This window comes from Apium graveolens, chromosome 3, assembly GCF_009905375.1.
Source record: "Apium graveolens cultivar Ventura chromosome 3, ASM990537v1, whole genome shotgun sequence".
NCBI lineage: Eukaryota > Viridiplantae > Streptophyta > Magnoliopsida > Apiales > Apiaceae > Apium > Apium graveolens.
In genome coordinates, this window is record NC_133649.1 from 193,572,390 (window position 1) to 193,644,478 (window position 72,089).

At 35.3% G+C, this 72,089-nt stretch overlaps 1 protein-coding gene across 2 annotated transcripts; it reads left to right on the top strand.

Moving 5' to 3' along the window:
* The first annotated feature begins 19,917 nt into the window (after positions 1-19,917).
* LOC141712999 (CLP protease regulatory subunit CLPX3, mitochondrial-like) lies at positions 19,918-30,754 on the top strand. 2 transcript variants are annotated; one of them, XM_074516178.1, is made up of 15 exons: positions 19,918-21,060; positions 21,591-21,652; positions 21,821-21,918; positions 22,081-22,160; positions 24,632-24,682; positions 24,887-24,961; positions 25,033-25,110; positions 25,913-25,969; positions 26,058-26,128; positions 26,255-26,354; positions 27,139-27,243; positions 28,836-28,898; positions 28,997-29,119; positions 30,027-30,182; positions 30,377-30,754. In XM_074516178.1, the coding sequence occupies exons 1-15, from the start codon at positions 20,152-20,154 to the stop codon at positions 30,452-30,454; spliced, it is 2,106 nt and encodes a 701-aa protein (XP_074372279.1). In that variant the 5' UTR covers positions 19,918-20,151; the 3' UTR covers positions 30,455-30,754. The 2 variants fall into 2 exon arrangements, with proteins under 2 accessions (XP_074372279.1, XP_074372281.1); XM_074516180.1 differs by having other exon boundaries at positions 19,919-21,060; positions 30,380-30,754.
* The last annotated feature ends 41,335 nt before the right edge of the window (positions 30,755-72,089 follow it).

Sequence of the window (72,089 nt, forward strand, 5' to 3'; positions counted from 1 at the left end):
CTTGCGTGAATATTAGCGCGTGTTTTCGTCCTAACAAGTTTTTGGCGCCGCTGCTGGGGACTCGGTGTTAATTTTGAGTTTATGTGCTTGACATCAGTGGTCATTAAAGTTCACTGACTCAGATATTTTACTTACTTGTTTACTGGTTGCTTTTTCAGGTACTCTAGAGAGCGTTTATGAAAGGAATATGTCCTAAGTCCAATCATGTATTAGGATTTAGGAATAACTTTTATGTAATCTGTTTTGATTTCATTGATATTAATAAAGACTTGTTTTGCTTTTATTACGGGCTTTATCTATTTAAGTGTTTAAATAAGATATACCATAGCTTAGAGTAAAGCTTTTTATGGATTATGATGAGATCATAATAGTGAGACCTAAAAAGATGATAACTCTAAACTTAAATAGTTCCTGGTCGTAGGATTACTAACTGGTAATTAATAATCCGCAAAGATCGGTACATACTATGTTTGCTTGATTATGAAGGATGTCTGTTCTCATAGACATTTGTGTGGTGACACTATAGCTAGTATGTAGGTGCTTATTATGGAATAAGTTCACTGAACATGACTCGCACAGCTGAACAACTGATGGAGTTCACTCACGTGTCAGCAGTTGTTCACATAGTGATAGTTGTACAAGTATCCTTAGACTTGAGGTCATCATAGTCATCTTGTGTACACTGAACTATGCTTTGGTTTAGTTCTTAGTCTCCGGGGACAATTATTAGGGCTATTCTGGGTATAGGAATTTGTACACGAAGATAGTGTATGATCAATAAAGGATCTACCCCTTCCAGTGAAGGAAGCGAATGTTCAAGGCTGATCCACTTATGCTAGTTCAGGAATCTCTGGCCAGAGTAAATGAAATTAGAAAGAAGTTTCTAATTTGCATAGAACTACGCATAGTAAATGGTAAGCAAAGTGATTGAATTAGATAGGCTTGATACGAGATCCATGCCTTGTATTTAATCGGGACATTGTAGGGTAGAAGGAGTTTATTGTACGGTAACTATTCACTGAATAGGTTCTTGGTATTCTAAGCAGTGAATTCATATTATCCGGATAGTCGCGATATGCTGAGAAGTATCCCTCACGATGTAGAATAAATGTGATTAATTAATTAATCATATTTAATAAATTAGAGAATTTATATAAATATGATAAAAATCATATTTAATTAATTAATCATATTTATGATGTATAGATTTTTTATTATGAATTTTTGAAGTTCTTACAATTAAATTCGTAATTAAATAAATCATATATATATATATATATTATTTGTAAGTATATATATATGTATATCTGTAAGTCATCTGTGTGTTGTCTGCTGTTGATGCTGCACGGAGAAGGACAGAGAATGTCAGGCGGCTCGTTTTCCGAGAAGAAAAAGCGGCGGCTGCTAAAAGAAAAAAAATAGGGGTGTAACGCATTTCGGGAATGCGTTACACACCTGTGGCGCATTCACGAAATGCGTTACACCCTTTAATGGCTTAAAAGGGGTGTAACGCATTACACGCATCACCAGAATGCGTTACAGGGCTTGTAACGCGTTCCTGTAATGCGTTACAGCCCGTCTGTTGATTTTAAAATTGATTTTCTGGGAGTTTCGTAACTCCGTTTTGGGCGTGCAATATACCATTGGATTCGTTTTTCCGAGACGGATCTAATGGAGTGATCAACTTTAGTTTATATAAAAGTTTTGAACTGTTTATATTCCATGAAGTGTTTTAAAGCTCTTTTTGATCGTTTGAATTGATTTTAAATGCTTCTTGTGATACATAGAGATGTATATTGCTTGTTCTAATGTGCTAGATGATGTAACATGCCTACCTTGATGTTTATTCATGTTGATATATGTGATATATGCTTAGTTTATCATGCGATGATAGATTTAGGTGAACTTAAATGAATATAAGGCATTTGTTAGACAACCTAGTATAGTGAAATTGTTTCATAACCTTAATAATAATATTATGAATACAATCATGAGATTCTTGTATTTATGAAACACGTAATTGAATATGAATTTTCGATATGAGAGAAAGGATGATTCTGTCAACAACAGATTTCTATCTGTAAGAAAGGGTTATTAAGTGACGCCTCTTGACAATGCTCCACCCGATCTGGGAATCATCTGATTATTGATTATTGATTTGAAATATTTAATTTAAAAGGAAGAATTTCTTTATAATATGATTATGATTGTAACGTAATATAATCCCTCTAAAATTAAATAATATCAAGTAGTAATTGGCCAATGACACAACGGGCTTGTGTCGGTCATAGCCTTCCAACATGATAGAAAAGTAGTTCTTATTTTTGAATCATTGTCGATTCGTGCTACAGCCGAGGGCTTTGATTTCGAAATAAGAAATACTTGTCTATTACATAGAGATGTGTACATTGAATAAGAATCTAAAGGTCGGTACGTGCTACAGCCGTGGGCCTTTGGGGACTGATTCAACTGTACGGAATGTTGGGTTAGACTTGACTTAGAATATTGAGTTTGTCGTGCTACAGCCGAGACTCAATTATTCAAGAGGCTAAAGTTTGATTAGGGAATAACATGAGATGTAATAATGCTTAATTTTTCACGTAGGGGTTGAATAAATTAGGAAAACTAGTGGGAGCCACTTATGAATAAAGACCCGATTCATATAGTGTTTTGAAATGAAATCGAATATTTGCTAAATGTTGTTATGTGTTTATCATTTACAAATTTACTTTGTACGTTATGTCTTCTGCACTATCACTCAGGAGCATACTAGATGCTCACAAATTGACTGGTCCTAATTATGCTGACTGCCTTCGAAACTTGAGAATTGTTCTCAGGATTGAGAAGCTGGTATACGTGATTGACTCACCTAAGCCTACTGAACCTGCTAGTGATGCATATAATGATGAACATGTTGTGTATCGTAAGTGGATAGATGATGCAAATGTTGCTCAATACATCATGCTAGCTTCCATGAACATTGAGCTACAGAAGCAACATGAGCATATGGATGCTCACACTATCCTAATGCATCTACAAGAGTTGTATGATGTGGCGGGGAGGACAGCTCGATATGAGATATCAAAGGAGCTGTTCGGTTGTAGGATGTCTGAGGGATCATTTGTGAATGACCATGTACTTAAGATGATAAATTTGATTGAACGTCTTGGACAACTTGGTTTTACCATGGATGGGGAGCTGAGCCAAGACCTGGTCTTGCAATCGCTTCCGAGTTCGTTCTCGCAGTTTGTTGTGAACTTTCACATGAATAAGTTGGATGTCAGCCTGCCTGAACTCCACAACATGTTGAAGACTGCGGAATCGAATTTTCCCCCTAAGAAGAGTTCTTTTCTTCTAATTGGTGAAGGTTCCAATCCTAAGAAAAAGAAGAGGAACTCTTCCAAGAAGAAGAAAGTAGGTGAGAAAACGCCGGTTCCACCAAAAGCTGAAGACCCCAAGAGCAAAGTTATTTGCTTTCACTGTAACAAGGTGGGGCACTGGAAGAGGAACTGCAAGGTTTACCTTGCAGAATTGAAGAAGAAGGGTAGTGAGACTACCGCTTCTGATTCAGGTATGTTCATGATAGAAGTGAATATGTCATTTCTACTTGGGTATTCGATACCGCTTGTGGTTCTCATATCTGCAATTTGTTGCAGGGACCAAGGAGAAGTAGGACTCTTGAGGAAGAGGAGGTGATTCTACTGATGGGAAATGGAGCAAGAGTTGCTGCTGAAGATGTAGAATCATTTCATTTACATATGCCTACGGGCAAGACTATTGTTTTAAATAATTGTTATTTTGTTCCCTCGATTGTGAGGAATATTATTCTCATGTTAGACTTGGCTGGATTTTCATTTATTATTGAGAATAATGAATGTTCTATTCTTAGAGATAATATTCTTTATGGACGTGGTACTTTAAATAATGGTCTGTATATATGTGACATGATTTACTTCAGATTGAACAAACTAATAAAAGAAAAGGGATGATGAAAATCTCACTTTATAGTGTCATTGCAGTCTCCATTTAGTAGACATGGAGAGAGGGCTGCAAATTTGCTAGGAATGGTACACACAGATGTATGTGCACCAATGTCTACGCAAGCCATGGGTGGATTTTCATACTTCATTACTTTATTAGATGATAGATCTAGATTCAGATATGTGTTTGATGAAAAACAAGTCAGAGACCTTTGAAAAGTTCAAAGAATATAAGTATGAAGTGTAGAAACAACCAAACATAGTATTATAACTCTTCGATCAGATCGAGGTGGTGAATACTTTAATGGAGTGTTTCTAGATTATCTCAAAGTAAATGGTATAGTCTCCCAGTGGACTCCTCCAGATTGGTATCTGAAAGGAGAAATCGAACTTTGTTAGACATAGTTCGGTCCATGATGAGCTATGCGAATCTTCTAGTATTCTTATGGGGTTATGCATTGGAAACCTCAGCATATTTACTGAATATGGTGCCTTCCAAAATCTGTTCCTCAAACTTCATATGAGATATGGAAAGAAAGGAAACCGAGTCTTAAACACGTTAAGATTTGGGGATATCCAGCTTATGTCAAGAAAGTTGACCCAGATAAGCTGGAATATCGATCCGTAAAATGTGGTTTTGTGGGATATCCTAAAGAGACTTTAGGGTATTACTTTTACACCGATCATCGGGTGTTTGTTTCCAGACATGCTACCTTCTTGGAAAAGGAGTTTATCCTTGAAGGAAACAGTGGGAGCAAAATTGAACTTGATGAAGTTCAAGAAGCACAAACTACTACGGATCAAGTGGAAACACCTGTTCTGACTGAACAACCTTTTGTGGAACAGCCCATTCATAGATCAGGGAGAGTGTCTCGCCAACCTGAGAGGTAATATGGCCTTGTCATTGAGAATGACAATGAGTTATCGATCATTGATGATGACGACCCTGTAACCTAAAATGAGGCTATGAGTAGTGTTGACTCAGAGAAATGGCATAGTGCCATGAAATCCAGAATGGAATCTAAGTATACGGTATACAAAAGATAGATTATAGCAGATGGTCAGGTGGAGACCTATAAGGCCAGGCTTGTGGCAAAAGGATTCAAATAAAGGCAATGGATTGACTTTGATGAAACCTTTTACCTGTAGCCCTGTTAAAATCAGTTCGGATTTTGCTTGTGATTACTGCTTACTACTACTATGAGATCTGGCAAATGGCCAGATGGTTTTCTTTCCAAGGGAAATGAAAACCTAGTGTATAAGCTGCTGCGAACCACATGTGGTTTAAAGCAAGCTTCTCAAAAGATGGAACATTCATTTTGATGAGACAATCAAAGAGTTTGATTTTATCAAAAACGTAGATGAACCATGCGTCTACAAAAGGGTTAGTGGGAGCGCGGTAACATTTCTTGTATTGTATTGAATTAGAGTTGACACACATAACAACATAGCAGACCCACTCACAAAGCTACTTTATAAAAGTCACTTTGATCGTCATAAAGACAAGATGGGTATTAGATACCAGAGTGATTGGCTTTAGTATAAGTGGGAGATTGAAAGGAATATGTCCTAAGTCCAATCATGTATTAGGATTTAGGAATAACTTTTATGTAATCTGTTTTGATTTCATTGATATTAATAAAGACTAATTTTGCTTTTATTACGGGCTTTATCTATTTAAGTGTTTAAATAAGATATACCATAGTTTAGAGTAAAGCTTTTTATGGATTATGATGAGATCATAATAGTGAGACCTAAAAAGATGATAACTCTAAACTTAAATAGTTCCTGGTCGTAGGATTACTAACTGGTAATTAATAATCCGCAAAGATCGGTACATACTATGCTTGCTTCATTATGAAGGATGTCTGTTCTCATAGACATTTGTGTGGTGACACTATAGCTAGTATGTAGGTGCCTATTATGGAATAAGTTCACTAAACATGACTCGCACAGCTGAACAACTGATGGAGTTCACTCACATGCCAGCAGTTGTTCACATAGTGATAGTTGTACCAGTATCCTTAGACTTGAGGTCATCATAGTCATCTTGTGTACACTGAACTATGCTTTGGTTTAGTTCTTAGTCTCCAGGGATAATTATTAGGGATATTCTGGGTATAGGAATTTGTACACGAAGATAGTGTATGATCAATAAAGGATCTACCCCTTCCAGTGAAGGAAGCGAATGTTCAAGGCTGATCCACTTATGCTAGTTCAGGAATCTCTGGCCAGAGTAAATGAAATTAGAAAGGAGTTTCTAATTTGCATAGAACTACGCATAGTAAATGGTAAGCAAAGTGATTGAATTAGATAGGCTTGACACGAGATCCATGCCTTGTATTTAATCGGGACATTGTAGGGTAGAAGGAGTTTATTGTACGGTAACTATTCACTGAATAGGTTCTTGGTATTCTAAGCAGTGAATTCATATTATCCGGATAGTCGCGATATGCTGAGAAGTATCCCTCACGATGTAGAATAAATGTGATTAATTAATTAATCATATTTAATAAATTAGAGAATTTATATAAATAATGATAAAATAGTTTTATTATTATTTATTTCTACTACCGGCTTAATATTGAACCTACAGGGTCACACCATAAAAAGAGAATGATTTAATGGTGGAGGAATTAATTAATAATGGCTAATAATTATTTATTTATGAAATAAATAATTAATTGGCAAATTTAATAATTGATTAAATGAGATTTAATTGATTATAAATTAATTAAGAAAAGTTCTTAATATTATTAATTAAGGATTCAATTTTTGGAAATTAAATCAAGAGAGAGAATTATTTCTAAAGTGTTTAGAAAAAGGATTAATAATTAAAAGGTGTTTTAATTATTAATGAGAATAATAAATGGGATAATAATAATATTATTTATGAGAAAATTTCAGCTGAAAATTTTGCCTATAAATACACTATTATAGACCTTATTTTATTCTAACCCACATCGGAACCCGAAAACCCAAAAAGTTTGGAAAACCCAATTCTCTCCACCTCCTTCCTCCTCCTTAACATCGTTTTCTTGGTGGATACCGGTGGAGTGCTTCACACTTAATGAGCAACTGCTAAGGATCTCTGATCGTTGTCTCCGAATTATTTTAAAAGGTTAGATTCGATCCCTCGAATTTTTATTCACGATTTATATGCTTTTATTTGGATTTTGTATGTGTAAAAGTGTTTTACCATGACCCCGCTGCGTTAAAAATCCAACAGTTTATGCAAACGCGTTCTCGATCTCGAAAGAGAACACTGGATAAAGCAGAGGAAGAAGTTTTAGTATAGAAAGAAGTTCTTGTAGAAGAGGAGAAAGTTGAAGAAGAAGCTCTTGTTGCAATGGGTGAACCAGAAGCAAATACATAGGCTTTAATGGACTACTCTCAGGCGAAGATCAATGATATTCAGTCTAGCATTGTCAGACCAGCCATCGCGGCTAACACTTTTAAAATCAAGGCTAGCACGATTCAGATGGTGCAGAACTCGGTTCAGTTTGGGGGTTCTCCGACGGAAGATCCCAATATGCATATTAGAGATTTCATCAAGATCTGTGACACTTTCAAAGTCAATAATGTCTCTGAAGATGCTATTAAGTTGGGGCTTTTCCCATTCTCTCTGAGGGATAAAGCTAAATGCTGATTGCATTCTCTACCACCAGGCTCTATCACCAAGTGGGAAGATCTTGCTCAGAAGTTTCTCACTAAATTATTCCCTATGGCGAAGACAGCTGCAATCAGGAATTCTCCTACTCAAACTGCGCAGCAATCGGGAGAATCTTTGTGTGAATCTTGGGATCGTTATAAGGAGATGCTTAGAAAGTGTCCTCATCATGGGATGCCTGACTGGATGATCATCAACTGCTTTTATAATGGTTTGGGTGCGACTTCTAGACCCATGCTTGATGCAGCATCAGGTGGAGCCTTATGGGCTAAGAGCTACGATAAAGCTTATGATTTGATTGAACTGATGGTTGCTAATAAATACCAAAGCCCTTCTCAGAGACTAACTGAAGGCAAAGTAGCAGGTATTCTGGAGGTAGATACAGCTACTTCTATAGTTGCTCAGCTTAAGGCTTTGACGATGAAGGTGGATTCTTTGGCTAATTATGGAGTTAATCGGATCACTAGTGTCTGTTAGCTTTGTGCTGGTGCACATGAGACGGAGTAGTGTGCTATTTCTAGTGAATCATCTCAGTTCGTGAGCAACTTTCAGAGGTCACAGAAACCAGTTCCAGCCACCTATTATCCCAACAACAGCAATCATCCTAACTTCAGCTGGAACAACACTCAGAATGCGGTGCAGCAGCCTTATCAGCAGTATACAGCAAAGCAATATAACCCTCCTGGTTTTCAACAACCGCAATATGCACCAAGACAACAACTTCAACAATCTAATGAAAAATATGAATTGGAGGAGTTGAGGCTCATGTGCAAGAGCCAAGCGGTTTCTATTAAAACCTTAAAAATCAAATTGGGCAGATTGCCAATGCCTTAATGAATTGGCAACCTGGTACACTCCATAGTGACACTGAAGTTCCAGGAAAAAAGGAAGAAAAAGAGCAGGTTAAGGCAATTACATTGAGGTCTGGGAAGGTTGCAAGCCAAGAAAAAGCTCAAGTTCAAGAATCTGAAGATGTGGCTGAAGAAGAAGTGTAGAAGGAAGCAGAAGTGGAACCAACGAAGAAAACTGTGGAACACACTCCTCCTGAGGGTAATACAGGGGAAAAACAGGTCTATCCTCCACCTCCTTTTCCTAAAAGGTTGCAGAAGCAAAGGTTGGATAAGTAGTTTGCTAAGTTTCTAGAGGTGTTCAAGAAACTTCATAACAACATACCTTTCGCTGAAGCTCTCGAATAAATGCCTAGCTATGCAAATTTTATGAAAGGTATTCTCTCTTAGAAAGTGAAGCTCGATGAAATAAAGACCGTTGCTCTCACGGAGGAATACAGTGTTGTGCTGCAATAGAAGTTGCCTCTGAAGCTTAATGATCATGGAAGCTTCAATATTCCTTGCACCATCGGAAAAGTGTCATTCGACAAATGCTTGTGTGACTTGGGAGCTAGCATCAATTTGATGCCTTTTTCTATCTTCAAGAAGTTGGACTTACCTGATCCAAAGCCTACTTATATGACCTTACAGTTGGCTGATCGTTCTATTACATATCCACGAGGCATTGTGGAGGATGTCTTGGTCAAAGTGGACAAACTCGTCTTTCCTGCTGACTTTGTAATTCTTGATTTAGAGGAGGATAAGAAGATTCCCATAATTTTGGGAAGACCATTCTTGGCTACCGGTCGGACCTTGATTGATATGCAGAAGGGTGAGCTCACTATATGAGTGGTGGATCATGATGTGACTTTTAATGTGTTCAATACCATGAAATTCCCTACTGATAATGAGGAGTGCTTAAAAGTGGAGTTGGTTGAGTCTGTGGTTACTTCAGAACTTGATCAAATGCTAAGGTCTGATGCCTTAGAAGAGGCCTTGTTGGGGAATTCAGATAGTGTAGAAGATGAAGGTGATAAGCAGTTGCAGTATTTGAATGCTTCACCTTGGAAGCGAAGGCTAGATATGCTGTTTGAATCTCTTGGATTGAATGAGCTGAGAAATTCTCCAAAGCGCCTCAAGCCATCTATTGAGGAAGCTCCTATACTCGAGCTTAAACCATTGCCTGAACACTTAAGATATGCGTTTTTAGGTGATGCATCTACTTTGCCTGTTATTATTACATCTGACCTTTCAGGTAGTGATGAGGAAAAGCACTTGAGGATTCTGAGAGAGTTCAAATCAGCAATTGGATGGACTATAGAAGATATCAAGGGAATCATCCCTTCTTATTGCAAGCATAAAATTCTGTTAGATAAAGGTAGCAAGCCAACTGTTAAGCAGTAGAGAAGGCTAAATCCGATAATGAAAGAGGTTGTGAAGAAGGAAATTCTCAAGTGGCTAGATGCATAGATCATCTACCCTATTTCTGACAGTTCTTGGGTAAGTCCATTTCAGTGTGTGCCGAAGAAAAGAGGCATCACAGTTGTTGCTAATGAGAAGAATGAGCTCATTCCTACTCGAACAGTCACGGGGTGGAGAGTTTGCAAGGATTACAGGAAGCTGAAGCCACAAGGAAGGATCACTTCCCTCTTCCTTTTATTGATCAGATGCTTGACAAGTTGGCTGGGCATGAGTACTATTATCTTCTGGATGGCTATTCGGGTTATAATCAGATTTGCATCGCTCCATAAGATCAGGAAAAGACTACCTTCACTTGTCTGTTTGGTACTTTTGCCTTCAGAAGAGTTTCTTTGGGTTTGTGTGGTGCACCTGCCACATTTCAGAGATGCATGATGGCCATTTTTCTGACATGATTGGTCAGAATGTGGAGGTGTTTATGGATGATTTCTCTGTGTTTGGTGATTCTTTTGATAAGTGTTTGCAAAATCTTGGCGCCGTTCTTAAAAGGTGTGTTGAGACCAATATGGTTCTCAACTGGGAGAAATGTCACTTTATGGTGTAACAGGGCATCATTCTTGGGTACAAGGTCTCTAGTAAAGGTCTTGAGGTGGACAAAGCCAAGGCGGGGGTCATTGAAAACCTTCCTCCACCAATTTCTGTTAAGGGAGTCCGCAACTTTCTTGGTCATGCGGGATTTGTATCAGCATTTCATCAAGGACTTCTCTAAAATATCTAAACCCTTGTGCAATCTTTTAGATAAAGATGTCCCTTTTAAGTTTGATGACGAGTGCCTAGCTGTTTTGAGATCTTAAAGAAGAATTTAATCACGGCACCTGTCATAACTGCACTTGATTGGAATGAACCTTTTGAAATGATGTGCGATGTAAGTGACTATGCAGTTGGAGCGGTCCTTGGACAAAGGAAGAACAATATATTTTATGTGGTCTACTATGCTAGTAAGACCCTCAATGATGCTCAACTGAACTATACTACTACTGAAAAAGAACTCTTAGCCATTGTCTACGGTTTTGAGAAGTTTCGATCTTATTTTCTTGGGACGAAGGTGACAGTTTTCACTGATCATGCTGCAATTCGCTATCTCATCTCGAAGGACTCGAAGCCTAGATTGATTCGATGGGTTCTTTTACTTCAAGAGTTTTAGTTGGAGATCAAGGATATGAAAAGGTACTGAGAATCAAGTCGTTGATCATCTATCCCGGTTAGAAGATCCAAGTACAACTTCACAGGATAAGACATTGATTAATGAGTCTTTTTCCGATGAGCAGTTGTTTGGGGTGCAAGAGGAAGAACCGTGGTTCGTAGACATTGTGAACTACCTTGTGAGCAATATTATCCCTCCAGACTTGTCTTCTACTCAAAGGAAGAAGTTTCTTCATGAGGTGAAGTGGTACATGTGGGATGAGCCATTTCTATTTAGGCAACGAGTTGACCAAATCATCAGGAGATGTATTCCGTACAACGAAACGGAGGGCATCTTGCGAGACTGTCATTCGACTATTTATGGAGGCCACTATGGTGGAGAGAAGACAACAGCTCGTATCCTTTAAGCGGGATTCTTCTAGTCTAAATTGTTTAAGGATATGCATCAGTTCATTTTGAAGTGTGATCGCTGCACGCATGTAGGTTATATGTCCAAGAGGGATGAGATGCCTCTTAATGTGCTTCTCGAGGTTGAGGTCTTCGATGTTTGGGGAATTGACTTCATGGGGCCATTTGTCTCATCTTGTAATAATCAGTACATCTTGTTGGCAGTTGATTATGTCTCGAAATGGGTGGAAGTCAAGGCTTTTCCGATGAATGATGCAAAGGTAGTGCTAAATTTTCTTCATAAGCAGATATTCACAAGATTTGGGACTCCAAGAGTCATAATCAGTGATGAGGGATCGCATTTCTGCAATCGCAAGTTCATTGCTATGATGCAGCGATATAAGGTGAATCATCGCATTGCTACAGCCTATCATCCTCAGAATAATGGTCAAGCTGAGGTGTCTAAAAGAGAGATCAAGCGTATTCAAGAGAAAGTTGTGTGTCCATCAAGGAAGGATTGGTCTTTGAAGTTGGATGAAGCTGTTTGGGCGTATCGAACAGCATACAAGACTCCGCTAGGCATGTCACCATTTCAGTTGGTTTATGGTAAAGGTTGTCATTTGCTGGTGGAGCTCGGGCACAAAGCGTATTGGACTTTGAAGAAGTTGAACCTTGATATGGATGCAGCTGGAAAGAAGAGGATGCTTCAATTGAATGAACTCGACGAGTTTTGACTTCAAGCGTATAAGAACAACAAAATGTATAAGGAGAAAGTCAAGATGTGGCACGATAGGGGTCTAGTGCTCAAATCATTTGTGTCGGGGCAACAAGTTCTTTTGTTCAACTCTCGTCTTCATTTTTTCCTGGAAAATTGAAGTCGAGGTGGTCAGGGCCGTTTGTTGTCGAAACTGTATTTCCATATAGAGTGGTGGAGATTTTTGAGAATGATCTGGGCCAAGTGTTCAAGGTAAATGGACAGAGGTTGAAGCATTACTATGGGGATACGGCCAATCGTGAGGTGGTTAGTGCCGTTTTATTGTCAACTTGATCTCGGGATTCTACGTCAAGCTAACGATGTAAACCAAGCGCTTCTTGGGAGGCAACTCAAGTTTGTTGTACATTAGTAGACAGAGGAAGAAGAAAAGCAGAAGAAAACTCCAAAAAAATCAGGAAAAGGAAAAAATTCAGTGTCAACTACAGAAGCACGGGGCGCCCACGCTGAGAAGTGGGGCGGCCGCACTGAAAGTACAGTAGCACGGCGCACCCGCACTGGTATGCGGGGCAGCCGCGCTGGATTTCCAGAAGCACAGCACGCCCGCGCTGCCCGGTGGGGCGGCCGTGCTGGCTCCCTGAACCTGAAAAAAAAAACAAAGAAAACAAAAATTCAAACACAAAATCAAATCACAACTGAATTTCCCTCTCCCACCTTCCATATTTCCCTCTCCAAATCAGTTTCAATCACCCCATTACTCCCATTATTCCCATAATCAAATCCCACTTCTTTTCCATAACTAATTCCTAATTCCCTATATATATACACACTTATACACAATCTTCTCCATCACTTCTCAATTCTCAAACACACAAATCTCTCTTACACACATCTTTTCTCTCAAACTTATTCAAATTCAATGGTACCCAAGAGACAAAGAATCCAAGTTAGCAGCAGCACCACCGATTCTTCAAGTGTTGAGGGTGTAAGGCCTATGTTTTTTACTCCGGAGGCTGAAGCGGAGTATACGAGGTTGTTGTCGAAGCCGATAGCCAAGGAAAGAGGATTTATGCCATCGGGGAGGGATGGTAAGTTGCTCGAGATGATTCTGAAGATGGGTTGGGTTGCTTTTTACGAGACACCCGTTGTTGTGCCCATGAGTGTGGTTCACGATTTTTATGCGAATGTGAAAGCGGATATGAATGGTTTTACTGTGGTTAGGGGGTTAACTGTGGATTACAGTGCCGAGGCTATTCGTCGGGTGATAAATCAGCCCGAGAGACAGCCGGTTCAGGATGATTGGGTGACGAAGACCAGCGAGGATTTTAACTTGGATTTGATTGTTGCTACGTTGTGTGTTCCTGAGACTCACTGGAAGTTCAAGAGGGGCACGAACGAGTATGCCACTTTCCCTGCCTCGTGCATGAACAAGTATGCCCCTGCACGAAACTCTTTTATTTGTGCTAACATTATGCCTTCATCACATGTGCATGATGTTACGGTGTACCGGGCAAAGCTGTTATAGGATATTCTGCAGGGTGATCATGTGGACTTGGGGTCAATAATTTATCAGGGTATATTGAGGTTTTTGTGAGAGACCACTACGAGTTCTATTCCATATGCATCAATTGTGACGAAGTTGTGTGTGGCCATTGGAGTTCATTGGCCCATACATGAGCAGCTGTAGATCCCTAGTGCCCCGATTGACAGTTCGACGATAGCAGTGATGCAGGAGTGGGGAGGAGGTAAGGCGGATGAGAAGGGGCTTGGTTACTCCTATGACCACTTGCCGGGTGGCCGTCCGGCTGATCAGACATATGCTGGTGGTACGACTCAGGCGAGCAGAGCAGCATGGAGAGCTCAGTTGGGCGAGGCCGGTCCTTCACAGCAGCAACAGCAGCAGGAAGCAGATGACAGTGCTGGTTTGGGTTCAGCGCAGTATAGGCGCTTGATGAGGAGGATGGATGCGATGTATGACATCCATAGTAGGTTTGCACATGATCTCACCCAGGCATTGAGGACTGTATTCAGAGCTACAAGAGTTGATATCCAGTGGCCAGTTTTCGGTGAGGACTCTGTGTATGTCAAATAAGTATGTTTGTGTTATTATGTGTTATGAATAAAAGCATGAATCCGTGTAATAACTCCGATAATAGAATTGAAGTGTTGTCAGTCATTTTGAGTTTAGCTTTTATTCTATTTATAAACTTGTGATTGCCTTGGTGAGTGGTGAGTCATGATTATTGATCTAGTTGCGATGGTGTATCTGTTAATCATTTGCACACATGCACGTTTATGGCTTGTAAGTTGATTTGTGGGATCTGATTGATCTTTGTGTGAATAACTACATTTATTGAGATGTTGCTTAGTGGTTGGTTTAGTTATTCAGAGGGGATCGCTGCATTCATTTAGTTTGCATTCATGTATTTTTATTTCTTGTTCTTTGAGTCCGTTTATGCTTGAGGATAAGCATCAGTTCAAGTTTGGGGGTGTGTTAAGTGGAATTTATGTCCACTTAGAATGCTCTATAAAGGCTTGAATTGGTGTTTTGTACTCAAGTATTTTGTGTATTTGATTCGTTTTTATAGTGTTTTGCATTTCAGGCATAAATAAGGGATCAAGGAGATTTAGCATTGCTTTGGTGCTAAATTTGTGTTAGGACAATTTCCTGGGAGTTCCCTCATGGATCGCCATCAAGAACCAACAATTAAAATAAAAATCAGAAGTTTTTCCAGATGGTTAGCGCGCCCGCACTGTGCTAGGGCGCGGCCGCGCCGGTTGTCAGAGTTGTAGCGCGCCCGCGCCAGGTCGGCATTTTAAAACCCTGTTTCAAGTAGCGAACTGATTTTTTGGAATTCTAATCTGCATGGGCTGCTATATAATGATAACTTAAGGTCATTTTTCATAAGAAGCATGTAAAAGAGTTTAAGGAGAAGACATCGAGAAGACCTAGGAGCACAAATACAACCAAGGCGAAGAAGAACTAGTTTAATCTTGTGATTCTTTGTTTTAAGTTGTAATCTTGGATGCTAGTTTTCTTGTTTTGTTGAACCTATACTCTTGTTTAACGTACTTTGATTATTATTCAGTTTTATAAAGACTTAGTTTATTATACCATGCTTTTATCGAAACCCACGGTGATGATGAGTTCGGTTATGGGCTAAACATTATCGTGGGGTTCTAGCGGATTTACTTAAGGATTTCAATAGTTAATTTGTTTCGATACCTTAGTGTGTGGTGATTGTATGATGTCCTAGTATTGGTTGTGCTTATTCGTCTTATGAGCTTCGCGAACTTATGAGATAACGTGTTAATCCTTATTAAAATGACAGTGAATATAAGGGTTTAGAACTTGCCATGCTAGCATAGGTTCATGTATTTGATATGCATGATTCGTAGGTAATTTTAACCATCTTACTTGCCCTATGTAATCATGATAGATAACTTGTGCATTAAACTGTTATGTTGTCAAATTATATAGACATACAGGGTCTGAATATAATTGGTGTCTATTCAGCTTCTATCTCTTTTGTGGATGTCTGGTAGTAGGGTATTCGTACAACGAATTTTGGCGTTTACTAGTTTCGTGTTATCTGATTAGTGTCATCACCATTACATGCTAAGGTTAAGAATAAAAAGGTTATTGAATGAATTAGTAATGAAGTTAGAATCCCATGTTTATCTTATATATTAAATCAAACCTTTTAATCTCTTAGTTAATTGCATGTTAGTTAATATTGTAGTTATAAACAATCTTAACTTGTTATCATCGTAGCATTGAATAATAACCATACCATTGTTGCATAAGTACATTGATTGAAATTAACCTAAACCAGTCTCTGTGGGAACGCACTAGAATTAATTCTACATTACTTGCGATCGCGTATACTTGCGTGAATATTAGCGCGTGTTTTCGTCCCAACACCAGACGAGGATGTCAGGAGTTTAACTGGGGGAGTTTGTAACACCCCAGTCCCACATCGATAAGATTTGGAACTTCTGTTCAGTTTATAAGGCAAATACTACTATTATGTGCACTAACAAATTATGATCTTTTGAGGGTCTATGGTGGGATTATTGTTTACCCAATTAAAGGCATATGAGACAGTAGGCTTCGTGTTATTTCGGACTCGAAATCGGGACTTGACCCGATTTTCGATAAGGCTAGAGATTTGACCTGGGTTGTGATATACTAGATTTTCATTAATAAAAGTGACATTTTTTTAAATTCTTGAATTTCCAAAGTACGAATTCTTAAATTTATAAGGTACGCGTCTTAAATTTTTGAATGTTTCATGTATTTCTATTGGTTTTTTCACAGATTTTTTCCTACTCTTTTAAGGTAGATGCATAATTTGTGTATATCTTACACTTCTCAGGTACACGGAGTATATTTAGTTTTAATAGGTTTATAGAATTTTTTTAGTATTTTACTTATAGCCGACTCACATTTGTACACTCACTTTTTTATTTCCCAAGAATATTCGGAACATCGAATGATAACAAATAGGTCGTTTGATTGACATTAAAATGCTCATAAATTTAAAATAGTCAGAAAGTGTCATTTGATGAAGTTGTTTGGTTAACAAAAGTAAGGGAAAATAAACTTACTTATAAGGTTGAATTCCCATTAAACATGAGAAGTTACTCACCCACATATCCCTTCGTAACTTACACTTCCTATGATGAGTAAGTGCCCAGCCCACATGACAGCCAAACAATATTTTGTACTTACTAACTATTGTAATTTCTTTTGGAAATGTAACTTATGTGGTAAATAACTTTATATTAGAAACCAACAAGTACAAAGTTTCAAATTTGTTGAGTTTCTTCATTCTAAATAAGTATTATTGTAATTATTTATATAATCAAAGAAAAAAATAGCGTTGGAGGGGTAGCTTTTTGATTGGGGGACTTACTTTCCATTCTAGAATCCAGGGACGAAGCGAACAATTGTATATAGGGGGCCAATTTTTTTTCATGGACACAATAAAATATTTATTGAACTAAATACAAAATACTAGTAAAAAAAATTTATTAGACCTCTATCTTTCTTCAAATTACGAACCCTATCTATAATCGAGTTAGTATTAAAAAATTTCACTATTTCTCTTGAGATATAAATAAGCATATAATGATCGAGAAACTCATTGTGATAATTATAAGTCACAGTCTTTCATTAGCAATAACTCATATAAAATTAAGTTATTTTTTGAATATTAGTAAGCAACATTTAAGCAATCATTAAAAATAAAATATTTTGTTTGTTAAGAAAAGAATAAATTATTTAAGAACAATTAAAAATATTACATGGATAATTAAATTTGAATTAACGATCTGAATGGGTCAAAATTAATTAAAAAACCGATAATACAGGATAGAACTAGTTCTGCTGTAAAAAAATAAAGAAGTGAGTTATGAGTTGTCGTGATAAAAAACCTAAAGACTATTTTTTCTTTTGAAGAAGACTCTTATTTCTTTAAAAAAGATACATTGACGTTTATCTTTCCGACTTACCACATTTTACAAACTATTTTTCAAAAATAGTATAACTGTAAAAATTTGCATATTTTTATTTATTTTTGAATATTAATAAGATAATTATAATGAATTAAAAAATTTATTATATATAGGATAAAATATTTTTTAGGGATGTACAAATATTTTTATTAGAGGAGCCAAATTGAAAGAATACCCAAAATATATCACTTTTCAGCTTCAAGTGCACATAATACCCACTGATGGGATGGAGTGCCCAAAATATCTACGGACTAAGCATGTAAAGCTAGGGCTGCACAGAATTTCGGTCTGAACCTGTAACCCGGACCGAGTCTACCGGTCCAAGACCCGGACCGGACCAAACATAACCGGTCTGGTCCCCGGTCCTTATAATTAAAAAAATCCGGTCCAAACTTGAATGGAACTGAATTCATATATATAATTATTTTATCTTTACTTTATTTCGTATAAGATGATATATAAATATCAAACATTCACCTATATCATCTTTTATTGATCCACATTAATGGATAATAAATAGATCGATACTACACTTTAAATTACTAAATTTTGTATTTCATGTGATAAAACATTGATATTCACACACTTAAAAATTAATATTTACTTTTAAAATAATAAGATATATACTTAATTTTAAATTTTTATTGACGTACCAATTAACGAACTTTTTAATGTGTATAAATTAGAAAGAAAAATTTAAATAAAATTAGATAAATATTTTTTGTATATATATTAATTAAACCGGTCTAAACCGGTCCGGTTCCGGTCCAAACCGAGTTTTTCCGGTCCGGTCCCAATACCGGACAAAGCCGGTGCGGTCCTCGGTCCTTAATTTTAAAAAATTCCAATCTTTGGTCCGGTCCGGGTTAATACGATTTTGACCTTTGTGTAGCCCTATCTGAAGCATTCGTATTCAGATTTTGAAAATTTTAGAAAGAAGACCATCATATTCGGTGGATATTTTGGGTACTCCCTCTTGTCACAAATGATGGGTATTTTAATTTTTTGACCGACCAAATTTATATCTATTATACCAAAATAATGTACAACTTACATCATAAGATATATCTTATGTGTCAAGCTCTCGTTAAGAGCTTACATCATCAAAATCCATGTGTGAAACTCTCATCAAGTTTGCTTATGTCATCTTCCAGTAACAATCCTCTCCTCCTTTAATTACTTTCAACCTCTCTCTTTCATTTATTAACTCCACTAATTATCTCTCTCGCCCATTTCTCATTTCTTACATATTTCTCGATCTCTTTCTTCCTAATTTTTATGTTCTTAAATTAATACTCCCTCCGTCCCTCCCAAATGTTTACATTTGGGTGGGGCGCGGAGTTTAAGAAAAATAAAAAAATTGTGGAGGAAAGTTAAAAAAGTGAGTAAAGTAGTGGGACCGATTAATATTATATGTATAAAGTGGGTATAGTGGAGAGAAGTAGTGGATGTAGTTATTTTAAAAATTATAAAAACCTTACTATTTTTGAAAAGTTTTGAAATGTAAACAATTGGATGGGACATCCAAAAAAGGAAAGTGTAAACAAATGGGAGGGACAGAGGGAGTAGTTTTTAATAGTTTTATTTTCTTCACTAATTTTATCTTATTTAAAATAAATTTTATTTACACCATATTCATTATTATATTTTAATATTTAATAAAAAGTTGATAATCAATATTTGTAGTTTGGGTAATATTATTTTTTGAGTTTTTGTGTTTATAATTTTATCCCACTCTTACTATTATGTATTAAAATTTTTTATATTAATATATATAATTCAAATTAAGTTATTTCAAAATAATTTTAAAAAAATAATTATAATATAACTGATAATCGGTCGGGAACTAATATAGGGATATAGTTTATACATGAATAAAATACAATTGTTGGGCCCTCGTCCCTGCTTGAATCTTATGTTGGTTGAATGGATGAAAGAAGCATATTCCGGCCTCCGACGATATTATAGTTGGAGTACATTTTAGACAAGCAACCAAATTATAAAAGTAGAATGAGAAGTAGGCAGAGAGAGAGAGAGAAAAGGGACACACGAAGGCGAAGATGCGGTGAAAACAGAACAACGTGACAAGCAAAATGAGAACATTCTTCCTGGAACCAACTCAGTAATTGAATAATTTAATTGCAGTAAATTGAATAATTAATGATTACATTTACAATTTTTACATGGTATAATTAAATTTGTTTGTTCTCTGCTTCTTCTTCGGTTTCGATCATCCTGAAAACACTCCCCACTTATCCATTCTCCCCCACTTTCTCTCCCAATTCAACCCCTCTCCTCCCCCTTTATATATTAAATTAAATTTATTCATTCATCTATACTTACATTACACACAACCAACAACTCAACAAGTAACCCACTTATCATTTCCACAGATCCAATCTCATTTCTATCCCTCTTGATACACAAACAATAATGTCTTGTAGATTAAATAATTTCAGATTATTAGCATTCAAAGCTTCCTTGTTTTCCTTTTCTCGCCCACAAACTCAAACTCGCGCTTTCGTTTTGCACCTCGGTTCTTGTGTTCGCCTCAGACAATCTCTCATCGGAGTTCAACAACGCTACAAATGGGATCACGGTGGCGGAAGTAATTCCGATGATTTCTATCACACTCGTAAAATTAGGGCTGAGGCTAATTGTCCTCGCTGTTCTAAGCACCTTGATCTTTTGTTTTCGAATCGTTCCCATTTGATTCCTCCTCCGTCTTCGGATGCTAATAATACAATTTCTAATACTAATACTAATGCTAATGATGTTAATGCTAATGCTGGTAATAATAGTGGGGGTGTTTCGGCACCTGGAGGGAAGAGTGGAGGTTATCAGGCTGTAAATGTGTGCCCTAGTTGTAAGACTGCTTATTATTTTCGACCCTATAAGATGGCTCCTTTACAAGGGACTTTTGTCGAGATTGCTAGGGTTGATACTCGTAATCATGATGATGTTAATCATAAGATTGCGAAGAATTTTAATAAGAGAATGACTGCTACTGAAGATTACGGAAATAGGATTAAGGCTTCCTTTTGGCAGACTTTAAGGGGCGGTGAGCCTCCTGAGGATTGGCCTCCGCCTAGTCCACTGTCGCCTAATGGAAACGGCAATGGAAGTGGGTTGGCAGTCCACACGCCTCCGGGTCCTCCTTTTGCGCCTGGTGTTAATGTGGTTCGTGCTGCTGGAGGGGGAGGTGGTGGTGGTGGTGGTGGTGGTGGTAATAGGGAAAAGAATGGGTGGGGTGGGTCTAATTTGGGAAGGAAGTTACCAACTCCCAAGGAGATATGTAAAGGACTTGATAAGTTCGTTATTGGGCAAGATGGCGCCAAAAAGGTTAGATTTTTGATCCAAGGCTACTTATTGCTACATTTTTATCATATTGACATGATATAAATGACTTGGATATAATGAAAGTACCTACAAGGTTTGACTTCTCTGTCAAAATGATTTTATATATAAAGTTAATCTTGATCACTCCATTTACATGATTTTGTTGCGAGTGTAAGTGTAGGAGCTTACACGTTTCATTTATATGAATGAAGATCTCCGTGCAGTGGCCTTTCATTTTAAGCTTCAACTTCTTTTAATAATGTAGTAAAATATAAGAACATCCATGGGGTTGAAAGTTTGCTACTAGTTAGTAATCTTCCCAAATGTTCTTATTTTATATATCGTACCACTATCAAGCTTATTGTATTTTTGTCAAATTCCATTACACAGTTTGCACTGACACTGTGTTCCCTAATTCTATGTTCTAAGGGTATCTACTATGTCTACATGGGCACTTACACGGATGACTGTCAAATTTTGTCTTCTATGCTCTTCCAATCTCATATCCTTTCTGCTCCTCACTTGTGCTGCAGGTGCTATCTGTTGCCGTGTATAATCATTACAAGAGGATATATCATGCCTCCTTAAAGAAGAGGTTAGTCATTTAGTGTCCAGTCTGTCCTATATTAAATCCGTGTTGCTGTGCTATTTGCAATTACTAGTAATTACAATTATTAATGCTCAGTTTTTTCCCCATTTAGCTATGCATCATTGACCTTGTTGTACCTTTTTCTTGAGCTGAACTTCTGCACGATATTATTAGATCAGGAGCAGAATCAGGCGTATCAGAGGCAAGAGATAATGACGATAATGTAGAATTAGAAAAGAGCAATGTACTCTTGATGGGCCCAACTGGCTCTGGTATGCACCAAATTGAACATGCTTAAAACCTTTCATTTTATAGTGTTCTGAAATTTACGCATTTGCAGATGATCGTAAAGCATTTTATTGTATACTTGGAAGCCGTAACAATTAACAGTCTGAGTCGGATTGTTTTTTTGACTTTGAATTTTTTAAAAACAGGGAAGACATTACTTGCGAAGACCCTAGCCCGCTTCGTGAATGTACCCTTTGTCATTGCGGATGCAACCACTTTGACACAGGTTAGGCAGTTGCCATTATATTGCCATTTTTTTTCCTAGTAAATTAGAAGAATCATGCTTTTGCACTAAGCCTTATTGATATTTAGGTATCTTCTATTTCTTACTAGATTTTAATTTCTTCAATGATTAAATATATAGTCTGGTGAATATTGCTTGTATATTATATTGCATCTCTTACCTGTTTATTTAACTTTACGAAAGTTCATAAACGATATCCAAGCATATTCACACACGTTGGCCTATTCCTCTTAATCTCTGTACTCCGCTCTTATTAGTATGATGTCCATACTTATGAAATTTTATCAAAGTAGAATTATATAAATGTTGACATATATGATATATATGTAACATATTCATGGTGAGATACAGATATCACGATTGTATATACTCCGTCCCTGTGTTATGAAGACTGAGATGAATTTTTGTTCAAATTAGATCATCCAAATAATTTTCAAGAAACAAAAAAGTTTAGTTGCAATATCACTGTTAGTATTTCCATACGTTGCTATGCCATTTTTTATTATTATTGTATTTACTCTAGCATTATGTATACATTTTTATATCATTCGCTGTAATATATGGTTTTGCATTTACTTTAGCATTATGTATTCATTTTTATATCATTCGTTGTAATATGGTGTTTATTATTCTTCTTGCTTGTTGATAATGGCTATTCTAACATGCTTAAAAATAAAGCCCTGCTAAGCAAATGAATGTAATGTAAGAGGAAGTAAGTGACGTGGATTGCAATAAATGTCACTCATTTTCTCCCAAGTTTAAAAAAAATTATAGTGAAACTTTCATTAATGTTCTCCGAATTGGAAGGAAAACATGCAGTTGACTTTCAAATTACAAGTTCACACTTATATTTAAAATCTAAGAATTTAGTTAGTAAGGATATGTTAGGAATATCAAGTATTTTTTAATTTACCTCCACTTTATTTCCTATTCCGTTTTGGAGTTAAAGTTTTGAGAGGAAAGCATGCAAAACTTTCACTCCTTTTCACCCGCTTTCTTCCTTGAAAACTCGAGAGCATGAATATGAATGCAAATTACATTATTTTTTTTCTTCATCTGCTTTCCTACCTATTAAAAACTCGGGAGCTATCTTATCTTTTTTAATGTTATGGCAAGTGGTCAAATTAGGTTGATGTGAAAACCTACCTCACTTTTTAAGGGGTCATCTGCCGGTGACAAAGGGATTTTATATACCAAGATTAGCAATACCTACTTAGCTCTGAAGAACCAAGCATAGTGGCAAATGGCATGAGACATGCTGAATAAGTGAAATTTGGTAGGAGTGAGAAGATTATATTATAATTTAAGAAACATGCTAGATAAATCATAATTTAGAACTTATAAATTAAATCTCCGAAACTTAGATTCAGTTACCAAAGAGACAATAATTAGCTAACAAAGCGAACTTAAATACCTGGCCCAAAACAAGGCCATTCCCCCCCCCCTTCTCACAGAGCCTTATGCGGACGTTACCGCTCATACAAACAAATAAAAGAAATAAAGACAGGAAAGAATTGAAAGGTTATAGGGAATACTCAAGCTCTCCGCATTGGCTTTAAAAGTTGGTAACTGAAAGACATGACTGAATTGGACCAGCATGGGGTGGCATGGTCTATATATATAGACATTTACCCAGTTAGTGACTAATTTTGTTGGAACCAGGCCGGTCTATGCTTGTGGACCAGTGGGATTCCCTATGGAATGGTGCCATTTTTGGCCCATGTTGACTCCCATCTGTCCAACCAAATATATGGCCCATGTTTCTCGCGTTATTAATCGGTAAACTTTTTTATTGTATTTTAATGAACATACATGATTATGACATATAGTTCTCTTGCAAAAACAATACCACACGAACATTAGTATGCACACAATTAAGGACTGAGTGAGCTTCTAGTTAATTATCTTCATGTCAGATGGAGGTCTATATGCAGTGGCGGAGCCATGTAGTACCGAGGGGCACCCATGGCTTACCCTGACCTTTCAGATATATAGTATATTTATATACAATCTACAGTAAGTTCAGTTGTCCAAGTTGGTTTTTGGTTGAAAAAAAGGCATTAATATAGTTTTGGCTTGAACCCAGATTGGAGCTATTTGTGAATGTTATTTTTAAGTAATGAATACGCTGGATGGAGGGAATATGTCATTCTTTCCGAACAACAATTTTTTCCCTAATACACGCTTTGGAGTACCCTTGGATCAGTTTCCAGCTCCGCCACTGTTTATATGTAGTTCATGTATTGGAACCTCAATGTTTCAACAAGAAGTTATTAATATGTTATTTACTTGTTGCCAAGGATAGAACATAAGACCTTTCATATTATAGTGGTCTAGGCTCCATATGCCGATCAAATATTCCTCCTACAACAGGATATCATTCTTTAGCTAATTTATTTACTCAATTTATCTATTTTTTACTGTCTAACCATTTTCTTTTTTTTTTTTTGTAGGCTGGTTATGTTGGTGAGGATGTTGAATCCATATTGTATAAACTACTAACGGTATGTAATATGTCCACTTTGTCCTTTTATATTTTTTATGCCATCTTCTTTTACTGCATTTTTCTTTGTGAAATTTGAGAATGATTTTTTAATAGGAATGGGGAAGTCCAACCAGGATATATATAAATTTGAGAATTATTTAATGATTCTGTTCTTTATATGTCTACGATCTCTAATATTCTGACTGTAAAATTTGAAATACAGGTAGCTGAGTTCAATGTACAAGCTGCTCAACAAGGGATGGTCTACATTGATGAAGTTGATAAGATAACGAAAAAGGTGCTTTAGCTTTCTCTCTACCAAGTTTGTTGATATGACGATCTTTAATCTCTAAACATCTGTCTGCGTAGGCCGAGAGCTTAAACATAAGCAGAGATGTTTCAGGAGAGGGTGTCCAGCAGGCTCTGCTAAAAATGTTGGAAGGAACTGTGAGTTTTTCATGAGATATAATATTTTTTTAAAGTAGTTATGTTTGTTGTTGATGTATACTTGTAAAAAATTAGAAGGTTTTCTGTCCAGTTTCTTGTGGAAATAGTAGCATATGCCAGTTGTATGTAATGCATGTTGCTGGCATAGTTATCAAAAGCATTATATTTGCAATCGCTTATGATTTGATGTGATTCATTATGGATTTACTGCATAATTGCATGTGAATCAATTTTCTTTTTACATCAGACATAGTAGTCAGCCGAGTTTACACATGAATCAATGTAGCCACAAACTGCTAATTGACCTGGTAAATAGTAATTGAAAATAAATAGAAAGGGGTATGCAAAGGTTGAGATCACTGAGGTGGTTGAAGGTGATAATGAAAGAAAAGAAAAAGAAGCATGAAAGAGGAGAAATGAGTTGACTGTGGATTACACAGAAATGAATAAAATTAGTAGCCTAAATGTTGATGGTGACCGATGATAATCATACTTCCCTATATGTGTCTCTTTCAGTAAATAATTAATGAAGAGCTATAACTCAATGTTCGAGACAAGGTGGTTTTGTCGCCATGACCCCGTAATATCAATTATATCACAGGAAAATTGAAAATGTCAAGTCTGTAGTACTGTATGGGTGTCTATAATTGAATTGATGGAGGTTTAAGCTAACTGAGGTCATTATCAGCTTCAGGGGACTTTTTTAAATTTGCCAACCAGTTTCATGTTTTTATAGCTTTGAACACCAATTTTTTATTTACTGGATAATAGATAATACATTTGTTTTGATTTAATATTGTAGATAGTAAACGTTCCTGAGAAAGGAGCAAGGAAGCATCCTCGAGGCGACAATATTCAGGCATGAACATAAAAATGTGTGTTGCATTAAATTGAAACCAAGACAAATGTAATCATCCAGGGCTTTGTTTTGTTGAAATCATTTGCAGATAGATACAAAGGATATTCTTTTCATTTGTGGTGGCGCTTTCATCGACTTGGAGAAAACAATTTCCGAGAGGTAGATTGCATTTTTTAATAGCATTGTTGTAATGTTGTTTAATTAGCAGCAAATCATTTAGTTGTCTTTCTAGATACTATATGCTGTGTAGAAAGTTTAATGTACTAATTTGCAATATTTTACCAGACGGCAGGATTCATCCATTGGTTTTGGTGCACCTGTTCGTGCAAACATGAGAGCAAGTATGATGGCCAATGCTGCTGTTACGTCATCCTTGTTGGAAACTGTAAGAATCAGGAATAAGAATCACAATAATTTTCAGACACTGTGTTCAAACTTTTAACAGCTAATAGTATACTAGTTTTTTTTAACATTAGATTATTGCTTAATTTATTGTATAAGTGAATGATCTATATACCATTAACTCTTCCTATTCATTATCCTCGTTTCACCTTGTAAAAATAATACCTTGATTTCATTACATATATCTGTGCATGTCAGCTGTACGTACTTAAAAGTAGAAGAGTATCATGCCGCGTCTGGACTTCAAACGATATAGCTTTAACCATAGTAAATGGTCCCACATTTTTGGTTGATAGAATCAAAGCGGATTTACCAACGAATTACGAAATGCTATGGTTCTTGCATATGATTTCTTTATTCAGAAGTCATTCGTGAGATAATGTACCTCCTTTTCCTGGTTATAACATAAAAAGTACAGCTGGCTATTATGTTTTATTTTCTCCTTATGACATTCACATTATTCTTCTGCAATTTTGTATGAATCAAGATATCAAATATATATTCTTGATATATCGTGTGTGTTTGTAATTGATCATACCAAAAAAAGATAGAAATTGAGTATAAAGTGTATTGTACTTGTTATGCAAGCACGCAAACACACATTAAGTAGAGGTCAACTATAATTTATTGCTAAGTCATGGAAGTTAAATTATTAGTTTCTCGTATCCTTTTCCACCTAATAGCAATTATACATTTTTAGCTATCACACATGGCAAACTATTTTGCAGGGTTTAATAAATTTTATTTCTATAAATTTTCATTTACAGGTTGAAAGTAGTGATCTTATTGCTTACGGCCTTATACCAGAATTTATTGGGCGCTTCCCAATTTTGGTTAGTTTGTCAGCTTTAACTGAAGACCAACTCGTTCAGGTAAAATTGTTGTAAATGCAATTCTCTTGAAAATTAGTCCATTCTAGGAATTTTTTCATGTCTGTAACAGATTTACACGAGGAAGAATAGATTCCCAGAACAGGGTTTTGTCTAGAGATGGTAGTATGATCTAGTACTTTATACTTTATAGAGAATAAGGTTTTAGGGCACCACTAGTAGGATACCCAATTACCCATGCATAAACAATCTATAGTTATTTGATGCATGTTTTGACTACACTGATCTTAATATCATCACGAGAGAACAGAGTAGATAATCCAAATTATGGATAATGGACTATGGGCTTGGCTTTTTAACGGTTTACCACTCAGTACTAACATGTTCTTTTTTAAATCTGATTTCTAATATTTCCAGAATTAAGTTGGCTTTAAAATTAAATTAATGGCCACTTTATTAAAATTAGTAGAATGTGATCAATGAAGTGAAACAGATAATTGGTTATGATCTAAAATTGATTTTTTATTGCTTCATATCCCTCAAGTAATTATTCCAATCCAATCAAGATTAATTCTTAGAATAATTAATTTAAAAAAGGTGCATAAACTAAACCAATTGGAATTATAAACTGGTGTAGTAGTGTGAGCTGACATAAAATCCTCATTAAATTTTCTAGCATTAGCCAAGTCATACGAACAGGAGATTGCTTGGCTTGATTTCAAGAATATTGTTGATAGGATTTCTGAATATACACCTAAAATCACTAGTCAGAGAATGAAAGGCCTATATTTGTGAGAAATGATCAGATACATTTAAAGAGAATAGTCTGAATTGTCGGCTTTTTGATTTTGCGGGAATTGATTACTGTCTGCATGTTGATGATGAGTATCCATCTGAGTTCGAGTTTAAAGGATAAATATTTTAGAATGGAAATATTTAGCGTAAGACATGCTTTGAGTTGAACCGGCTTACTCACACTCTCCATCATGGGTTGAATTATGGGTTTAAAACAGATAACCGGTTTATGATTTAAATTAATTTTTTTTATTGCTTCATGTTCTCTAGGTAACTCCAATCCAAGCCAGATTAATTCTCAGAAAAATAATTTATAAAGTTATGTAAACTTAACCATTTGGAATTATCAACTGGTATAGTAGTATGAGCTGACATGGAAATCCTCAATAAATTTGGTCACATTGGCCCAGGCCAACAGAGGAACAGGGGATGCTTGGCTTGAATTCAAGAATATTGTTGGTAGGATATTTGAACTATACCTAAGATCACTAGTCATAGAAAGAAAGCCTATTTTTGTGAGAAATGATTAGATACATCTTAAGAGAATAGTTTGAATTGTTGGCCTTATGATTTTGCTGGAAGTGATTACTGTCTGCCTGTCGATGATAAGTATTTGTTTTAGTTTGAGTTTAAAAGATAACTATTTTAGAATAGGAATGTTTCGCGTTACACCTGCTTTTAGTTCCAAGTCAAATCTTGAAGATTCAGTTCATCTGAGTTGGTGCATTCTTTCATTTGCTTTAGTCTCTGGTAAAAGGGTTTTGATATATTCAGTTTTTAAGTTCATTTCACTCTCTAACTAATCAATTTTGGCTGCACAACTTGTTTATATATATCAGGTCCTTACAGAACCAAAGAATGCTCTTGGTAAGCAGTACAAAAAGTTATTCAGCATGAACAATGTAAGATATATACAAATATATATATGATTTTACCTTGTACGAATTTTCATGTCTTAAAGTTCAGTTCTGATCATGAGAACCCCTATGTCCACCGCCAGGTAAAGCTACATTATACACAGAAGGCACTTGGACTGATTGCTAAAAAAGCAATGGTTAAGAATACAGGTGCTAGGGGTCTAAGAGCCCTACTTGAAAGTATTTTAACTGATGCTATGTATGAGGTATGCAATCAAGTATTTATCTTAAAACGATGGCATCAATACTTTGTTGTTGCAAGTATAGCTGTTTATGACACTTTTTATAACAAGAAATCACGAAAGAGCATTTGGATTGATTAATCCAAAAAAAAACACTAGCCAAGGATATCTTCGCCACTGAGTGAACTCTGAAGAACTTTGAATTAATGTAGCAGCCAACATCTTTTCTCCCACTTTGTTTAATTTCCTTCTAACAAATCAGGAAACCTTGTAGTATTTTTGAGTAAATAAAATTCTCCATTCTGTTATCTTCATCTCCTTCGCCTTTCCCCAGTGAACAGTTGGTGAATGGTGAGCTACAGCTGTGAACAGTCACATTGTTTTATCAGTAGTTACCTTCATCATTTGTATTTTTCATGCAATACCAACTAACCAAGTTATGCCAACAGTTAAAAACTGATGCAAAATCTACGATACCACTCTGATGTAGGGGAAAAAGTTAGAAGTATAAATTATGCTATACAAACAGTTAAAACATAGATTAGGTTATTTGACGCTGAAAATTTATTAGCTCAAGAAATTTTGAATGAGAGATGTATGAATTGCAATCCAATTGCAACCCCCAACTCAAAGAAATTATTGGTTATCAATATATTCAGTTCAAACCTCAAACACTAGTTAAATAAACCTTATGGACTTGGTCAAGTGTACACTTAGGCCTATTATACTCAGCCTAAATAAACAAATTAGTTAGTTGTAGATTGCTAGACACTCCACAAAGACAAAAAACTTTAATTTTCTCTTTAGTAGGTATTCTATAATAATGTAATGATAAATATAAAATCTTCTTCTGATATTCAGTCTTCACTTGTATTCCCAGTCAATAGCTCATTTAGACTTCTACCTGACAGAATTTAGGCTTGTATTGTAGATTCCAGATGTCAAGACTGGCAATGATAGAGTAGATGCTGTTGTCATTGATGAGGAGTCGGTGGGGTCTGTAAGTTCAGTTGGCCAGGGAGGAAAGTTACTTCGGGGAGATGGTGCACTGGAGAAATACCTTGCAGAGACCAAGTTACCACAAACGGTATAAATTGATTACATTTCATTTCTGAAACTCCTTATTCTCAAAAAATATGCTTATGTCTGAGCAAAAACTAGTTTTCTTGTGATTTTCCTTGTAAAAGCGGGGGTTAGGAAATAATGTTCCTGAGAAGAGGAATGTAGGCAATTCGCAGTATTTCAGTGTTGTCTATTTACATCTATGTTTTGTTCTTATAGCAGGAAAATGATGGGACAGCAGATGGAGATCAACAGGAAAGTGAATCAGAGGTATCATCCAGAGCCATGAACATGTAACTAGCAACACTGTAGTAGAGCATTTACTGTCTAACAACTCAAAATCCTTTTTTTTTAATTTACCTTGTAGAAATCACATTCATGACCTGTTGTAATTATTCCTTTGTATAACAGCATAGATTCTAGTCCAGGTACAAAAGAATAGGAAAAGAGAAAAGAGAGGTAAATATACAAGTAGGATGTACCAAATAATTTTAGGGAGTCATTGTAATAGATGTTCTCTGCAAAATTGCAACAAAGACAAACTTGCATAAATGAAATACATATTATTCTTTGTTATATACAAGATTTTCAATACCACTCTGAGAAGGTACTGTGTGTGTCCTGAGTTCACGACATATTCTTAATATGATCACTCCTCATGTTAGTGAGTATAATTTAGTGAAACACCATTTTATTTGTTTTTCGAATCCATCATGGGTTTTGGAGAATAATATGATCTGTATGTATAGCGAGTATAATTCTTTACAGCGGGGGTTCTAAAAGTTCAACGACAAGAAAAGAATTGTGTGCTGAAGTTCTAAAATTTCAACGTGGTTGGGCCAATGACTTTTACTTATAGCATTTCTTTACTAATAATTCCTGCCAAAAAATATACTTGTAGCTTTCAGATTTTAAATTAGACCGATGCTAACGATAAAACAAACACGAAATATGTCAAAAAAAAAACGACCAATGTGAAATAAGTTAGAGTCTGAAGGATGAACGAGAAAAATTGGGCATGAGGGTGCCCAAATTAGCCGAGATTAAAACATTTTATAATATAGAAGTCCCCCGACAATAAGAACCGGCTGGCTAGTAAAAAAAATATTCTAAAAACTAGACAAGTAGCTCAGTACAATGTTAAAACAAGAGATGAGTCCTTGGCGACTTATTTTGAAAACCAAGCACCTTACCAAGCATCGTGTTTCTAATTTTTTGAACATTCAGAGAATACCTAGATTCACGTCATTTATTGTCCCGCTCACGCTAAATGTAGTAAATTCCCACTGTTAAGATCAACGTGCAAATTCTCTTCTTTTTTTTCCTTCATGCAATTGTTTGAAATAAAGAAATTTTTGATCAACTACTCATTCCATTGGCCTGTGTTAAAGTGTAATATTTTGAGTTTCATTTCCGATATATTTACTAGTGTATTTATAGTCCTATTTGAGCCTCTAAGTGGACTAAATTTTATTGGTGGGTCTGGTCCAACATTCAGTCCTCTCTTTAGTATAAAAAAGATTTTTAAATCGTTTAATTATAGATTTTTACATGAGAGATTTTGTTTTTTTGTACAGTGAAGCATAAAAGTGTTAAAAAAGAATTGAAAGATACATTCATATTTTCTGAATGAGGGAGCGTGTGTTTCTCTTTTTTTATTTTCTTTGTCGGGAGTAACCCTTGGCGACGCTTAATAGGACATGAGCTTTGTAAGGTTGTTGGGATGTATGCAAAGATGCTACTAATGAATTCTTTGCGTAGTTGAAAGATGGAAGACTTTTACTGCCTCTGCTTTTGCTATTGGTGGAGAAGTGAAAATAGGTCCAAAATAAGAATTTCAAGAAGCATATAACGTGTCTAAACTCTGGCATAGTGGCTTTGGCTTCTAAGAATGAATTTGTATTTGAACAGTTGTTGAAGTCGAAACTGTTGTTGAATCTGCTGGAGTCGAGTTTATGAGGTGGAAGAATTATATTGACGGTCTTCTTTTTCTGTGTTTCTTTTTGTGGTATAGTTTTCTTTTGATAACATTTTTGTTGATGTTGTTCTTAGTTGACCCGTTTTGACTTTCATTCTTTTTATTTTTTCATGTCAATGGAGTTGTTGAGGTTGTTGAACCATGTTGATTTGGTTGATGTGTCTGAAGCTCCAAAACTGCGTCGTGAAGTCCGTGGGCTGAATATAATTTTAAATTTGAGAAAAATTCTTCTAGTTTGTTGGCCGAGGAGATGGTCGCGATGAGTAGATATCCTAAGGAATGCCTATTGGAAACTTTTGTAATCTTCTTTTAATCAATCCAAGGCTTTTGAGTTGAACCACCAACTTTATTTTGTCATTGTTCAGGGAGATGATTTTCTTGAGATTCATGAACTAAGGTCTTTTGGAGTTTGAACTTGGATGGTTAAATGTATTGCTTTTGCCTTCACTTAATAATCGCTTCCTTTTGCTTTGTACCTTTCTCTTCGTATTTTGTTCCTTTTACCAGATGAGTTGGATAAGTTGTTGAACTGGTATTGAAGCAGTTGAGATGATGAAGGTCCCAAAGTTTCGATGAGGTTCGTGAGCTGAAAGCTACGAAGTCGGACCTTAAGAAGGCCTCTGTGAGCTTGAAGAAGGAGAAGCACATTTGAAAGCTCTTTTACTCAATTTATTTCCATTTCAAGTAACCTTTTCAGAAGGCTTTGTGATATGGCCTTGAAGATTTATATATATATATATCACTTTTCTTTTGAGGTATTTGAGCCATTTGGGCTTGGTGCCCGTTGCCCGACTACTGTTGAAAAGTTTCAGCTGAAGAGGTCGTTTGAAGTCTTGGAAGAGAAGCCTTCAGAGGTGGCAAAATTTTTTAGGCTTATCTAAAAGATTTGTGGGAAAAGATGGGAATGATGAAAGTGGCTCTTCGAATATTCCCTCTTGATGATTTTAACATTTTTCTTTTAACTTGCCTTGAGATGGATTGTATGTTAAATGTAAGTAAGCAAGGAGGTCCTGCAAAATTTACTTGCATGCCTCGTAGGTCAATGAGCTTGTTCAGATATAGAGGTCATCTGATAAGAAGGGGAAAATAATGATCGTGTTGGCTTGATGAAGTTGTGAGGTGATTGACTGAAGTTTTGACCTTCTTTTTAATTTGTTGGGAGTTGAACTTATTTGTACTCGTGAAGAGATTTTCGTGTACATACGTCACATTTTATAGATCTTTGTGCTCATTTCTACGATACCTTTGAGAATTTTGGACATTGAGGTGTCAATGAGGTGCGTGAAGCGATATGAAGCTTTTTAAGGAGTACGAACTTTTAAGCATGTTTTGGAGATTGAAGGGCCTTCAAGACATGAGGTGATATGAAGCTTTTTTAAGATTTTTAGTGGAATTATAGAGCATATAAAGCCCTTGAGTATATTATTGATTGAGGTCAAAGTAAATTGAGATGCCTTCGAGGTCTTTGGATTCGCTCTTGGCGAGTTATTAAATTCGCTCTAGGCGAGGTCCGATGAAGTCTTTGGATTCACTTTTGGAGAGTTCTTTAGATCCTCTCCTAGAGATGTGTTTTTAGACTCGCTCTTGGCGAGGTTGAATGAAGTCGATGAAGTCGACAAAGTCTACAAGGTGTTTTGGATTCGCAATGTGTGAGATATTTTAGGTTTGCACTCCACAAGGTGTTTTGGATTTGACTTGGAGATTAGCCCATGATAGAACTCATCATCACCATGGGTTCATATTAAAACATGATAATAACACACAAGATTAACTAAATAAAATACTTATTAAAACCAGAGTAAGTCACAAGAGTAATAAGGTTCAAGTAAAGAAAACTAGCATCCACTGATACAATGAATAAAAGAATCACAAGAAAACGTATGCTTCCTCTTCTTCGTTGCGATGTGCTAAAACGGTCTTCTTCCTTCTCTCCCTGCTCCTTGAGTGATACCACGATTCCTCACATGTGAAACGTCTCTGAAACTACTTATATAGAAGCCCCACAAGACCCAGCCATCTCAGAAGTCAGAAATCCAACAGAAATATAACTCTAAAAATTATTATTTAATTTTACGACCCTGAGCGGCCGCCCAGCAATCCTGAGCGGGCGCCCAGCTTCCTGAGCGACCGCCCAGCCAGGCTGAGCGGGCGCCCAACACCTTTCTGGAAAAATGCTTATTTTGCTCCCAATTTCTGCTGCGTCCTGCTCCTAACTTCCCACTTGCAATGCCATGCACATACCTAGGCTTATTCCTGATGAAATCTCTCCACAAATGCAAGTAATACCCTGAAATACACAAACACTAGAAAAACGCATCAAATACACAAAATACTTCATTTCAAGGCATCAATTCAAGCTATTATAAGACGTTCTAAGTGGTATAAAATGCCACTATCACTCGCTGTTGGCGAATTATTTAGATTCGCTCTTAACGAGAACTTTGGATTCACTTTTGAGAGTTTTTTAGATTTGTTCTTGGCTATGATTTTGTATTTGCTATTAGCGAGGTCGTTGGACTTTCAGAAGTATTTAAGCGTATAACTAATTGAAATCATAAAACATGTATTGATGTTGTTGGAGAGGACTAATGTTTCGTGAGGATGGCGATGTCAACAAAATGAGACATTTGAAATAAAAAATTGACAAAAAATTGTGAATCTTAAAGCTGACATGGAATGATTTAAATTTGTTCTTGCATTGAGCCCTTGTTTGTGTAGACCTTGACGCTCCCTTTACATAATCGACGTTCTATCTTTCGTAGAGTATTGTGGAAGTATTATTGGGAATGAGATTCCATGTTAGAAATTCTTCAAGTCTATGTTACTTTAGGCATTGGGGGTTGGTGAACCATTGAGGTCGTCGAGGCGGTATGTGTCGGGCTCTTTCAGACAAGTGGAGTAGTGCCTTTGAGCTGGTTGAGCCGTCCGAGAAGTCGTGAGGAGGAATGGAGGATGACTTTATTGATTCCAAATTACTTTTTAAGTTTAGTACTCAGATGATAAACATCCTTCTGACATGTTGAATTCTCTCTCAAGTCACAAACGTTAGCAAGTTCATTTTTCATTGGCGTGGTTTTATGATGAGAAATGAGACAATTGACCATAATACATGTTTTGTGTCTTCCTGGTACCCGCAATATTTGTCTCTTGGTTGGGGTTTATGAGACGTGATGGTTTATATTAAGGATCCGATTGAGGATGGTGATGATCGGTACTCTGTCGTTGAGCTCTGTGACGTCGAGCACCTTTTAGGGTATAGGGAGCCAATACCCTTTTGGTGGGGGAATCATTTAAGCAGTTGACCCCTCCGAGGTACGAAGAAATCTTTGTCTTTTATTTGTAGAGGTGTATGATTGTTGATCCGACCTTCTTTGAATTCTGTCACTTCTATTGTTGTTCTGACGATACTGTCATCGTGAAGAATGATCATAATACTTACCCACTATTTGACTTCAGAGATTTTTAGGATTGTATATTTTCGTAAGTTCTATCGTTGCCCAAATATTCCTGTAGATGTTTGAAGTAATAAATATGGAGCTTTTTTTTGAAGAGCACTTCAAGGAGGAGACCATGTATGGACTTAGCCGCTCGTGCTACTTGAGTATTTGATAGTTAGCTCTTCAACCATATTCTTCTAGTTTTGAATTTATTTAACAATAGAGTTTCACATGAGGATTTTTTAATACACGGAGTAGAACTAGTGCTTCGCGACTTCTGAATGCCCGTAGGATCTGTGGTGTTTGTAAGAGATGCTTATATTGGAGTAGCAAACTTTCTATTTGTTTGAAGTATTGTTTTGAGAGGTCAATACTTTTACCTTTAGGTTTTGGTGATTTGTCAAACTAAAAGTGAAAATTAAATTAGATTCCTAAGACACTTAGAATACTCCCTTAGGGTTTAATTTGTGACAGTATCTGGAATCAAGTCGAACTGAGATATTCCGAACAAACTGTTTAAAGAATATTTTTCGACATTTTGTTTAGACATGAATTGGAATAGATATATAAACCTAATGATATATTCTATACTAGGCTGTTGGGTCATAAACAAAGACAAAGGTTTTAGGCACCAAACCCGAGAACTTTTAAAACACCGCTTTTACGAGCCATAAACTGTCAAATTATTTAAAAGCGTGTCATGCCTTCATGTTTTACTCTCAAATATATTTAATATATTTATTGAATATTTATGTTCATTTTATAGTGCCAAATTTCATGGCAATAGACAAAATATTGATTTTATTCCAAAATACCTGCAAAACCTTATTTATATGAATAAAATCATCTTTAAATCAAAATTAATTATTCTTTGGACCTTATAGTCATTATTTCATAAGAAATATTATGTTTGAATATTTATCAAGTCAAAACCTTTATCTCACTCGTTGGTAAAAATAAACAAATATTTTTGTCGCTTCGGAACGTTGTTTTAACATTCCAAAAATTCAAAAATATTCCTCGGATATATTTTAGACTTAAAACTTGGGATTTGTCCTTCGTATCTTGCCTTCTACCATATAGATTAATTTCATAGATTTTGGATGACTTTTTTCCGGGACCCCTAAAATCGATATGTAGTTGATTTATCGGTTGCTTAAAAGTTATAGAAGGACAATTAATTTCAAGGTAAAATTTTGTCCATGTTCTTTTGGGAATTTTTCTAGGAGTTCACCAAAATTTTATATTTTTTGATGTTTTCCGATTTTCGTTGAAAAATACATTTTTAGTCGTTGGTAAGCGCATCGCTCGGTTTTTAATCTTTTGTAAAAAGGTGAAAACACTCAAAATTTTTGAACCCAACAAATTTGAATTGTGGACAGTCATGCATGAGTTGTCAATTTTATCCCTTGGTTACTTTTGTATTAGAAACGTTTGTGATTACATTGTAGCCAAAAGTGCATTATTTTTTCCTATACAAAGACCCCTTTGATTCTCATTTCTTTAAGCCTTGAATAGCCAACTAAATGCTGAAGAAAACACTCTATCTACTGCCTCTAAATGTCCATATATGTTTCTTGAGTTTAAGCATGTTGAGCAAAATTGAATCTGCATGTATACTCAACAATGCTGATTTGGACAACTCAATATAAAACAAAGGACTTATAAATAATCTATGTTCCACTGAGATCAGTAAAGATTGAAGATTAGGTATATACACATATGGTTCTTAGAATTGTAGTGAAGTAGTTGTCAAAAGAAGTCCGAGTGTAGTTCATTAATATGTTCAAGCAACGGAGGAATGAGGTTGAAGATATTCGAAGCAGTTATTAGGATTAGTGTGAAGACCTCAAGGATACTCGAAGTTGGTTGACTTAACAATGTTATGGAAAAATTATAGTACGAAGGCCTAAGAGCGAAACTAGTCACCTGTGATCCATACCATTGCACTAGGCGTCAGTGATCCGTGAGGGAAAACTAAGTACTATCATTAAAAGAATTGTTAGGTGAGGATTCGTATCTAGATTTGAAAATTATATAGTTTATACGAAAACTCAGAGAGAAAACGTGAAGACATGACAGTTAAAAGGGTTAAAGTACTCTACAGAAACCGAGTTAACGTGATCACTACCTTGTAGTAGAAGTCACCAAGGCTACTCTCTTACCTAGTAAGAGCCTCTACCTTATAGTATGGCTTAAAAACTAAATACTAGAAGTGGTTTTGACCTAGTAGGAGCAACATGGAAGAAATGAGATTAAAAAATAAGTCGAAAGTGCACCTTGGTACACTCTAGGCGCCAGTAACCCTCCTTCCACTCCTTGTAGGCAGCAGTTGCAGAAAAACTAAGGAAGCCTTCTTGTTTCTTCTAGGTGCCAGTAGCACTCATCTTGTCCCTTGTAGGCACCAGTTGGAAAAAAAACTACTCATCTTGTCCCTTGTAGGCACCAGTTGGAAAAAAAACTAAGTAAGGAAGCCTTCTTGTTCCTTCTAGGCGCCGATAACACCCTCTACTCTCCTTATAGGCGCTTGTAGCTGCAGAAACTAAGTACAAGAGCGTTCTTGCTCCCTTTAGGCGCCACTACTATCTTTTACACTCCTTTTAGGAGCCAATTGCATGGTTCTTGAAGATTCTAACACTACACAATATTTGACCTGTAGCAACACCAAAAAAAAGTGTTAAAATGACCAAAAAAATATCACCTAAAGCCAAATTATTGGCTATGTTTATACTTTTTGAAAATAAGGGGGTGTTGGATTTGAGCCTGCCACAATAGGGGTCTAGGTTACATTTTTTGAAATTTTGGTAACACCTCTCAATGTGTTACAATAGAGTACCTATAGTTATATTTTCTATTTCTATGGTAACAAGTTGAAAATGTAACCACAGTTCTGTTGCAACATACCTAACCCTATAGTAACACCTAAATATGTGTTGGAATAGACTCTTTTGCAACACCATATTAGCTATTGTAACACAAGATTATAATACGGTTATATTCGTGTTACACTCTTATATTTTTAATAAGAATCTTTCTTGTTTATACCAACATAACAAAATGTAATATTGGTTACACTTTCAGAATTTGAAAATATAATAAAATCTAAATCTACTTCACTTGATCAAAACATAACATTAAGGATTGAATACATAGTTAACTTGAGAATTTTGTTAACAAAAGTACAAATTCATCCTAACATTATAAAGTTCCAATAATAATATATAACATTCTAAGTACAGTCAGCAGACACATCTTTCCTCTTCTCATCAAGCAATGTTGATGCAATCTGCTAACAAATAGAAAATTTACCAAAATGCAACTTGCACATCAGCATTTCTTCCTCCACCTAAAAAATCAAGCAAGTGATTCAGTCAGTACTTCAATGTTATCCTGAACAAATCGAACCAAAATTTATTTGTTTTTTACGAATCTATACTAATTTATGAAGTAGTCGACATATATTAATCTCAGTGTGTTATTTTACAGTGCACAACTTGCCCAAATAGTAATAGCACAAAGTGCTCGAATAAAAAATGATACATCATGTTAAATAATTTTTATGTAATTGCTAAACAAATAAAGTGTTGAACATACCCCAAAGTATAAGGTCATCAATGTAAAAGTCCACATGTCGAGTTCATGATATATTTAGTAGAACTCAGGAGATATTTGCACAAGGTGCTGAACTAAAACGAGTCCAAAAATCTTTAACTTACTGGGTATAATAGTCAAATATGCTGCCTCCATCAACTTCAACATTTAGACCCAGCATTATCAGAAGCACAATAAAACCAACGACTATAGAACCCAAATTGCACAAATCAGGACTCTCCAATTCAGCCAATAGCCCGGAGTAGTTGTATTTGCGGTCACAACAGGCTGCCAGGAACTTTTTGATGATCCTGTTATGAATTCCCTGCTTTTAACTGCCTCTGTTGTACTAAGTTGGTTTAATTTCAACACCACCGCAATATTTTAATATAAAAAATAAACCTTTAATATTAAGGTTTATCTAAAATCCCAAGATAAAGATAAACCTTAATATAAAAAATAAACATCGTCAAATGTGTGTGTGCACTTTCAGTAACATAGAAGCCTTTAATATGTTACGGACGAATATGAAAATCTGTGAATACAAATACAAATCAAATACCAAAGACAAGGAAAGGCTACATTAGTTGTATTTAACTAATGTATCCTAGTATCGAATAACTGGCCCATCTCAAATGAGACGAGCAACTTGCAGTCCATTATGGAAAGGTAGTATTTTTCAAATATCAAGTTCAAATTACCAATATCAGTTGTTCTTTTTCCCGAAGCCCCAAGGCTGTATCATTAAGTTTATTTGCTCCACATGTTTAATATTTGAAATCTAAATTCTGGATTTGTAATTTCAACATGTAATGAACTATACATCTATATAGAACTCTTTCTTTATCCAAATGAGGAATGCACCACAGCTGGACGTGGTATAAGAATCGTAATTTTACTAATTTGTATAGCACGTTCATCAAACTGAATATTATTAGATGTATAAAAGGAAAATCCAAAGACCTATAGTGAAAGCTTCTTCAAACTCTGTTCTGAAATCAATCTTGATATTTCCTTTTTAGGATCTAGTGGCCCCTCAATCTAATAAATAATAAAGATGATTTAGCTATTTAGCGACTTAATGTCTATTTTCTACTTTACAAGAACAGCAGAAGTAATAGATAACACAAACCTCTCCATGAAGACCCCCAATTGATCCCTTACTCTGTTGTCTAACCAACAGATCTTCAGAACTAGAACAGCTAATGCTAGCAACTTTCTCTGACCATATGTAAAGAACTCCATAAAACTACTCTGAAGTGGTCCATATTGGTAGCACTTCGGCAAACAAGTTAGACAACCATATTTCCTATTGGGTCAGAATGAAGAAGCGCCTGAAAAAAGCAAGTTATCAGGTGATACCTTGATATGATAAATTAAACAAGAAGACCCTAATTCAAAAATATACCCTAATTCATATGATAAATTAGGAGAACAGATTAGAAGATATACATTTGAGAACCAAACAAAAACTATAAGAATTTGTTACGTAAATTACAAAAACCCAAAATATAAATTGAATCAAAAATCTATACAAGTAAATGATACCAAGAAGATAAATCAGAGAAGAAAATTAAAGCATACCTGAAGAAAGCCACAAATTACTATAAGAAAAAAGCCCCAAACAAAAGAGTAACTGGAATCCAAAAAAAGAAGAAGAGCAAATTTGAGTACAAGGTCGGAAAGGACATAGTGAAGTTAACAAAACTAATTGCTAATTATTCATCTCAATATTATCTAAAGTACACAATGATATAAAGTCTGCAAACAAATTTTAAGATTCTAAACATATATGAGTAGCACGGACATTAACAAACTAAATCATCACATAATTCAGAAGTTCCTTCAAGCCACAAGTAAGAAATACAAAAATCAACACATTCTCTATGGTATATTTAATATATTTTCGCATATTCAACTAAAGAGATGCAGGTTTATTAACAAAAAGAAAAAGAGAACAGAATCAAAGAGGTCAATCAACTAGTAACAGGGGTCAAAAACAAAAGATGAACACCTTTTAGCGTCTGTTGTATTTGCAGTATCCCGTAATCCTGTGTTTCAATAATTTATCAGAGCAACCTTCCTATTTGCTAGGTTTGACAAAAGTTCATAGCACTCAACTCTTCTTTCATATTTATCAGTAATGGAAATCTATAGTGTCTATCTGGTTATTTACAGAAATGTGAGTTCATTTTCTGTTATAGCCGTAACAAGGTTTATGAAGAAAACCAATTGCGCACAACGTATTCTGTGGACAATTCTATATTTTTCTATAATATCATAAGTGATATATTTACAACTGCTTGAAGCAAGTCAATATGGTTGTTTTGAACAACTTGGTGTGTTAATCCAATCTATATTAATTTGATTACACAAACACATAAATTTTTGGATTGTATGTTATTAACATTGTAACTGATGTTGTAACTGGATCGGTCCAACACCATCAAACATTTAATAAACAAGATTAAAAAAAATAAAAAATGCCAAGTTTTTAGAAATTTTAAAACCTAAACTGATGTAATTGCAAACACCATCAAACATCTAATATGCTAGAATAAAAAAATCAAAATCACCATGTCTTTAAATCCATGACAATGTCATTGCTTACCATCGTTGTTCTGAGCCATGACACAAGCCGCAACTATTAAAGATAATCAGCATTCTAGAACACATACAGAGAATAGTATAAAGTTAAGACAGTACTAAAAATTGAACAACTCAGAGCTTAAATCCTTTAAAAAAACATATTGATCGGCATCTATTTTGTAAGCTCCATAATGGCAGAGACAAATTTGACCCCTAAACAATAGACAAATTCGGAAAATGGGGGATTAGAAAATGACCTTAACAGCAGCCCACCAATCAATTAACCAAATGAGCTCCAACCATAATAATTTAGCATATGGCATAACAAGGATAAATCGAATAACAGATATATGGTATGCAAAGCAAAAAATATCAAAAAAAGAATAGAGAAGAACATAATAACAAATTAGAGAAAAAATAAATATGAAAAACCCCAAACCCCAAATAATAATTAACCATAAACTGAACAAGAAGAAAGCCCCAATTTCAGAGAAGAAAATAATAACAAATCAGAGACGAAAATAATAAAACACAGAAGAAGAAAAGAAGGGGAAGTACCCGAACAAGAAGAAAGCCCCAATTTTAAAATCCAAGCTTTGACCCAATAATCTAAACCCTAATTTCTCCAAGCTCTGACCCAATAATCTAAGCAACCCGATTCCAAACGACCCGACTCCAAGCAAATATTCAAACTCTGAAATTTTCCATCGCCTTCAGTGAGAGAGTGTGAGAGTGAGTTATTTGTGTGAGTGTGAGACTGAGGTAAAGTTTTATCTGTCTAAGTGTTGAAAAGGAGCGGGTCAATTTTTATTTGGACAGCCCAAATTTTGACTAAAATAAAGCCCGCTTTTATAATCGCGCCTAAATATTCAGCGCTATGGTAACACTTATTTTTAAGTCAATGCTAACAATAATTTTTGTGTTACAATAGAGATTTCATCATGTCTATTGTAACAATTTATATTCTCTACTGTAACACAAAAAAACAATGTTACCTTAGATTAAATTTTAGTAACTTAAGGCAACATTTCTGCTTGTAACACCAAAAAAAATGTCGCTACAGGCCATATATGGTGTAATGTAAGTGCTAGACATGCACTCCAAAGACATGGGCGCAAGTTGACCAAGTTGTGCAAGCTGTCAATCAATTTACTTGGTTATTAGCTTTCCACGTATGTTTTCTCTCTCTCTCTCTCTCTCTCTCTCTCTCTCTCCAAGCTACTACTCTACCTACCAGTCTATATAATCAAAAAGATGCAGATTGGAATTGTATCTCTCCATAAGTGAAAAGTGCAAAGCTCTTGCAAATTATTCTCAGAACACAAAAATATTGATTTGACAAGGAGAGGTCACGCCCAATTGATTACTCACCATTAAAGCCTTATACACATGATTGCACTCATCATTTATAGCCTCTTTGATTGTATTGATTATCATTTGATAAGATCTATAGGTTTTTAGAGTGATAAAAAGAAGCCATTAGTTTGATAGTTTATATATTTGTATTGGCTCTTTCTTTTTGTAACTTTGAATTTATCTTCAAAGGTGTAAGCAAACCTTTGTGGTTTAATTTTTTTATATAAGAATTATTCCGCGAAATCTCTTGTTTTTTTTCTTTTGTTTTGAAGTTTCATTTTTCACTACATTTTAGATTTAAAACGAAGAACATATAATCACCCCCTCTGTATTTACCTAGTGGACCTAACAATTGGTATTAGATCAAGTTAATCAATATACAGATTAGATCCGCTAGATTAACAAGTTTTGTGTATATTTTGGTTGTATAGAAACTAGGAGTGCTTTCGTTAGTGTAGATCTGATTTGGGTTGATTTATGGTCGTAGTGTTTTTGGTTATTTTCATTTAATTGGTTGACTGGTGTTGGTTATTTTGACTAATTTGGGTATTCGTATTTTAGGCCTTATATTGCAGAAATTTTCCAGATCTGAAATATAGGTATTTGGACAGTTGGTAGCATCAAGTTTCCTTAGTAATATAAGTGAAAAGAGCTATAAATTGTGGAAGAAAAATATCACTCTGTATGTTAAAGTAGCAAACCGTGATTACATGGAAATTTTAGAGAGTGGTCCATTTGTACCAAGAAATGACATTTCTATACCTAACGATTCAGACAATAGAATTCCTCAAGAGTTTACCCCAAAGGATTCATCTGGATACACTGATAAGGACAAGGATTTAGTTTCATTGGATAAAACTCTTCAATCTATTTTTGTTGAGTCAATGGATTCCAACATGCGCCATCTGATTAAAAATTTTATTAGTGCTAAGCCCATGTGGTAAACTGTAATAACCCCAATTTTTGGAATTTTTGAAACCCTGATGAATAGTAACTTTTGTTGATTTTTGCTGAATGAGTAAAATTATATGACCACCCTATATAGGAGTTCTTTTATAGAAACTCTGAGTTCATATTAGTATTCCGTAATGTGAATGAGTGTATGCAAGGGTCGTCAGAATTCGAATTCGAACACTTTGATTTTTCCCGAAAATCCAACAGATGTCGAAGAAATTAAGTATAAGGTAATAATATTAAAGGAATTAAATCTAAGGATTATAAAGGAGGATTGTTAAAGGAATAGAAGATATTAAAAAGAGCTTAGGGAACCCCTAAGGATAAGGTCACATATATGATCCCTCGAACGATCAACGAGAACGAGAGTTAAGCGAACCGTAAATCAAATAAACGGTCAAGGAACAAGCTTGTACAAGAAACAAGGGAGATTAATCAAGTGGATTAGAATTAAGGTGACATCATATCACCATAAGAATGAGACATATGGCTAATTGATGAGGCACTCAAGATGATGCAAGCAATTAGAAAGATATTTAGCCAATAATCATTCTTAGCCAAGTATTTTAATCACAAATAACAAAGCAACCAAGTAATCGACTTCTTCTTCTTCCCCCACACTCCTTCACTTTGACCTTTTTATAAAAATGGAGAAATAGAAATTTAAAATCCAATTTTGGCTCATTCATAATTCTCAAGGTAATTCCCATGGCTTCTTGATATTAAAACTTAGTTATCCTAAGAGTTTGAGCTTCAAAAACCATGCCTAGCTTGTCCAAATTTTTCATCAAAGATGATGATGAATAGTGATGAATAGTAACTTTCAGGAACTAACTTTGTTTTTCTTATGTTTCCTTAAAGATCCAAGCTTCCTAAGGCCATATAAGCACTCCTTGAAGCTTCTAAGTGAAACCCCACTCCTTAAGAAAGGTATAAAATCTCTTTGGTTTTATAAGATTTTAAGCATGTTATGATAGTTTTGGGATTATGCTAAGAATTGGTATGATTAGTGATATGATTTGGATGAGTTTATGCTTGATTATTGTCATTAGTTAGTCATGATTATACTTAGTGATTAAAGTTATGAATCTTGAATGTTTGACTTATAAATTGGTGGATTAAGTTATGGAATGATATTGGTGGATTATTGGGTTGATTGGTTTTGTTGGATGGACGAATTGGTTGGTTGATTTTTAGTCGTAAAATTTGGGAATCGTTTGTTTATAGCCGTCGTAGTGCCCGATTTTTCTATGACTGTTTTATGTGTAACTTTTGGACTCAAAACTCCTGCTTTTTAAACTCACCACTTCCATGGTTAGTTAGGTTATGTTTTAAGCTTCGTTTTGAGATGTGGATCGCTTTAATCGGATTTACGGTTTAGGAGAAATAACCATTTTAAGTAAAGGTGTTTTGTGAGCGACCCCGTACCCCTCGAGTAACTTTGAGACCATGTTTAAGGTCCCTAAAGACTTGTCAGAACATGAAACAATTATTTAAAGTTTCTTAGGCAGTTAGTAAGGTCTTTGCGAAAGATTCGCCTTAAAATGTTTAACGATCAATTCCATAAATATGGTGGAGCCGAGGGTACGCGAGCGACTAATGTAAACCTTTAAGCGTGAAAGCGAGCGTTAATGTATGCATGTGTAAAGTCTAGTTTCTTATGACCGAGGATTAATTCCGATTTATATTATTGTTTATAGGTTACCAGACCCACCCTAAGCTCATTACCACCCTCGGACACTCATGCAAGTCTTCTAAACCCTATTACTGTGGTTATGATAATGATATGCTATATCATGAGATAAAATGCATGAATATTTTATAAAACAATATCTTGCGATATAATGCATGTTTGATTTTAAAGTTAAAATTTTATGATATATATGCATGCATGTTTAAAATGATGATTTTTCGGCAATAAAGTTCAACCGTTTTAAAGTAGAGCTTACGAGCTGCATAATACCTATGCTAGTGATAAGCAGTATTTTGTGTATACACTTAGTATAGGGCACCCAAAGCTGAACATTGTATCTATACCGGGAGGCGATGTTCCCGAGTATATTATGTATATAGTTTTCGATAATTATTAATAGAATAAGGATTATTCGATAGTGCTGAATAATAAATAAACATTACTTTCGATTATCCAAATAAAGATTTTACTTACGTATAAGTATATCTTTTATTAATTAATTATGTGTTTAAAGTATTAGTTTCAAAACTTTTTACTTCGTTTATTTTATAAAATTACTCTTTATTAAATATTATTTAAAGACTAATGTTCAGATATTCTTCTAATATTTTAAAACTGATTTATATTATTTATATAATCTTTACCTTAAACGTTTTCGAGAATAATTTCGAATCTTACAAAATGATTTTAAAAGTTAGACCGGATCCCAATACCGTCTTCAAATTTAAATCTTTCCTTTGGATGGGGATTTAAATACTCGCTCAAAATATAGGGTATTCTAGTCAAGAAAAGGGGATATATTTATCTTCGCAATGAAGTTGCTAGGTGGATAAAGAGAGTCCCGATTACTTACCCAACATTCAGGAAGTAATACATAGAACAAATTAATCCATTAACAAGTATCGCTTGGGAAATATTGGTGAGTTACCATTTCCAACTAGATACGGCTTCTTGGTGGAGTTGTATCAATAAGTTTCTACTTGGGGAAAGGGAGACGAGCTTTACGTCTTAGAGTCATGGATTTCATTTGAACTAGGAGTGTCGTAAGTGGTCTAGTGGCAGGGACCCAACCTTATTTTTTTTATTGGCCCAAATGGCCCGGAAGTTCCATTGTGGTGGTTCATTTTTTAGGAGTCCAAGGCCGATAGATCATAAATTCCAGCGGATCTCCTCTACATGTAGATAATTGGTGGGTTGTACGACGGTGACTGATCATCGCAGGTCGACTTCCTGGCGCGGCATAATCCAGAAATAAGTTCATCATCCAGTTTAGATATTTCTACAACACTATCCAGAGCACCATGATAGAAAGGCTACGGTTGGGTGACCGATGAGTATTGGCAGGGTCAAGTGTTCAAAATGGTGTTTTGATAATATATTATCTTGTAACTTCATATTTTGATAATGACCTGAGTATTGAGTTTCCTTGAGAGGATAAAAGACCTCAAGAGTCTTTGATAAAATATTTTATACAAGTTTTACCTTGTAACTTCATCTTTATAAAGAACTTTTGAAAACTGATTATACTTTGAACATTAGTAATCTCAAGTAGTTTTCTGAAAAGATATATGAGTATATTGAAGTATCTCATAACTTCATCTTTCAAAACTTATATCAAAGCATTATACATTATGCATGGTAAAGATTTTTAGAAAAATGTTAAGGCAAGGTTAGATATATGAGATCACCTTGTAACGTTATTTTATGCAGTTTATATAATGGAACTCTATGTATATTATGCATGTCATAGGATTTCAAAGATTTATGAAAAGTATATATATTGAATATTTTACGACTTCGTCGCATTAAGATATCAAACCTGGTTCATATTTGCTTGATCAATAATTTCATAAATACTATAAAAATGTGCATATATTGTTGAACAATTATATGCTATTTTGGTGGGCAGTGTTGCTCACCCTTCTTTATTGTATCTATCACAACAACAACTAGGCGAGATGGATAGGACCAAGCTCCCAATTCGCGAAAGGATAGGAAATGTTCCACAGTTTCTTGTAGGCGTCGTTGCCGTTGTGGCCGAGGTAGGAACTATCAATAGGCTAGGCTTTCAACTTTTGATGTACCAGACTTATGTATATCTATGAATTGTATAATGGCAAGGAACATGCAAATTTATTCAGAAATTCTTTTGAGGTGTAATAACTTAGAATTTTTGGATCGTATGACTTGTACTATTTCGGTTTCATCTTTGAGACTATAACGCGTGGTGTGTGTGTGTGTGTGTATATTATGGGGTCAGTACGTAGTAGTTAGTTGTTGATTCAAGATTAAGTGTTGATTAATGGAAATGGAACTCGTGACAACCCGGATCCCCAACCTCGAATTTTAGGGTGTTACAGAAATGGTATCAGAGCTAAGCGTTATAAACCTAAGAGATGATGCATCGTTAAAATAATAAATTCACTAAGATAATAAGAACTCTTTCCAAATTCATAGTCGGACCACCTAACGTAGTACTGACAGTTAAAACTTTTACGGGAAACCCTTATAAATATCGTGATAGTAACATAGTTTGTTATCGTATATGGTAGCGGGGCACCGAACCCTGAGGTTCAGGAGCTACAGAACGATGGTGCTTTACCACATGTCGGAGATCAGATTGTGGATCCGATGGGGTGCCCTAATGAAGGGCCATATTTTGTTCATGTTGAGAATGTAGCGATTGGGAATGTTATCCCAGAAGAGATTGTTGCTGAGGAGGATCCCGCGAAGGATCCTAACGAGAGTGAAGAGATAACCTCTGAGGAATTGATGACCGTAGTCAGGGTGACTACCAGAGCTAGGATGCCCGCAAGGGAGGCACTAGAGGATTGGGAGTTACCAAGGGCACAACCGATAGTGAGGGAAGAAGGAGTGGAGCCATCCATGATACCAGTTATATTAGTATCAAACCCTCTCCATGAGGTTCCTGTAGACATCCATAAGGTTCCACCAGTTCCTATTTTCTCCCCTGTACAGAGCCTAGCACCTACTGAGGAGATGCCTCCTTTATCTCCTGCACCACTGACACCTGATATTGTGCTCGGTTATCCGGTTGGATCACCCGGGTCCGCACCACCTGCACCTCATGGACTACTAGATTCAACTATTCAGGCTCTTCTTGTCGCCGATTATCAGATGACTTTGGGCAGCCTGTCTGAGGTCCGTAATAATTAGGGAGGTCACAATCAAGATAGAAGGAACCCAGAACATAATAAAATGGAAAATAAAGATTAAAACATTTAGGATGACCCCTAATTTAGGATAGAAGGATGAAACCTTGTATACCGAGATAATAGAAGTCGAGCAAGAAAGGGAGATTCATAATGGTACTCCTATGAGGCAATTCATGGACCTGCCTAAATAGAAATTAGACAATGATTATATATTTTTCTCTGTAAATTATATATATTTACTGTTTGATAATGATTATCTGTACAAAATAAAATACGGTGAAGACTATTTATATTTACGGAATATTGGTACCCTCTTGGATCATATCGGATATAAAAATAGAATACTTAATTGCTAAGTATTAATAAAACAAATCCAATTCGGTACAGGTTTTGAGATAATTATCAAAACCAGGTTTTTTGTAAATACAGTCTTGGTCTCAACGCTTTGGTTACACGAATTAGGAGAAGATAATATAATAGTTTAATCAAAACATCCTGATTCTCGAAAATACGGGTTTTATCGATTTACCGAAACGAATATTGTATCGAAAAATTTGCGCAGGGACTCACACGGGTAAAACCGTACTCCGGATCAAAAAAGTCAAAACATTGAAAATGTTCGGAATAATCAAATTAGGTTAGAAAGGAGTTTTTCTGAGACTTCCGGGTTGTAAAAACGTAAAAATGGTTGAAGTTGGACGATTCCCGATTGTACAAACTAGTTTATAATTACTCGAAAAAATAATTTATTAAATCCATAAATCAATTCTAAAATCATATAACAACATATAAATTAATAGAAAAATATCAAAATTATCTATACTTTATTTTGGACATATAAAAAATAAAATACTCAAATTTTACCACATAGAAACATCCAAACACATATACCAATTAACATATAATTCACCAAAATTCACATAATACTCACATAATATTTATTTATTGATAATAATAATTACACGTTCTATCTCGGATATTACACAAGAAGAGCTAAACCAATTTGAGAGAAACAAAGTATGGAAGATGGTACCCAAACCTAAACACAAGCATTCTATTGACACTAAGTGGATATTCAGAAACAAGATGGATGAAAAGAACATAATCATAAGGAATAAAGCTAGATTGGTTGCCAAAGGGTATTTTCAGAAAGAGGGGATAGATCTTGATGAGACATTTGCTCCAGTTGCAAGACTTGAAGCTATCAAAATATTTTTAGCCTATGTAGCCCATGTCAATTTCAAAGTCTATCAAATGGATGTAAAACATGCCTTTCTGAATGGAGAATTAGAGGAGGAAGTCTATATTAATCAACCTCCAGGTTTTGAAGACCCCAACTTTCCAGAGTATGTTCACTATCTTTTGAAAGAACTTTATGGATTGAAGTAAACACCTGGAGCCTGGTATGAAACCTTGTCAAAGTTCCTTTTAGATAATCACTTCACTAGAGGTACTGTTGACAAAACTCTTTTTTTTAGAAATGTTAATGACTCTAGTATACTTGTTTAAATTTATGTAGATGGTATAATATTTGGTTTCACAGATAATAAATTTTATAAAAAGTTTGCCAAATTCAAACTAAACATATTCATGATCTTTTAAAGAAGTTTGATCTAATGGATTGCACAACTGCAAAAACTCCCATAGCCACTGCCACCAAACTTGAATTGAACATAACTGAAAAGTATGTGGACATTTCAAGTTATAGAGGCATGGTTGGCTCACTTTTGTATTTAACAACTAGTAGGCCAGGTATAATGTTTGCTACATGTCTTTGTGCTAGATTCCACGCTGATCGTAGAAAATCTTATTTAGTAGTTATTAAGAGAATTTTCAGATATCTCAAAAGGACACTAAAATTTGACATTTGGTACCCTAGAGATTCTAGTTTTGATCTAATTGACTATTCAGATGCAGATTATGCAGGTTACAGAATTGACAGAAAAAGCACTACAGGAACATGTCAATTTCTAGGATATAAGTTGTCTTCCTTGTTTAGTAAGAAACAACACTCAGTTTCTACTTCTACAACTGAGGATGAATACATTGCTACTGGTAGTTTTCGTGCATAAATTTTATGGATGAGAAATCAATTATTGTATTATGGTCTATATGTGGAAAAGATTCCAATTTTTATGACAATACAAGTGCCATTGCCATTACTGAAAATCCTGTACAGCATTCAAGGACAAAGCACATTGACATCAAGTATTATTTCATAAGAGAGCATGTGATGAATGGTACTGTGGAACTACATTTTATTCCAAGTGAGCCACAACTTGAAGATATCTTTACCAAACAACTTGATGAATCAACTTTTACTAGGTTGGTAAGTGAGTTAGGTATGCTAAACTACTCTTAATTTACTATTATTGATGTCTATGCAATTTGTAATGCAGCCATATATAAATCTGAGTTTTTTGATCAAGTCATGAAAAAGGTAAAATTTTGGCTAAGTCAAAATTACTCTTTCAACAAATAAGGATTATCCGTTGATAGTCAAAAATATTTTTGGATACATTATCCTTCAACGGATAACGGTGTAGTCGATATTCGTGATCAATTATAATCGTTGATTCTAGAGTGGTATCCGTTAATTTATACTTACAGTTTGTGTGTATACGTCGATGGATAATTTTAGAATTTCTAAAGTTTACTTTATTTTTAAACGGTTATTATTGGCAATTATCATTGGGTATTTACTTTTATTTTTAATCATTTGTTTCTCTTATTCTGGGAAAATATAAAAGCCAACTTCATTTTCAGATCTCACTTTTATCTTTCTCTAAATTCACAAGGCAAACTTACTCCCTTCCTCTATGTAACTTCAAAAACTCAGCAACAATGGCTCAAATAGGGTATGTTTATGAGAAGAATAATTTTGTAGCACTGGTCGACAAGAGTGTTGCGCATGAGGACTACCACAAGATGATGAAGTTCATTAGAAACTGCAAACTCAAGTACTCTATGCTCGAGTCACCAGTCATATACTGTGAAGTAGTGGAAAAAATTTGGGCTACCACTGTGTTTGATTCAAAGAACATGACTCTTACCTTTACTCTCAAAGGTACAATTATTGTGTTAATTCTGATGTTATTCAGTCATGTTTTAAATTGCCTGAAAATAATACAAATGCTCCACACACTAACACGGATGTGGTTAATATGCTTAATTCCATTGGGATACTCTCTACATAATGCTAGTTTAGGTAGTATTAAGAGGAAATGGCTTAGGAAAGAGTGGAATTATCTTTGTTATGCTTTTATTAAGGTATTTTCTGTCAAAGTCAGCAATTTTGATGCCATTACTTCTACTTTGCTTAACATGCTCTACATGCTTTTGACTAATAAGTATTTTGATTTTAGCAACTATGTTATGCTAGAAATAGGGTATAAGCTAGGAGATATTCATAAAAGACATAGAAATATGTATTATGCTAGATTTTTCATAATGCTAGCTAACCATATTTATGAGGATCTGGATATTGAGAACCCAAACAACAAGTATTTTTGGGTTCAAGAAAAGAGAGTTCTTGCAGATTTGATCAGGAACAACTTAAACAGTGAAGTGCCCCTCAACTATCTTCCAATCATTGAAGCACCTCAGGTAAGTGAGGTAAATGTTTATATCTCTATCTCTTCCCAACTTTCAGCTTCTTTTCCTTCTACTGTGGCTATGGAATCTGTGATAGTGACTAAATAGATTCCTACCAAAGCCACTAAACCAAAAATTTCAAAACTCAAAGCAAAGAAACCAACCTCTAGTGTCTCTCAAAAGACACCAGTTGTAAAAACTACCAAATCACTTGAGGGGAGTGAACAAGGTGGTGAGCAAGGTGAAGAAAGGGGTGAAAATCAAAGAAGCCCCAAAAATAAGAAAAGTGAGGTGAGTGTATCCCAAGCTAGCCACACTGCAATCTCTCAACAGACTGTATCTATTGAAAAGGAAATTAGCACATCCCTAGTTGCATCATCTCAAAAGGATGTGACTATTGAAAATAGCTCCCAACCGGGAGCACAGAACAAAAGGGGTAGAGACACTGACCTAGACCAAACCTACATTAGAAAGAAAAAATCTAAAATAATGGGGGAGTCACCGGGTGCACACACTGTGCAATCTCAAGTCAAGGACTTGGTATCTGCACCATCTTAAATTCAGTTTGATGTGGCTCCAGTAAATGTGAAGTCACAGCCCCATTCCTTAACAATCGAAACACCTCATACACATAACTCTCCAACCATTTCTCTGGATGTGGATATGATTTCTATATCAATTCCTGATTCTCCATCTCTCAAACTCATGGAGGAGACAACTACTCAAACAAGTGATCATCATCTAATTGATGATTTGTTGGATCACTTGCCATTTCTTTCTCCAATAATTGAAGAGTTTGTGCACCAAAATCTCAAATTAATCTCCACAGACTCAAATATAGTTTCAACCTCTATTCCTCTTAATTCTTCTTCATCAACAGATATCCATCATCTTTTGACAAATGATTGTCCTTCAACGGATATGCTTCATAGTAGTTATCCGTTGACAAACACAACTACACCTTCAACGAATATTTCACATCCGTTGATAGTCACTACACAACTTGATATTTCAAAATCCATTACAAGTGTAGATGACTTAGTAGTTGTTAGTCACTATTAGGATTAAGGGAAATGAGTGACATGAGTGAGAGGTTGGGTTGCTCCCAGAAAAAGGTAGAGGAAAAAAGAGTTCAATAATGCACACAATTTCTTCTAATATGGCAAAAGTCAGTGAGTGGAGTCCCACCTTAGTAGGTAAAGGTGAGGGTGTAAGTGGTGTGAGCTAGGGGGAGCCCCTGATGCAACAAAAGAGAGAAATTCTATAAGGATAACAACCATTGCTAATGAGTCAATAAATGTCAGTGATGTAGAAAGGGAAAGGCTATATCAGCAAGAATACAGGGTTGTTATAGATTCCATTTCCTTGAATGCTGAGACATTCACTCACCCTGTTACAACCTATCAAACTTTGGCTGTTCAGGGCAATGAGGAGGTAGAAAGAGCATTGAATTTGGTGCACACTACTGAATCAATACAAATGGCTAAAGATGCAATATTTACATTGCCTCCTATAGCTGTTTTGGATTCAGATTTTGGCCAAAAATATACTAAGTGTAGCATGCAGTATTTACAGCTTCTGCCCAAAAATAAGTTGGTAACTTTGATTCTTCTAGCATTATCCTTGCAGCTTCAATAAGAAACCTGTTCTTTCTCTCCACCACTCCATTTTGTTGTGGAGTCTATAATGACTCGTGTATGTTTGAATTATTTAAATATGTGATTATGGAAATTATTAAGTAAAATATGTGTATTGGTTTTGACCGCTATGTGTTGCTTGATTATTATCTAGGTGTAATTTATGAAGTACCGGTTTGTCCGCGGGATTAATTATGGAGTCATATTGAATTATTTCTAATTTCAAAAGTGGATTTAGTGCAAATTTATTTGCATAAATATTTGGAATGTCTTTAAAATTATTTTTATGGTTTTACAATTACAATAATTATTTTTAGGATTTTACAAAATTTAGAAATCAATATTTCATCAATTATTTAGCCCAACATAATTTCCTGATTATATTTAATTGTAAAATCTGTATTTAATTCTAAAATTCTTCAAAAATTATGAGACTCGTATTCATTTAAGTTTGGAATATTCCGAGAATTTTAAAATTATTTTGGAAATTTTTAGGATTAATTTCACCGCGCGAAGATTCATTTAATTGTTAAAAGCGGGCATAAATTATGTTTCAAAAATTATTCTAAAATTATGAAAGTCATATTTTTATAAACTTCGGGATATTTGTAACATTTTACAACTATTTTCATGATTTTCTGAAATTATTTTAAGTACGGCTTGGTTCGTTAACTGTAAATTGCGGGATGAAAATAGGCTGCCCTAGGAAAGAGGAGGGACACGTGTCTAACCCTTAACATTTTATTCTGTGCGTGTCTACTGCTGATTGGAAGGAAATAAACAGATAAGTAAAACACAAACACAATCACAGTCTCTCGGGTCTCAATCTTTGGGTTCTCTCTCAAAATCTCTGTGATCTCTCTTGCTCCACCCTCCCCCCTCCCCGTTCTCTTCTGGTTACAGGTGGACTTCGGCTGCCTTGTTTCCGGCCATCTCTGTTTTGACCTTGTTGTCACCGCCATTCTTTTTCCGGTTGGTCGGGTAGCTCGATTCTAATTGTCTTGATTGTGTACGTATATATATATACATATATATGTATGTATGTGTATTTCAGTTGGGTTAGTTGTGTTGTGTTCCTGAAATCCAGCCGGTGGTCGTTTTCCACCCTTTCTCCCTGGGCGTGTTCATACGCGTATGTTGTGTAATTTTGTTACGGTTATTCCCTGTTGCCTTGAGTCTGCGTTGCTGTTGTTCTGTTCTTTCCGAATTGGGTCCCATGACTGGATTATTCTTTTGCTTTCTGCAAAAATTAAATTGAATAGTTTCATGAAACAAAAAGTTATTGTGCAGGAATTATTAAATTAATCGGTGAAATTCACGCTGGAAACCTGAAGTAAATGGGTACCCGCGAATTTTCGCCGACGGTGGACTGTGATGACACGATTCTGAGTCCTAATATTTTTTAATAAATAAAAGTCGTATTGTGTTTTTATTCTGGATCAAAATAGTTAATTAGCAAATATTGAATCGTAAGTTGATTGTGATTACTAAATTGTATCGGTGATTGGAATTTACGAGTTGTGATTGCTTGTCGTGTTTTAAATTGGATTGTTGTTGTTGAATTGAGGTCGATTAATGTTTCGACGGGTAGTCCGATAAACAAAGGAGACGCTCCCCGATTTTCGAAAACTGAATTACGTAAATATGGGAGCGTATCCGAAGATTATCGGAACGTCGAGCGAGTATAAGTAAATACATATATGTATGTTTTATACAAAACCTGATTGTATGTTGTGTTGTATGTTTTGACCAAAACACAGTAACCCTAATTTCGTAAAATGACGAGTATACGTATTTTCTGAAAACGAACACTGGATCGATTGTGACATACTGTTAATACCCAAAATAGCTCTATTTTATACTGTAAATACTTTGAATCCTTCAGCCTTGAACCTGAGCCATATCATTTGATCTTTGAGCCGTAAGCCTTATTCTTTGTAAACCATTTCTTGTTAATTTACCAAATACTAAACCAAACAAATACGATACTACTCCACAAATATATATCCATCATATACCAAACACTGGAACAAAATTGTTTATATATACAGAAACTTTTATACTCAACCATACCTTGTGATATCAAAGTACTAAAACCTTGTAAAAATACTATTTATCTAATACCCGATTATCCTACCGGTTGGAGGCCACTTCTTTTATATACTTTGACATACTCTTTCGGTAACCATGAATTTTTGCCATGCTCTAATACAAATGTTTTATTGTTATTGATTATGATCTGGTTTTATTGAATTCTATTGTTTATCATATTGAACTGCTTTAAAATTGGATAGTTTTCTTTTTATGGACCAGATTCATGGTCAGACCATATCAATGGTCAAGTTAGGCCAATGTGTGCCTTGGATCCAGTAGTTAGAGCAGTGTTGTGTGCTTTGCTCGGGGTTAGTGCGTGACTGATCAGCAGCCTAACCTTGGTTTTATAAACTTAAAAATGAATATCCAATTCTATTAGTTGTTTAACAAGAAATTTGATTCCTTTGAATCATCTCGTTTGATCATTGTTTAACCTCAGTTATTGCTATTATGACTTGCTAAGCTAGTTAGCTCACTCTTGCGAATCTTTTTATATATTTTACAGTTAAGAATGATATGAACGATAGTGAAGTTCTTCAGTTCAAAGTGCGAGCTAGGATTCCAGTTCGAGTTGGATCGAGCTAGCAGAAGCTTCATATGGTAGTGAGATAATAAGATTATAAGAATAATTTCATTATCAGCTGTAAGTTAAATTAGTTGGGATTTGGTACGTTGTAATAAAAGTTAAGGTTGTGGCTTGTTTTCATACTTTAACCTGTTGCAATCCATGGTTATGTAAAGCAGGGTCATTGCAAATAATATTTCATATACAGGTTTATATTTTGTATATGAGTTGTGGACCCCAAACTTCTGACCCAGGTTTGGAGGGCGCCACAGGTTGGTATCAGAGCTACAGGTTATAAGTCACTGAAAAAGCCTAGATTGTCGGGATTGGGTAGAGGGTTAGGATTAGGAATAGGAAATAGAAAGATAGGTCATTGTGAGGTCGAGTGCGACTGTATAGTAGGTCTCCGGCACGGTTCATGTTGCGATTCGGGATTCTTAGCTAGCGACGTGATATCCAGGCAACGATAATGGCGGATCTTGATTTCCCGGTATTATCCGATCATTTGGAGCTTTTCATTCAAGGATCGTTATTTTCTCTCGGATTTGATTTATACTTTGTTCTTCCATTGGTATTAATGGTATTACCTTCTGTTAAGACAGTTGCACCCTTCCAAGTTATTCCACGCTATTCTATTACCTCTTGATATGAGACGACCTATTTAAAAAACCTCCATCTGTTTATTCTTGTTTTACTAGACATCGGATGTGAGTGTGTCTTTTCAATTTTCCCTACACCCTGTTCTATACCCCCCAGTTTAGAACTTGTCCTATGAAGCGATTGTACCTGCGAGGATGAATTCTAGAGTTACAGTAAATGGTGAGCACATGAGATATAAATAAAGGTGAGAAAAAGTTTAGAGAGAAGATCTAAGCATTTCAGAGGATAGCTGTTACCGAGTTAAAAGAAGTCATTAGTGACTAAGCCACCCGTGAATAGTTGTGGGATGAAGTAGATGAAGTTTGAAAAAGTTAGAGAGAAAAGTATAAATCTGGAATATTTATAAAATTAAATGATGATGCTATGATAAATGCGATATGTAAGGTAGTGATGTGATGTGATATGAGCAAATTTTGGTTCTATGAAATAGACTTATTGACTATTGGATAGTCTGTTCCACTTAACGATTGCAAGGTTATTAACAGTATGGGAGCCTTGATGTGAAGCTACGAATAAGATAACGTGCGACAACAATTGCAGTTTCGTCGATTAAGGAAGGTAAGTGGACGCGATGAAGGAGAAAAGGTAGATTGAAGTGAACGAACTTTATGTGATTGTTTCTTTAATTTGGTACCTTGTGATAGGTAGGAAGGGCAACAACCAACTCATATAGTAAGGACAACCAGGTTTGTGATTTTTCAAACTTTTTAAACAAGTTTTCGAAAAAGATTTTTTCTTTACAAATTTCTAAAAGCCTTTTTGAATAAAATGATTTTTAAACATTGGTTGTCAAGTTACTACTTGAGTTTCTTGTTTGTTAGAAAGCCCGGATTACCTGGAAGGATGCTGTTTCAGACTTAGTATTGCTAATTCCGAGAACGAAGTAAACTATGATTATGAAGAAGTTGATTATTCCTAACAGTAAAGTGCAAGTATTGTTTGATAAAATTTACAACATAATCAGCGTACGGAGTAACTATATATTCAATTACTAGGACTATCAGAGTTCGAAGAATTCATTGATTTAACAGAAGCCGGAGCGTGACCGAAGAAGATTGGAAAGATTTCCAGACCTCTCTAAAAGCAGAAAATTATTAATAAAAGGATTGTTATGTTGAATGGTACGTGGTTATTCTAAATTAAAAGAGGAATCTCGAAGTTACCAGGTAGGAACGCCATTATGATCGAATTGTTAAGGTATTATACGTGTAAGTGCGATGTTAAAGACGCAAAACTTAGCAAGTAAGAATTCATTATAATGCTTGGTTGCAAAGACATTTCAGCGGACTTTCTAAGGTTGTTATATGACACAATTGGGATATGATCGAGCGAGCTTGAAAAATGAATACAAATGAAATGTGGATGGTGACCAATGGTATCGTTCTTGCCTTCATTATTACAGCGTATATTCCTTTTTGATTCTTAAATAAGTATAAACTTCTTTCCTTAAATAAACTCTTTGCTATGATATCGAAAAGGAAGATATTGCATTCCTTTCAAATTTAATTGTTTCCCTTCAATTTTGCTCTCTGATTGGGACAAACAGTGTTATGGTAAGACACTTTATCAGAATGACGAAGAGTCGGGTGGGACGCCACCTAATCATGTGTTGTATGTCATATGGTATAAAAGACTGGCCATCTTAATTACCAATGTGGTTGTCTCATTCATATTCAAATCCTTGTTTCTTCTTTCTTTTCAACTCCAATTTTTGTTGAATTGTGAATCCTTCTAGTTGCTTCATTGTACTGTCGTTCTTTGCACGAGTTTTTCAAACAGAAATCAACGTATCCTGAATCAAGTGGACGAAGTTCCACCTACATCTTATGTATGGGAAGGAAATAAGGGCATCTGGCGAGGATTGCAAATCACTAGCCCAGTGGAGAATCCACTAAGAGTCAAGGGAATCTACTCCAATAAGGAATACGTTTTCGAGAAACGAGAATATGCGATTTTCCTGTGAAATATGTTATTCAGAATACGGACGTGATGATATGGATGATTATTGTGAATACCTTATACATTAAAGTATTGAAAGATGTGGAAGCAACTTGATTGTTTATTCTCCAAGGTATTGTTGATAAGATGATGTTCGAAAAAGAAGCGATTAGACCCAACATATCCTATAAGGTGCACCAGTACTAATTGTTAATAAGAAAATGGAAGTATGAGATTATGCGTCGACTAGCGAAAGCTCAACAAGTTTATTATCAAAAGCAAGTATCTGTTACCTTGACCCAATGATTTGTTTGATTAAATGAAGGAAGCAGAGTACTTTTACAAGACTGATTTAAGACTTGGTATTTCACCAATTGAAGATTAGACCTATAGGATATATCAAAGATAATTTTTAAAACTAAGTATTGTTCTCGTATTGTCATTTGGATTAACCAATATACCAGTAATATTTGAATTTGATAGACATAATCTTTAAGGAATATCTGGATAAGCTGTGGTTGTATTACTTAAAATCAACGGAGAACCATGCAAAGAATTTAATGATAGCCGGAAAGTCGAAGAAGAAAGATGTTGCATGAAAAGTTTACAAGGTGAAAGTTTTGACGGTAGGAAGCATGAATAGTCAGGGAGGAGGAGACCAAAGGGGATCCAGCAGAAATTAAAGTTACTATGAATAAAGAAAGATCAAAAGTACCAGCAAAGGTAAGAAGTTTTACCATGGACCAGTTATTATTGAAAATTTGTGCAAGATTTCTTGAAAGTTACAATACCTTTAACGAAGCTAACCCGAAAAAAAAGCAAGAAGTTTATATGAAATGAAGAAGGGTGAAGAAAGTTTTGCAGAGTAAAATGAAAGAATGGTTACGTCACCTGCTTTATCACTTTGAAAGTATCAAGGAGATTTTGTAGTTTATAGTGATGCTTCTCATAAGGGAATAGGATATGTGTTGACGCAGCACAATAAAGTTATTGTATATGCATCCAGACAACCGAAACCTTATAAGAAGAAGTATCCTACTCATAATTGGGACTAACAGTAACAATATTTATTTTAAAATATTGGGAAATATGATATGTATGGAAAAAGGTGTAAGATCTATACGGACTATAAAAGTTTGAAGTATGAATTCATGAGGAAAAGCAAATGTAGTGGCAAGAGATAAGTAAAAAGGAGAGAGGACGAACATAGAGACTGCACCAGAAGAATTATCTATGGAATTTTAGAGATTGGAATTGGAAGTTAAAGTTCATAATCCAAAAGGAGCAAGGATGGATAGTATGACCTTTCAGTCGAAATTGTGAAGGGAAAGATAAGATGTCAATAGAAGATAATGAATTACGATGTTAGTAGTTAGTAAAAGGAAATTTATGTGCCCAGGAAAACTATCACGATATTCCTAGGTTTTCTTCCAGCACCTGTATGCTACAAGTAGAAGGATTAAGAATAAGATCCCACAGGGAATTCACAATATAAAGTATTTAATTTATTGAAGAAATGCCAAGCTATACGGAAATTTAAAGAAAAATAGTGATAACCAGGTATAAGAAGGAAATTTCAAGATGGATTAGGAAGTGTGGACATGTCAAAGGATTAAGGCGAAATATTGGAGGTCTAGTAGATAAGACAGACCCAGGAAGTGGTTTAGAAGCGAATCGTGAAGTGTACCAGTGATGTTAAGGGAGAAAAAGGAATGAAAGTATAAAAGTATGTACTGATTGTCGGGAGTTTAACAAAACAACGAATAAGAAGAAGTGAGACCCTCTAAAGAATTGATTATTTACAAGACCTAATTCAAAAAGTATGTTATATCTTGAGGATTAACTTAAGATCCGACCTGAGAACATATCAGAGATTATGATTAAAGTGATTTAAGAGCATTGCAAGCTCGGATGATATTATGTGAAATAACAAGTGTATCAGGTGATTATAAGGAATTAAGGATCATGGTGTATAAGGAGTACTTAGATAAGCAAACTGTGTTTATTGATAACATCCTCAGCTACTCAAAGAATAAGAAAGCCTGCATGGAATGCCCAAAGATTTTCTCCAAAGATCAGAAGGAAAGCAACTATACGTTGAGTCTTTAAGAATGAAATTTTGACCAAGGTTAATAAAAGATTCTGAATTAATCCATTTATAACTACCTAAGCAAAGTCGTATGGTAACAGATGCCTTATGCCGACAGAAAGGATTAGATGTAATTAAGACCACCGAGGAGTTGATAAACGGATTGGAAAGAGTGGAATCTGAAGTTTAAATACTTAAAGGTGATAATACGTGAATATATGAGATTACTTTTCAGCCTTAACTGATGAAAAAGAGTAAGAGATGTTTAAATATTTGGAAACCAAGTTGAAAACGAGCACCGCCTATCATCCTTAAATAAAGGGTCAGAATGATAAAGCGATTCAGGAACTATAAAGTATGTTGAGAGGTTGAATTTTAAGGCAACACTGGAATGATCATTTATCAACGATGTCAGCTTTGGAATGCCATTTTACCAAGCTTCATGTGAACGCAAGTGTAGGTCCCCATTTTTATTAAAATAAAGTGGAAAAAAGAAAGTTGTCAAATTCTAAGTTAAATCGGCACATCAAGAGCATAGTAATATTGATTGAAGCAGCTCGGAGTAGACAAAGAAAGAAGGCGAAATTGTATTGAGAGAAAGTATGAGTATAGAAATAGGACCAGTAGTGTTAGTACAAGTTTCATCTTGAAAGAGACGGGATAAGTCTAAGTAGAAGGGACAGGTTAAGTCCTAAAATTAGTAAACCATTCGAGGTATTGATAAACAGAGATAAAGTTGTTCATGAGTTGATGTTACCGTCACAACAGTGTGTACATATAATGTGTTTGGCCTGTTAATGTTAAAGTGATAAGTATCTGATTTGAATTAAGTGATTGATTAGGAGCCAATGGGCTCTTGTCCAAGTTTGTTCTGCACATAGTGATCAATCCAAATTCTTGATCGTTAAAGGCGAGTTCTTGAAAATGAGAATATATCCATAGTAAGTATGTTTGAAATCCTCGAATAGAAGAGTCTACCTGGGAACTAAAGTCGGATATGCTTGACAAATATCCTCACCTATTTAGTTAGATCAGATTCTGAGGACAAAATCTTTTTAAGGGGGGAAGGATATAACGACTCGTGTACGTTTGAATTATTTAAATATGTGATTACGGAAATTATTAAGTAAAATATGTGTATTAGTTTTGACCGCTATGTGTTGTTTGATTATTATCTAGGTGTAATTTATGGAGTACCGGGTTGTCCGCGGGATTAATTATGGAGTCATATTGAATTATTTCTAACTTCAAAAGTGGAGTTAGTGCAAATTTATTTGCAAAAATATTTGGAATGTCTCTAAAATTGTTTTATGGTTTTACAATAACAATAATTATTTTTGGGATTTTACAAAATTTAGAAATCAATATTTCATCAATTATTTAGCCCAATATAATTTTCTGATTACATTTAATTGTAAAATCTGTATTTAATTCCAAAATTCTTCAAAAATTATGAAACTCATATTTATTTAAGTTTGGAATATTCCGAGAATTTTAAAATTATTTTAGAAATTTTTAGGATTAATTTCACTGCGCGAAGATTCGTTTAATTGTTAAAAGCGGGTATAAATTATGTTTCAAAAATTATTCTAAAATTACGAAAGTCATGTTTTTATAAACTTCGGGATATTTGTAATATTTTACAACTATTTTCATGATTTTCTAAAATTATTTTAAGTACGGCTTGGTTCGTTAACTGTAAATTGCGGGATGAAAATAGGCTGCCCTAGGCAAGAGGAGGGACACGTGTCTAACCCTTAACATTTTATTCTGTGCGTGTCTACTGCTGATTGGAAGGAAATAAACAGATAAGTAAAACACAAACACAATCACAGTCTCTCGGGTCTCAATCTTTGGGTTCTCTCTCAAAATTTCTGTGATCTCTCTTGCTCCACCCTCCCTCCTCCCCGTTCTCTTCTGGTTACATGTGGACTTCGGTTGCCTTGTTTCCGGCCATCTCTGTTTTGACCTTGTTGCCGCCGCCTTTCTTTTTCCGGTTGGTCAGATAGCTCGGTTCTAATTGTCTTGATTGTGTACGTATATATACATACATATGTATGTATGTATGTGTATTTCAGTCGGGTTAGTTGTGTTGTGTTCCTGAAATCCAGCTGGTGGTCGTTTTCCACCCTTTCTCCCTGGGTGTGTTCATACGCGTATGTTGTGTAATTTTGTTACGGTTATTCCCTGTTGCCTTGAGTCTGCGTTGCTGTTGTTCTGTTCTTTCCGAATTGGGTGCCTTGACTGGATTATTCTTTTGCTTTCTGCAGAAATTAAATTGAATAGTTTCATGAAATAAAAAGTTATTGTGCAGGAATTATTAAATTAATCGGTGAAATTCACACTGGAAATCCGAAGTAAATGGGTACCCGCGAATTTTCGCCGCCGTCGGCGATGAGCCTCGACGAGTCGACGGTGGACTGTGATGACACGATTCTGAGTCCTAATATTTTTTAATAAATAAAAGTCGTATTGTGTTTTTATTCTGGATCGAAATAGTTAATTAGCAAATATTGAATTATAATGGTTAAGTTGGTTGTGATTACTAAATTGTATCGGTGATTGGAATTTGCGAGTTGTGATTGGTTGTCGTGTTTTAAATTGGATTGTTGTTGTTGAATTGACGTCGATTAATGTTTCGACGGGTAGTCCGATAAATAAAGGAGACGCTGCCCGATTTTTGGAAACTGAATTACGTAAATACGGGAGCGTATCCGAGGATTATCGGAACGTCGAGCAAGTATAAGTAAATATATATATATATATATGTATATTTTATACATAACCTGATTGTATGTTGTGTTGTATGTTTTGACCAAAACACAGTAACCCTAATTTCGTAAAATGACGAGTATACGTATTTTCTGAAAACGAACACTGGATTGATTTCGAGAATGTGAACCTTAATTATTGTCTGTGTTATTCTAATATGAATAATTACGAGTCGGGTTTGAATATCGTTGGGTAAGAATTAGTATCGAGGATATGTCAAGCATACATAGACGTCTAAAGTAGGGTATTTCGACCTTGTAGGTTATAGTCGGGAACCTGAAAGTGGACGATGGACTAAAGATAACCTAGTGGCCAGTCGACGAGCTCAGTAAAGTTTCAACAGAAAGACCTGAGTGTCGAAGTCGAATCCAATGGGATCTAGTGGTTGGACGTTAGAGCCTAAGCAGCAGAGTCGGCTCAGAGTTGATCAGTAATAGCTGTAAAGCCTTGTAAGGCAAGTATTTCTAAACCTTTCTCGAGATATAAGGCAAATATTTCAAAATTCTCTTGTGACATACTGTTAATACCCAAAATAGCTCTATTTTATACTGTAAATACTTTGAATCCTTCGGCCTTGAACCTGAGCAACATCATTTGATCTTTGAGCTGTAAGCCTTATTCTTTGTAAACCATTTCTTGTTAATTTACCAAATACTAAACCACACAAATACGATACTACTCCACAAATATATATCCATCATATACCAAACACTGGAACAGAATTGTTTATACATACAAAAACTTTTATACTCAACCATACCTTGTGATATCAAAGTACTAAAACCTTATAAAAACACTATTTATCTAATACCCGATTATCCTACCGGCTGGAGGCCACTTCTTTTATATACTTTGACATACTCTTTCGGTAACCATGAATTTTTTTCATGCTCTTATACAAATGTTTTATTGTTATTGATTATGATCTGGTTTTATTGAATTCTATTGTTTATCATATTGAACTGCTTTAGAATTGGATAGTTTTCTTTGTGTGGACCAGATTCGTGGTCAGACCATATCAATGGTCAAGTTAGGCCAATTTGTGCCTTGGATCCAGTAGTTAGAGCAGTGCTGTATGCTTTGCTCGGGGTTAGTGCGTGACTGATCAGCAGCCTAACCTTGGTTTTAAAAACTTAAAAATGAATATCCAATTATATTAGTTGTTTAACAAGAAATTTGATTCCTTTGAATCATCTCATTTGATCATTGTTTAACCTCAGTTATTGCTATTATGACTTGCTGAGCTAGTTCGCTCACTCTTGCGAATCTTTTTATATATTTTACAGTTAAGAAAGGATATGAACGATAGTGAAGTTCTTCAGTTCAATGTGCGAGCTAGGATTCCAGTTCGAGTTGGATCGAGCTAGAAGAAGCTTCATATGGTAGTGAGATAATAAGATTGTAAGAATAATTTCATTATCAGCTGTAAGTTAAATTAGTTGGGATTTGGTACGTTGTAATAAAAGTTAAGGTTGTGGCTTGTTTTCATACTTTAACCTGTTGCGATCCGTGGTTATGTAAAGCATGGTCATTGCAAATAATATTTCATATACAGGTTTATATTTTGTGTATGAGTTGTGGACCCCAAACTTCTGACCCGGGTTTGGAGGGCGCCACTGAGTCCTTGCTGTTGAAAACTCATGCATGATCCCATTTTCTTCACAAAAAAACCTCATTGCAGAATTCTTGAACTCAGTTCCATTATCACTCCTGATTCTTCTAACTTTGAGATTAGGATGATTATTGACTTGTCTTATATGATTGATAATGATTTCACTAGCTTCATCTTTAGATCTAAGGAAATATGTTGAAGTGAACTTTGAGAAATCATCCACAGTCACTAGGAAATATCTTTTCTTTGAGATTGAAAACATATTGACCGGTCCAAAAAGTCCATGTACAATAGTTGCAGTGGTTCTTCAATTATAGATTCAAGCTTCTTCTTGAATGATGCCTTGATCTGTTTTCCCTTTTGACATGCATCACACAGTCCATCCTTTGAGAACTCAACTTGAGGAATGCCTCTTACTAGGTCTTTCCTGACTAACTCATTCATAGTCTTGAAGTTCATATGGGACAACTTCTTGTGCCATAACCAACTTTCATCTTGACTTGCTTTGCTGAAAAGACAAGTATAAATTCTGAATCTGATGAATTGAAGTCAGCTAGATACACATTTCCTTTTGTCACTCCAGTGAGAACCACATTGTTGTTCTTCTTGTTTGTAACGACACAGGCTTCTGAATTGAATGTTATTGAGTTGCCCTTATCACATAGCTGGCTGACACTCAAAAGATTGTGTTTGAGTCCATCCACTAGAGCAACTTCTTCAATGATGACATTATCTTTAGAAATCAAGCCATATCCCACAGTATAATCTTCACTATCATCTCCAAAAGTAATACTTGGGTCAGCTCTCTCCTTGAACTCAGTGAGCAGGGTAGGATCTCCAGTCATGTGCCTTGAGCAACCACTATCCAGATATCAAAGATTCTTTCTATTTCCCTGCATACATCAAAATCAAATCAAGTTGATTTTGGTACCCAAGTTTCCTTGGGTCCTTCCTTGTTATCCCTTTTCTTAGGTTTTCTAGGCTTTCCACCATCAGACTTAGGTGACTGAGGATCAACCTTAGTCCTAGGAGATTGACTATGAATCCCAAGATCAATTTTAGAATTATCATGCACATTTTGATTAACATAATTTGGCATAGATTGTGCAAACATGTTATTCCAGTATAGCATGCTAAATGGCATTTGTGGCATATTGAATGCATCATAATAAGGATTTTGTGCAAATGGCATATTAGCAAATTGTGCATTCAAATTATGTGCAGGCATAAAAGGCATAACATTAATTTGGTAATGTGGGCATGTTAGGAAAAGAGGGAGTGCAGATATGGGTGTAGACATAGCATATTTGAAATTAACAGATAGATGATTAACACTACAACACGTAACACAGATTTTTCTAGGTGCATATTTATCAGGTATGTAGTTGTTAAGTTTGTTAATTCCTACTTTCCCATTCCTGTTGTTCTTCCTTTTAGAACTTCCTTGACCTCAATTTTCTCCAATCTGTCATTTAGTTGCTTCATTAACAGATGCTCCACATTAACTCTTTTGTTCAGCTTGGCTTGACTTGATTCTCCTATAACAAAGTTCTTGGAAACTGATCCATATTTCTCATTGAGTTTAGCGAGCTTGGCTTTGCTAATTGGTTTCTTTTAATCAATGGATATGGTTCCTTATCTTTTGACGGATAATCCCTTTTAGCTTTCAACAGATAAACTTCATTATCTGTTGAATCCACATCCGTTGATAATCCTTCTACCAACTCAGGATCCAGTTTCTCCTTGCTCTTTTTCCAAGCTTCTTCACAGAATGATTCTATTCCTTGAGATTTAGCAATTTGGGCATGTATATTCCTTGATGACTTCCAGTTCTTGATTACCTCATGCTCTCGTTCAAGATGCTTTCTCAAAATCTCCTCTTTCTTCAGAGATTTAATCAATTCATCCTTTGCAATCTTGCACTCTATCTTCAGTTTCTCAAACTCAATAAATTGAGTTTCTAACACATTATTTCTCTCACTTAAAAACAAATTATTATCTTTAAATTTTGTGTTTTCTTTAGTGAGTGATTTAAGTGTAACACGTAGGTGATATAATTCTGTTGACATGTCATTTATATCATCATTACACTCACTTTAGATAGGTGTGCTAGATTAGTGGTGATTACCTGATTGCTTGAAAAAATGACTTCTACTTCTTCTGATTTATCCATTAGGGCTAATTTGACATAGTTTGTTTCTTCATCTTCATTTAATCCATCAGCTGCCCAGTCATTTTCTTGAGTCAGGAAATCCCTTTCCTTTTGTTTGAGCAGTTCAAAGTACTTTATTTTGTAATCCACAGGATCAAACTTCTTTTTCTTATAATCAAGCCTTCTGCATTCATTTGCAAAATGACCACTCAAGCCACATTTGAAACACTTGAATTTAGATTTATCCACCACGTTTCTATTTGGCTTGGTTGTTCCAAAATTCTTTTTGAATTTGAGCTTGGAAAATATTCTTGATATAAAAGCTAGATGTTCATCTATGTCCTCTATTTCATCCTGACTAGGATGGTCTTCATGCTCAGCCATTAGCTCCTTTCCTTTGACTTCACAAACCCTTGAGTTTGGTGTGAATCCACAGCTTCAACCTTTATCTCTTTCACTCTCTCTTGTTCAACTACCAATGCAATAGATCCTCCCTTCTTCATTCCTTTTTTATATGCTCATCTTGTTCCAACTCTAGCTCATAAGTTTTTAGGATACCATACAGTCTCTCTAAGGTAAACTCCTTGTAATCTTGAGAATTGCAATCATAGGCTTCCAATCTTTTGGTAGAGATTTAAGGAATTTCAGGTTAAAATATTTTGTTTGATAGACTCTTCCATGCAGTTTCAATGCATTTAGTATTTTTTAAAATCTACTAAAAAGGTCATTTAAAGATTCACTGTCTTCACAGTGAAGGTGTTCATACTGCTGGATTAGAAGTTGCATCTTGTTTTCCCTCACTTGTTCAGTTCCATCACATATGATTTGAATTATATCCCAAATATCCTTAGCAGATTTACAGTTGATAACATTGTCAAACATATCGCTATCAAGACCATTGAATAGAATGTTCATAGCCTTTTTATCTTTGTGTACTTGCTCAATGTCTTCAACTGTCCATTCAGATTTTGACTTTGGAATACTTTGCTCATTGCCTACAGCTCCATCCGCATATGCAGCAGCTCTTCGAAGAACATGAGGGCCTTTCTCAATAAAATCAACATACCTTTCATCTTGAGAGAGAAGATGCGGGTGCATTTTTACCTTCTAGTGGTGATAATTATCTTTATCCATAAAAGGGATCTTTACTCCAACATCCTTCCTACTCATGTTATTAGTTGTTTTGATCTTTAAACTCTTAGTGTGTCAAGAGCTTGCTCTAATACCAATTGTTATTCCTAAATAATCTAACAATAGAATTACATAAGGGGGTTGAATGTAATTCTGGTTTCTTTTTAAAATTAAGAAACTTTTTTACCAAAATATATCAGTATTTGAATATGCAAGTGTGCGGAATGAAATATGAATGTATTCAAAACATAAAGTAATTAAACACAAAGATTTAAAAACTTTCTGGTGGATTGAACTTTCCACCAGAGATAGATATTGATTGAGAACTCTGTGATGCAAGAATGCACACAGCTGCTTACAAGTAAAATTATAAAGAAAGAACAGAGAAATTCTTAACAGATTTTTCCTTCTACTATTTCTCAGTTCTTTTTAATTGATCAAATTGATTCTTATTTACTTTCTATGCTTGATTTATATATCACCAAGTTACATATGAAAAAGACAAATATATAAAACAAAACGTCTAAGTCTTCATCGCATGTTTCTTCATTTCTCTATCCAGCATCTTTGTATTTCTTCAAGTAAGCATGGAAATAGAAATGCTTCTTTGTTCTCATAAACCTAGTTATGGGCTGCCACATTCCTTTTTGTAAACAATCAACCCATGTGACTATCAAGTCACTATCAACTCCTATTTGAATCGGATGTTCCTTAAGACTTCATTATCCGTTGAGTCTGTTATGGATCATCCGTTGAAGGTGCCTTGTGTCATCCATTGAGATCTTAGCAGATTATCCGTTGATGGTATTTCCATAGCAGTTGATGCCATTTCATTTATACATAATTACAAGGCATCTAATATTTATAATTAACCAACCTATTTCGCATATCATTCTAGTCAACATGACTTGGAATATTCTACAACTTCTAATACTCTAAGACATTAAAGTATACAGGAATGTGCAAAAACTTATTTAAACAATAACTACTCTTTCAACGGATGACAGAGCAAGATTATCCGTTGAAAGCTACAAACACACTTAATTAAATCTACTAAGGTGTTTTGGTGAAATATCATCAAGCCTACAACATATTCCTTACAACACTTAAATTAAACTTAAAGGGATTTAACTGAGACTTGTTCAATTTTACCTTTTTTTATCAGTATCTATTGGTTTGACTATCTCAGTTTCTTTTTCATTTAAATTATTAGATTTAGACTTATTAGCATAACATAATCCTGATGCCCTACAACCACTTTTTATTAAACCCTGAGTTGATTTTCCTGAATTAGTCCAAAGTTTGATAACTTCTCTTTCTTTAGCTGATTCTTTTTCATGATAAGCATGATTTTCTAATAATTTATCTTTAACATACAAAGCATCATCTCTTTTTTTATGTTTCTAACATGAAAACCAACTCAGCTTCTAGGTGATCATTTCTTTTCTTTAAGTAAGAGTTTTCAATTCTAATCCTAGAATTTTCAAGTGTTTGATACCTATAACTAACATGCAGTGTTTTAAGAAATAGCCTTAATTCACATATATCATCAGTATCAAAAGCAAGAGTAGTTTAAGGTACCTTCATCTCAGTAATCTCAAGGTCACTAGTAGCATTTGTCATTGGAGCATAGTTGACACCCTCATCAAATTCTAGTGTATCATCTCAGATCTTCTTCTTTCTGATCAAGGCTTGTTTCTTCTCAGCTTTTGGCTTCCTGCAATCATCTGCAAAGTGTCCAACTCCATCACAATTGTAACAATTTATCTTTGGCTTGTCAATTTTCCCAGACCTTGACTCCTTCTCATCAGAGTTTTTCTTGTAGTTCCTCCTATCAGAGTTTGAGGAACTAGAGCCTTTCTTAGAAAACCTTTTTCCTTTCTTGAAGTCTTTGTAGTCCATCTTTCTGAACTTGTAACTAAGAGAGCAGCCATCTGTATAATTTCTTTATCATTTCCATGATCACTTTCAATGTCTGGGTCATTATCAGAGTTTGAGTCATCATCAGTATTTGATGACTCAGTATCAGATTTTGCAATAATAGCCTTTCCTTTGAGATGGCCTTTTCTCCCAGCTTTCTCCCTTGGTTTCTCTTTAACTCTGAGTGCAACCCGTCTTGCTCTAGACCCTTTCATCTTACTTCTCTGCTTCATCTCCAGTTTATGAGTTTTCAACATCCTATAAATCTCATCCAGAGATATCTCATCAAGATTATAGTTGTCCCTTATTAATGTGACTTTTGAGTCCCACTTTTCAGGGAGAGCTAGAAGAAACTTCAAAGTTAGAATCTTCTGGATTATATTCTTTGTCAACCAATGACAAGTCATTCAGCAATTTCTGAAATTTGTCTAAGATTTCAGTCAAGGACTCATCAAATTTTGAGACAAAGTGTTCATACTCCTGAGTGCGTATTATTATTCTATTTTTCTTGATATCAGTATTGACTTGACACTTGACCTCCAAAGGGTCCCAAATTTACTTAGAAGTTTTGTATTCAATGACCCTATTGGACATGACACTATCAAGACTGCTATGCAAAAGATGTCCAACTTTTGCATATTTTATAATTGATGAAAGATCATCAGGAGTATAATCATTTTTGTCCTTGTCAACCATCTTTTCTTCTTGACTAAAGACAGCAACAGCCAATTTCATAGCCTGTGAGGATCAGCATAAATCATGTTCAGATATTCAGGAGCTATTGCTTCTAGACACATGGCCATCTTGATTTTTCAGGTTGCATTCATGAATTTTCGATATTGAAACATTAATAGCCTCATATTTTATCATGTTGTGGTTGATATGGTTTATGGCTGGTGGTGTGGGGGACTTTTTTGAGTTTCTTTGTCTATCATTAATAATTGTTTCTTGGATCTTAAACTGTTTGTGTATCAACAGCAGGCTCTGATATCAA

Excerpts from the sequence above, each read along its gene's own strand:
- LOC141712999 (XM_074516178.1), top strand. The coding sequence starts at position 20,152 with ATGTCTTGTAGATTAAATAATTTCAGATTATTAGCATTCAAAGCTTCC. Across the intron at positions 24,683-24,886 it reads TATTGTATAAACTACTAACG|GTAGCTGAGTTCAATGTACA; the intron begins GTATGTAATATG and ends TTTGAAATACAG. Across the intron at positions 24,962-25,032 it reads TTGATAAGATAACGAAAAAG|GCCGAGAGCTTAAACATAAG; the intron begins GTGCTTTAGCTT and ends CTGTCTGCGTAG.